General features: G+C 37.9%; 2 protein-coding genes across 5 annotated transcripts in view; both read left to right on the top strand.

Moving 5' to 3' along the window:
• Positions 1 to 10,215, top strand: part of rdh13.L (retinol dehydrogenase 13 (all-trans/9-cis) L homeolog) — a 10,266-nt gene extending 51 nt beyond the window's left edge. The window contains exons 1-8 of one of the 2 annotated variants that reach the window (XM_041562186.1): positions 1 to 181; positions 1,721 to 1,839; positions 2,557 to 2,712; positions 2,988 to 3,092; positions 5,736 to 5,948; positions 6,598 to 6,699; positions 8,219 to 8,298; positions 9,904 to 10,040. The exon at positions 1 to 181 is cut by the window's left edge and continues 51 nt beyond it. In XM_041562186.1, coding sequence (XP_041418120.1) covers positions 117 to 181; positions 1,721 to 1,839; positions 2,557 to 2,712; positions 2,988 to 3,092; positions 5,736 to 5,948; positions 6,598 to 6,699; positions 8,219 to 8,256 — 798 coding nt within the window. In that variant the 5' untranslated portion in view covers positions 1 to 116 and the 3' untranslated portion in view covers positions 8,257 to 8,298; positions 9,904 to 10,040. 2 annotated transcript variants of the gene reach the window in all.
• Positions 10,216 to 34,430: 24,215 nt separating this feature from the next.
• slc30a6.L (solute carrier family 30 (zinc transporter), member 6 L homeolog) lies at positions 34,431 to 50,868 on the top strand. Of its 3 annotated transcripts, none has more exon segments than NM_001093362.1 (14): positions 34,431 to 34,445; positions 37,491 to 37,577; positions 38,895 to 38,979; positions 39,994 to 40,036; positions 41,277 to 41,342; positions 42,000 to 42,080; positions 43,114 to 43,149; positions 44,430 to 44,524; positions 44,957 to 45,005; positions 45,702 to 45,821; positions 47,431 to 47,533; positions 47,958 to 48,005; positions 49,322 to 49,390; positions 50,324 to 50,868. In NM_001093362.1, coding segments are annotated over 14 exon segments (1,395 nt in total). In that variant the 5' UTR covers positions 34,431 to 34,442; the 3' UTR covers positions 50,834 to 50,868.
• Positions 50,869 to 59,846: the final 8,978 nt, after the last annotated feature.

Genomic DNA, 59,846 nt, shown 5'->3' with positions numbered 1-59,846 from the left:
CTGCTTCCTAATTATGTTCTTCCTGGCGACTTCAGAGTGACCTCGAACTGGGGGAAAAACAACGTGCGGCTGTCACTTGTGTGTGCGCGCGACATTCTTTACATCAGTATCCAGCAATGAATAAATACATAGTGCGCGCTTCCATGGTGGGAACGTGTGTCGGGGGTGCGATTCTTCTCAAGTAAGTGTCTCTGGGTGTCATTAACTGCGCTTGAAGCATATGCTGCAGGGTTTCAGAGAAATAAGTGTGTCTGTGTATTTTTATCTAAAAGTCATTTTTATAGTTAAAGGGATACTGTACTGGGAAAACATGTTTTTTTTTTCAAAACTTTTATAAACGACATTAATAAAAACATAATTCCTGCATAGTTAAATTGTTAAAGGGATCCTGTCATGGGAAAACATGTTTTCTTCCAAAACACATCAGTTAATAGTGCTACTCCAGCAGACTTCTGCACTGAAATCCATTTTTCAAAAGAGCAAACAGATTATTTTATATTCAATTTTGAAATCTGGGGGCTAGACATATTGTCAGTTTCCCAGCTGCCCCCATTCCTCTGAGATAGCTTTTTGTAGCCTTCCCCAAAACCATGATACTGAACAATCTTTGTTTTCAGATTTTTTGAGAGTTGCTTTGAGGGTCCCATGCTGTCACTCTTCAGATGAGAGTCAAACGGAAGCACAACTTGCAATTGGCCACCTTAAATACCTTTTCTCATGATTGGACACACCTGCCTATGAAGTTTAAGGCTTAATGAGCTTATCCAACCAATTTTGTGCTGCCAGTAATCAGTATAGAGCAGTTACATGCATTCAATTAGCAAAATTACAAGGGTACCCACATTTTTGCACAGCCAATTTTTCACATTTGAATTATTTTCCTACAACTGAATACTGATTCACTAAAAATCTTTGTTCAGAAAACATCCCAGTACTCAGATGTTCCTGGGAAATGAAAGGCATACCATTGTTATCTTTTTTGTTGAAAGTGGAGTAGATTATTATGCAGGCTGAGAGGGGTTCCCAAACTTTTTCATATGACTGTATACTGCAGGACTTTACATATGTGTGCCTGCTTTTTAAGTGTCAGACTTGGCTGGTGGGTTAGCAACTACAACGGTGTAGGTAGGGTGGGAGCCAAGTAACCTTCCTGTATGTACCAAGAATTATTTGCACATTGTTCAAGAGTGGTTCTGTAAATGGGGGAGGGGGGCTTTATAACTGGGGAACCCAATCTTTAGACTCTAAAATGTAGCTAGCTAAATCCAGAAACCATTTTGGATGGCTTAGTCACGTGTGTCTCTAGCCTAGAGCCTGGGCCCATCTAAAAAATTTTTGATAGGGGAGGTCTGGTAAATTAATCCAGTACATGACTAATGTTTGATACTAATGGGGTTGTTCACCTTTAAATTAACTTTTAGTATGATGTAGAGTGATATTCTGAGACAATTTGCAATTGGTTTTTTTTTTTTTTTATTTGTGGTTTTTGAGTTATTTAGCTTTTTATTCGGCAGCTCTCCAGTTTGCAATTTAAGCAATCTGGTTGCTAGGGTCTAAATTACTCTAGCGACCATGCACTGATTTGAATAAGAGACTGGAATATGAATAGGAGAGGAGAAAGATGAGTAATAAAAGTAGCATTAACCATGCATTTGTTGCCTTACAAAGCTAGGAGAAGCTCTGAAGGAATAATTTATTGCTTTGTGCTTAATTTTTGCAGGGATTACACAGGTGGGGGAAGCTGCCAGAGTAAAGCATCTATAACTGGGCAGACAGTCATTGTAACTGGAGCAAACACAGGGATTGGAAAGGAAACTGCACTGGAGCTTGCAAAAAGAGGTGACGTTTTACATACAGACTTAATTAGAAACGGCTATTGGTGAAATATGTAGTATATGTATGGGATGTAGGGTTTTCAATATAATGGATCTTTCTGGAATTTGGATCTCCATACTTTGTCTACTTAAAAATCATTTAAAAACATGAATTAAACCCAAAATGACTGTTTTGCCCTCAGTAAGGATTAATTATATCTTCGTTGCAATCAAGTACAAGGTACTTTTTATTACTCCTATATAGAGGAAAAGGGAAAAAGTAGACCCATAAAGCTGCACCTACCCATCTATTAATTCCAATAATTCATATATAAAATAAAACGTAACCTTTGATATATAGCTAAATAACTTTTAATGTATATTAAAAGTTATGTTTTATTTTATACATGAATTATCTGGGTAGGTGCAGCTTTATGGGTCTACTTTTTCCCTCTATATATGACTAATACTTTGGACCCTGCAACGCAGTCTCTTGTTTCTCAATCTGATAGATGGTGCTTCCTTATCTATTTTCTTACTGTTTTCTTACTACAGTGAAAATGGAAATGTGTTTCAAAATTTTTAATTATTTGATTAAAATACAGTCTATGGGAGATGACGTAATTATGAGCTTCTTGGATAACTGGTTTCTGGATAACTGATCCCATACTTGTACTCTGGTTTTGATATAAATTTAATCCCCGTTGTAACTGGTAAATTTTTTCATGGCCCTAAATCGCAGGAGGCAGGATAATTATGGCATGTCGTGACATGGGAAAGTGTGAAAATGCTGCAAGAGAGATTCGGGGTAAAACACTAAATCATAATGTGTTTGCCAAGCAACTTGACCTAGCATCTTCTAAATCCATTAAAGAATTTGCAAAAACTATGATAAACGGTAAGTTGTTAACGTCTTTTTATCACACTCTTAATATATATATAATACGACTGAACATTCTAAAATGATTTTATTTTACATGATGAAATAGTTTGAGGACTTCTCTTATTTTATTCTGAGAACACCTGTGTATGCCATACTGCTTGTGTTCTTACATACATCTCTATGTTATTGGGTGTCCCTGACATTCACAGTTTTTGTAGATTTGATATAAAAAAAAAAAGCATTTTTTTTCCAATTAAAATATTTTAAGTCTTGGTCCTTGACTTTTGTAGAGGAAGAGCGTGTAGACATATTGATTAATAACGCAGCAGTGATGAGGTGTCCTTACTGGAAGACAGAAGATAACTTTGAGATGCAGTTCGGAGTTAATCACTTAGGTAAGTCAATATTCTCATGTAGAAAGAACAATAAAATCTAGATTATAATACAAAATTTGTTCAGTTTGATCTTTGACAAAAAAAATAATAATAATAATAAATAACTTGATAATGTTAGCAGCAAAAAACACATTTGCACACCCTCCAGAAAAGGTTTATTGTGCTCTTACCTCTTGTATTTAATATAGTGACTTATCTACAGCACACAAGCCTGTGTGATTCCTTCAGGTTCCTACTCAGTGTTTAAACTGGATATACATGTGAGCTAGGCCTCTGCAATCCCAAAGCCCAGTTTCTCTCTTCTTGATGCATTCTGTTGTGGATAAGGTATTCCAATTCACAGTTACAAGACAGGATCCGAGAGAATAGTCAAAGCACAGGCAAGGGTCAGGACAGGCAGCAAACTAGACTTGGTCAGATTGATCCCCAAACAGTAGCTCGTGAACAACATGTTGCTCTCCAACCCCTTGGATGTTGCTCTCAGGGCCCTCAAAGCAGGTGCTTATTTTTGAATTCCAAGCTCGAAAGCAAGTTTTAATTGGATAAAAACTAAGTATAGTGCCAAGTAGAGCCTCCTGTAGGCTGCCAGCCCGCATAGGGGCTAACAAATAGCCGATCACAGCCCTTATTTGGCATCCCCAGGAACTTTTTCATGTTTCTATTGCTCCCCAACCCTTTTTATATTTGAATGTGGCTCACAGGTAAAAAAGTTTGGGGACCCCTGGAATAGACCTACATTGGGTAACAAGTATATGAATATGAGCCCTTTAAATATTTGAATTTCACGCCCGTGCGCAATGATGTCACGTGCAGCGGCATGCCAAAATCCGGAAGCGGTGCGCTCGCCATTACAGAGCAGGCACGCACACAGAAGAGGATTGCATCGGGCGTCCCCGTTGCTTCTTTACAATGTCAAGTTACACCTTGGTGACATTTGTATAATAATTAGGACCCCCGGGGGATTTTATCTGATTTACAGAATAGCTGTTTCAGGCTTTCATCTTGTGTTGCAAGGCTGTGTAATCCCTTCAGCAGTGAGCTGGCCCAGGAAAGATAAATAATTATGTGCCTTTCTTGCCTTATGATCAGGTGTGCATAAATCGATAGGACTGTGCTCTTCTGCAAATTTAGCATGCAGTCCTTCCAGTAGTGGGGAATAATGCCAAGTGTACACTGCCATTCGGGCACTTACTCAGCCATTGAACTGGATATAAATCTGATCTATGTCTTGTCCTTCCCTAATAATTGGGGCTCCAGGGGAGGGCCCTTATAACTTAATGTGGCCACTTGATTACTAATGGCGGCTGTGATACTGCATACCCTTTAGGTGTATCCCCCCAAGTGACTTATTTAAAGACATTGAGACGTGAAACATATTCACAGATCACGAAACTTGTGAAACTCCAAACCTGCCCAATGTGTACCGTATATACTCGAGTATAAGCCGACCCGAGTATAAGCCGAGGTACCTAATTTTACCTACGAAAACTGGGAAAATTTATTGACTCTAGTATAAGCCTAGGGTGAAAAATGACAGATCAACCTGTTCCATTGCATACCTATACTATACAGTATGAAGATCCAATATATAAATACCCCCAGAAGGCATAGCAGGATGGCACAGAAATTATTTCATATATAAATACCCAAAGAAGGCATAGCAGGATGGCACAGAGATTACTTCATGTTTAAATACCCCCAGAACTTAAGGTAGCTGGTTGTGACAATGGGCCAGGCCAGAGGGACCACAGGGTAGCAAACCAAAAAAACATTTTTTTAACTGACAGTGGGTCCCAAAATGAGTGGGCACTGTAAGTGCCAGTCAGCTTTAGAAATCAGCATTTTTTACAGGGGGCCTTGCCTTCATACTAAGGCAGAGAGAGAGAGAAAGATGATAGATAGACCAGGAGGAGGAGGTTAGAGAAAGTGTGCTTGAGGGTGCCTGGTTCACCTGGCTGGGGCCTGGGGTGAAAGTGTGAGGAAGTGGAACAGCTGCAGAAGCCGGTCACTCACTGTGTGCGACAGACTCAGTGCGGTCGGGTAGCACTGCAAATCCGGATGTCTCTTGGGAGGTATTTGCAGGAACAAGCGAGCACGGTGCGTGGTCTGATATGCAAACGTTCCGCGATGCGTCGGCTCCCTCTCTGCAGACTGCGAGTGGCACCCACTGATAATCCAGGAATATACGGTAATCTCCCATTGCTCCCATGGAGTCAGGACCAGCGCGTGCTGTGATGACGTCAATCAACGCGATACTTGGCTCCTTCTGAGGCGGCGCTTCCTCTATCCGCCTATTTGTACTGCTGGCCAGTTCCACTTTACCGGGTGGAGGGGGGGGTGCGAGCTGATCGAGAGAGGGAGCCCAGACATAAAGCAGGTACAAGCAGACACAAGCAGGGCCCCTTTTGCCCGCTTATTAAAGCGGCCCTGGGACGGGGCAGCTAGGGGAAGATCAGGCCGGGAAAGGGGGAAGCGGCGGCACTGCCCTGACTCGAGTATAAGCCAAGGTAGACTTTTTCAGCAGATTTTGGGTGCTGAAAAACTCGGCTTATACTCGAGTATATACGGTAATTTAAAACAAATATTATGTGAAGCTATTCTCTTAATTTGTCTTAATGCTTTTCATTGACTTCATTTGTTTAGGTCACTTTCTCCTTACAAATTTGCTGCTTAAAAAGATGAAGGAGTCCGGGAATTCCAGGATCATTAATGTGTCATCCTTGGCACACATAGCGGGAGATATTGACTTTGATGACTTAAACTGGGAAAAAAAGAAGTTCAACACTAAAGCAGCATATTGCCAGAGCAAGCTTGCGAATGTCATTTTTACAAATGAATTGGCCAAGAGGCTGCAAGGTGAATACAGTCATTTGAAGTAAAGTGACATTGAACTGTGACATTTGAGGTGTCAGGCATTGCTTCAGCCATATAGAATAATCCGGCTAACACTTTACAGAAGGCCAGATTTACAAAAATTGAAAAACACTAAATTTTTTGCACTTGTCATTGAGAGAATTTGAGTACCATTACTCAAGTTTTGAGGCTGGGAAATTTGTTCACAACTTGAGCAAGTTTCCCACAGGCATGCATTGTAAGCCAAAAGAGGGGCAATGCACCTTTGTATTCTTTTGTTCATTTACACCACCTAACCTAAAAAATAGTAACAGAAATCTTTTTTTTTTATTGCCAATTAATGGAAATGAATTGTCAAAACCATTCATTTTCAATTCACCAGGACTATTTATCTAAATTACCCCCTGATTTACTATACATCTCCAGATGATTGGGCATTAAGGGCAATTTTTATCATGATGGTCCACTTTCATTCAATCATCTTACAGTCTAAGGCTATTACATTGCAAAATGTGTCACCAAATACTAACACATAGGGCTACTCATGGAGCTGCCAGATGACATCATTGGGAAATGAACTACAATATTTGCAGATATAACATCTCCATTTATTTATACTTTCCCTATTTTTTTTTTCTTTTTATGCACAAAGGTACAAAAGTGACTGCCAACTCACTCCACCCAGGAGTTGCAGAAACAGAACTTGGAAGGCATACAGGAATGCACCAATCTGCATTTTCCAGCACAATTCTGGGTAAGCAAAAGTCTGAAGGCTCCTGGAAAAAAACAGGCAGATATGGAATCAATAAGCTCATGCTTAAGTGCAGCCAAACTTGCATCTAGACATGAATCAAATGCACATAAAATGTCGTGTGTAAAAGCCCTAAGTGGATAGAGGTGATATAAAAACACCGTGGGGCTCTTTTATAAACACCTGGCAAATTTGCTCATGGGCAGTAACCCATGACAACCAATCAGATTATTGTTTGTGTTCAACATGCAGCTGACTGAAAAGTGCTAATCACTGATTGGTTGCTATGGGTTACTGCCCAGGTGCAAATTTGCCCAGTGTTTATAAGGGCTCTTACAGACGAGCGTTTTTACCTGCACTCCCCTGCGTTCCGTTTTTCTGCGTTCAGCCGCAGGGGAGCGCAGGAATAGACACATTACATTTTTTCCAATGGGGCTGTACTCACACAGGCGCGTGCAGGCGCCGAACGCAGGAAAAATGCAGCATGTTGCGTCTCAACCTGCGTTCGGCGCCTACACGCGCCTGTGTGAGTACAGCCCCATTGGAAAAAATGTAATGTGTCTATTCCTGCCCTCCCCTGCGGCTGAACGCAGAAAAACGGAATGCAGGGGAGCGCAGGTAAAAACGCTCGTCTGTAAGAGCCCTAAATGAGCTCCAGTGAATCTTAAATTAAGGTCATATCATAAACACCTGTTGATGACCTTCTTTTGAATGTATATATAGTGAATAAAGTACCCCCTCTTGTAAAATATAAGGATATTATAAGTTACCGAGGAGTTTCATGACCATATAAAAACACGAGGCCGAAGGCCGAGTGTTTTTATAAAGGTCATGGAACTCCGAGGTAACTTCTAATATCCTCATATTTTGCAACTGGGGGTACTTTATTTATTATAATACACACGTTTCAGTGAGTCATGTGACAGAAATGACATCAGAGCTCACCGTTTATAACTGATGACATCAGAACTCACCGTTTATAAGAATATAATTTACAAGATATTCATGGCTTTTGTGTATTATATACAATTAAACAGTGCCTTTCAAAAGAATCCATACGTTTGGTCAACTCTCATTTCACGGAATAAAAAAAAAAGTCTTATGCTGACAGAGACATTAACCCTGAATGCTCCGCTCACATGAGAATTGTTAGGAAAATGTGAAAAACTGGGGGGTGGGGTTTAAATTGTGTCGACCATTTGTGCTGACATTCTTTTCTACAATATTCTTTTTTTTTTTTAGTACAGTGAAGATCAGATTTTGTTTAGCATTGACATTGTTTTATATTGAAGGACAAGGAAAGTGATTTGCTTTTTACAGGGATCCCTTGCACCTGCAGTATATAGGGTTGCCACCCGGCCGCTATTTTACCGGCCTAGCCAGTAAAATACCTGCCAAGGCCGTGGCTGGTATTACTAATTTACCGGCAATGTAGCTGCCGGTAAATTTGTAATACGATTAAAAGGAGCCCTCGGCCTGCCCCCAATCCCCTGCAACTTACCTTTTCTTTTGCCTCTTCTAGCATCCGCGGTGTCCGTGGTGTGGCCCCGCCCCTCTTGATGTCACGGCCCGCCCCTTTGTGTCACCACCCCCCAGCAGCCGGTAAATTTTTTTTAAAAAGGTGGCATCCCTGGCAGTATAGTATAGTTAGAAGGTAACAGTGAATATACTTATATTCATCAGTTAAAAGTGCTGCTCCAGCAGAATTCTGCACTGAAATCCATTTCTCAAAAGAGCAAATTGATTTTTTTATATTCAATTTTGAAATCTGACATGGGGCTAGACATATTGTCAATTTCCCAGCTTCCCCAAGTCAAGTTTTACCTATAGCTCCCAGAATTCATATTTATATGGTAGATACTGACCACTTGGTGGCAGCATTGACCAGTCTAGTGACTCCTCAGAAAGCTTTTCCACTGTCCCAGTGCAAATATACATATTGGTCTTGGACTATGGAAACCTATGTTAAAGGACAAGGAAACCCTAATTCACTGGGAGTGCTAATATATGTGAATTAAATTGCTATGAGTTTTTTCTCCTGGCCAGGACTTCTTTTCAGAAAAACTCTGGGAAGAACAGGAACAATGGTGATGCATCTACAGACTGTTCACTGGGCCAATGCATTTTTTCCAAAAAGGAGCACCAACCTAGGGGAAAAAGTAATTTAATTCTCTTGCAGGGGCCTAAAATATCACCCACTGCATTAGGGTTTTTTTGTCATTTAAAGGAACAGTAACATCAAAAAATGAATGTTTTAAAGTAATAAAAATATGATACAGTGTTGCCCTGTACTTGTAAAATTGGTGTGTTTGCTCCAAAAACACTATTGTTTATATAAATAAGCTGCTGTGTAGCAATGGGGGCAGCCATTCAAAGGAGAAAAGGCTCAGGTTACACAGCAGATAGTAGATAAGCTTAATGGTGTTATCTGTTATCCACTATTTAACCTGTGCCATATAGCCTTTTTTTCAGGTCCACCATTGCTACACAGCAGCTTGTATATATTAACTATAGTTTCTTAAGCAAACAGATCAGTTTTACCAGTGCAGAGCAACAGTACATGATATTCATTACTTTCTCTCATCTTTCATTTTTTGGTGTTACTGTTCCTTTAAGCTCCCAAGGGAAAATTTGCTTCTAGAAAGAGTTAGGAACTCTGCAGTAAGCATTTAAATTGCGCATGTGATTTTTACGTCTGCATTTGGTAAACCTGTTTTAGTGTGTCAGCTTCATGTTGCACTTTAAAGGGGTTGTTCACCTTTAAATTAACTTTATAACATTTTCTATTATTTGTGGTTTTTGAGTTATTTTAGATTTTTATTCAGCTCTCCAGTTTGTAATTTCAGCCATCTGGTTGCTAGGGTCCAAATTAGTTTTTCTATATGGGGTCTGTGACCCACATTTGAAAGCTAGGAACAGTCAGAAGAAAAACACAAATAATTCAAAAACTATAAAAAAATGAAATAATTAAGGCCAATTGAAAAGTTAGTCGTTATATAACCTGTTAAAAGTTAATGTAAAAGTGAACCACCCCTTTAATACATTTTTAATATCCCTGCACCTCAAGCAAGGACTGATTAATTTTGTCTGAAGTTATCAGAACAGACATAAATAACAAAATGCTGTAAGAATCTCCAAATTCTGTCTTATAACCATTAAACTTCTTGCTGTTATACAACATTAAGAAATGTAAATTTCTTGTTTCAGCACCATTGTTTTGGTTTGTGGTCAAATCCCCCAAGCAAGCAGCACAACCAAGTGTCTACCTGGCTGTTGCAGAGGAACTCCAAGGGGTATCCGGGAAATATTTTAATGGTCTAAAAGAAAAAAAGCCTGCTCCTCAAGCCTTAGATGAGGAAACTGCAAGGAAACTCTGGGAGGAAAGTGCCAGACTTGTGCACCTTGATGAAGCATTAAGTGAATGTAAAGCTCTGTAGGATTCATATTTGAATCAAAGAAAATTCCTTCAGTGAAGGTTAATTTGAAAGATTATTTTCTAACATTTGTTTTTATTTTATTTAAAAAAATAAATGAACTAAAATAACATATTAACCTGTTTGTTTTACTACTAAATGAATAAACCAGCCTTTGTTACCAAAGTGGTATAGCTAGTACGGGTATGGGAAACGTTATCCGGAAATGGGTTATCCAGAATGCTCCGAATTACAGGAAGGTTGTCTCCCATACACTACATATTATCCAAATAATCCAGATCTTTCAACAAATACAACTAGAGGGATAACTTCACTATAACAAGGAATGGGTAATTCATTCTGTCTAAATCTTTCCAAGATTTATTAAACCATAAAAATGGAACTGGCTACATTTCACAGCTTCTCTTTATTAAAGTCCTTAATTTGGAAAATTGCCTATAATTTTATATATTATAAATGTACCTTTATCCTGGCATAATATTCTTCACATTTCATGTCTGTCTACACAGATTAATCTACATGTATAGGATCTGTTTCCCGGAAACCCGTTATCCAGAAAAGCTCTAAATAACAGGAAGTCCATCTCCAATAAACTCTATTTCATACAAATCAAATTTTACAAAATAATTGTAAAATTATTTGCCTCCATTTATATCTTATTTGGGATCAGGTGCAAGGTCATGTTTTAATAATAAAACATGACCTTGCACCTGATCCCAAATAAGATATAAATGGAGGCAAAACAATCTTATTGGGTTTCTTTAATGTTTAAAAAATTTTTTAGTAGAGTTAAGTATGGTGATCCAAATTACGGAAAAATTCCTTATCCTGAAAACCCCAGGACTGAGCATTCTGGATAAGCGGTCCCATATCTGTATACAATTAGCGGGTTATTTATCAAAGGTCGAATTTTTGAGCTATGTAAGCTTCTTACACCTCGAATGAACTCACAACTCGAATAGTTTCTTATTTAAGAAAAAAACTTGAATGGAAAAACTCAAATCCGTGAGTTCGGGGTAAACAATCCACAAATTTGAATTGATCGAATTTTCAGGGAAAAAAACTTGAATTGCTTGACTTGATCGAGTTTTCAAGCGATACCCACTGAAAATAACTCGAACATCATAAAGGCTATTAACACCTCCAAATGGTTCAAGGGACCTTTACCATTGACTTCTACATGACCTTGACAGGTTTTAGATGCTGTATTTTCAAATTCGAGCTATTTCCAGGGTCTGGATATAATAAATTAAAAAAATTTAATTTGGCTCAAAAATACCCTTGAAAACTAATTTTTCTAGGAAAAAAAACAACTCGACCCTTAATAAATATGCCCCTTCATAAAAAACAATTAAAAATGTTAAAAACAGGCAAATTAAATGATTGCCTAATGAGGACAATATATAGGAAAGTCAATCATATACTTCAGTGCTGACTGTTCCATAAGGACACTGGGTAATATCAATCTGGCTTTATTGTATCACACAGCGTGAAAACATAGTGGATGCGCAGTTAAAAAAACCTACGCGTTTTGTGTCTGTATAGTCGGCACTTTACATTCTCCTGAACCACCATAATTATTATTTTCAAAAATGTTACCATTGCCAATCAAAAATATGTTTCGGGTCATAAACCTTTTTTACCTATTGGCCACATTCAAATGAGTCAAGGAGCAAAACAAGCATGAAAGAGGTCCCTTTGTCTTTATAGCCTATGTGGACTGGCAGCCTACGGGAGGCTCGGTTTGGCAAAACATCTTGTTTTTATGCTAAAAGTTGCCTCCAAGCCAGGAAGTCAAAAAGAAGCACCTGCTTTGAGGCCACTGGGAGCAACATCCCAAGGGATTGGTGAGCAACGTGTTGCTCCTGAGCCACTGGTTGGGGATCACTGATGTAGATAATGAGATGCTTTATTGTCTACTGTATGTTTATAATTGTAGTTTGCCAGCCTAGACCTGGCAAAATTATTTTTCATGAAAAAACGCAATGGCTTTCTTGTATTTGCACAGTTTCACAGTGACATTCCAATCCATTCTGCAGGTGTTCATTTGGGTTAAAGTCAAGGTTTGTGTAGTCCAGTCACATTTATTCAGTCCCATTTCAGCAATCTCATTCTATACTTATCTTGCTTTGTTAATAGGGGAGTAATTGTGTTTACATAGTAAATAATCTTCTCCAAACTGCTGCTAAAATAGAGGAAGCACAGAATTTTCCAAGAATGTCTTTGTACTCGGTCGTAAAGGTTTGCTTTCAGCGGAAAACAGTCCAAGTGGATTATCCCTCTTCCTCGAAATGTTCCAATCACCATTGCTTATTTAACATCGAAAGTGTCTCCAAAAGTATGCCAAATTCACATTTATGCCACTCTTACTGACTCTGGGCATTATGTAAGATATTAGTCTTGCGTGTGGCAGATCCCAGAAAACAACCCATGGTGCCTGATGAATAGTTTTTGTTATTACATTGCTTGTACCGGCAGTTTGAAAGTTGGCAGTGAGTGTTCCAGCTGAGGGCATATGATTTCAAAATACAAGCCAGATGGCAACTCTAAATATTTCCTCCTCCGTTAACAACATTGCAACCAAGCACCATTTTTACCGACTAGACTGGTAAAATACCAACCAGGTATATATAGAGACCAGCATCTAAGATAAATCCCTCATCCTCGGTACAGGGCTGGGGTGTCCAGGGCCCACCACATCTGCCGCCTGGGAACCCCTCGCTGCATAGGATTGCCAATGTAGTTGGTGGTGGTTGGTCCTCTGCGTGAAACTTACCTTTTCTGTTTTCTGGCCATAGCACGATGTGTCTCCGCCCCTTTATGTCACCACCCGGCCCTTTTGTTCCCTCCCCCACCACTGGCTGGTAAAAATTTGCTGAAATGGTGGCAACCCTAGCTGCGCTACATTTATTTACTTACTGCTTACTTAAAGGAAAACTATACCACCAAAATGAATACTTGAGCAACAGTAAAATCAATTGATTATAAGAAAATAGAAAAAGAAACCCCACCAATAGTTGTTCTATAATTAACGAAAAATTCTGATAGGTGTTACAACATACTTATATAAAGAATTAATTAATTAAATAATGTACTAAAAATTTAATTAAAGTGCTAGTGCAGTTATAATGACATTAAATTATCCTAAACAGTTTCAAGTGAAAAAAAATGTTAAGAATGGCCAATTCAATTCATCTATGAATTGATAATACTTCCTAAATTCATCCACAGATGGACAAACAATTCATTATCTAATTAAAGTGCGGTGCAATAAGTTAAAGTGTTCAAAGTAGAAAATAAGTTAGCTAATTAAAAAGTAGTATAAAAATGACCAAACTTGATAGTGGGTTAAAAAAATCTGTAGTCACAATCCATAAAATAGTTAATAGAAATGGGAAAAAATAGATGGTGGAGTTGTCCCGTAAACTAGCTGCCTGATTTTTTTCTAGAGCCTGGGACACCACAAAAGTAAGGCAGGACAGGGTAACTGGGGCTGTGGCCTTGGTATTTAACTTGCCCTAGATGTTTAGAGAGGCTAAGTAACCCTAAAAAGCCACAAACCGTCGGCCCCTTAGAATGGAAAGAAGATTGGAGAGGTTGTATAGAAAAGGTAAGGATTTGACCCAATGAACTTAAGAGAAAAAAATCAGGCAGCTAGTGGATTGTGACTACAGATTTTTTTAAACTTGAAACTGTTTAGGATAATTTAATGTCATTATAACTGCACTAGCACTTTAATTAAATTTTTAGTACATTATTTAATTAATTAATTCTTTATATAAGTACAGTGTAACACCTATCAGAATTTTTCGTTAATTATAGAACAACAACTATTGGTGGGGTTTCTTTTTCTATTTTCTTATAATATTAAAGAATCTTGTCATACCAATATATATATTTAAGTAAATATTATCCATTTTGTGATGGTCTGTGTGCTGCCTTAGAGATCACCTGACCAGAAATACTACAACATCTTCTTCCACGCGATCTTCTTCCTGCTTTGAACGGCGCATGCGCAGTAGGATCATTTCGCCGGTATGATCTACTGAGCATGCGCGTGACTTTTGGCGCATGCGCAGTAGATCCGTACCGGCGAAATGATCCTACTGCGCATGTGCCAAGACGTCTTTCACAGCAGGAAGAAGATCGCCTGGACTGGACCTGCGCAGAAGGGTAAGTAACAAGTTAGGGGCATTTGCCCAGCGGGACGGGTAGGCCAGGGGGGAGGAAGGAGGGTGGGCAACAAACGGGAGGGGGGGTGGGGGGTTTGCGCCGACTAGATTTCCTTCCCCTTTAAGATCCATTTTACATATGAGCTGTTTTATACAATATCTTTTCAAAGAGACCTACATTGTTCGGGGGTATAGGGGGTATAGGAAAACTATACCCCCAAACAATGTAGGTTTCGATAAAAAGATATTGTATAAAACAGCTCATATGTAAAACCCTGCTTCATGTAAATAAACCATTTTCATTATAATATACTTTTCTAGTAGTATGTGCCATTGGGTAATCATAAATAGAAAAGTGCCATTTTAAAAAACAAGGGCCGCCCCCTGGGATCGTACGATTCACTATGCACACAAACAAATCATACATATAAGGTCATTTGAGCCAATTAACAAACAGAGTTGTGTCTTTTGCTTCCACACTTCTTCCTGTTACAGTTAGAGTTGTAGTGTTTCTGGTCAGGTAAAAGGGCAATATTTACTTAAATATATATACCAGTTTGGTAAGATTCTTTAATATGCCACTTAATATGATGTAATATGATGTAAACTATCTGTTGCTTAAATATTTATTTTGGGGGTATAGTTTTCCTTTAACTCCTTGTAGATGTGATCACTGGGTGGGGAGCACCGAGATCGGAACCTGAACTTCCTGAAGGAAACTGGGGTCGGTGGGTAAGCTCAGGGCCCACTGTTTTTTTCTCAGTGTCCCGCTGGCCCCATATAAAAGTTTTTTTAAAAAAAAAAAAAAGCCTAAAATATTTGCCGCGTAAGTGGTCCAGGCTTGTTAGTAAATAACCATTTTAATGCCATGATGGTCTCCTCACCCAATGACACGGGTGTAACTACAGAGGAAGCAGACCCTGCGGCTGCAGGGGGCCCAGGAGGTACAGGGGACCCCATGAGGCCCTAATTAATGAGCAATTTCAACATATATTGGTAATAAAAGGACAACCTCTGGGCTCCACAGCAAAATTAATTTGCTGTGGGCCCAGAATTATCTAGTTACACCACTACCCAATGAGATTGTCCAAATTTGCTGGGCGACTAATCTCCCCAAGTAGCAGTGTGTGCCACCACCCTGAAGCTGCTGAGGTTGGTCAACTGGTATTTTCTTATTGTTATTTCTTTCTGTTCTTCCTTTTCCAACCTAAAAAAACCTAGCCGGTAAAACACCTGCCAAGGCCGGTATTACAAATTTGTAATACCGGTAATTTGTAATACACTCAAAAAAAGCCCTTGACCCGCCCCCAATTTGCTCAGAACTTACCTTTTTTTCAGGCTTCTGGCAATCTCGTATGTTGCTCGCCCATGTTGCCACTATGCGTGGCTCGGCCCCCTTTTGCATCATGGACCGCCCCCTTTTGTTCCCGTCCCCCCACTGGCCGGTAACATTTTTTAGAAAAAGTGGTAACCCTATGTGCCACCACCCTTAACCCGGCAAGCGTGCAGCTCAGCCCACCCCAGACCATCCCAGATGTGTCTTGAGGCCTGGATTAGTGACATACACCAGCCTATACATGTTCTGAGAGGGGCTCCATTTTCAAATGGATGTGCTGTTCAGTAACAAAGCAGAATGCCTATGACTGGTTAGTCAACACCCAACATCCCCTTGCATTTTGACAGGGATGAGATTGTACAGTTGTGGGTGTCTGTTTATTCAACTTATTTTTTTGTGTCTATTTAAACTTCAGTTCCTGTTCTGCTAAAATGTCTCGCTGCAGGTTTAAAGGGACAATATACACCACTGTTCATAATGAGCCTTAATAGATTGGGTGTATATTAAAAAATAACATTGTTTGAATTAAAACTAATCTTTTATTTGTTGAATTGATAGACACAGAACAGTGACATTGAACATTCTTACATTTTACCATTTCATCTGATTCCCAAAGTCACAGATAACAACCAGCTCACTCAAAGCTGCTAAAAATTGTTCTGTGGATTCATTACGCTGTCCACGTTGGCGGAATTTATATCTTTCACCAACCACATTTACTCTTGGCATGAAAAAGTTCTTTATAGCAGTAAGAGCAGTTTCATAAGTCTCATCAGGTAATGGTAATGTATAGAATATACGCTGTTCCTCTGCTCCCAGGCAGTGAATAAGTAAACATATACAAAAAACCAAAGTTTCACGGGAAGCATAAATCTTAATGTATCATTAGGATAAGCTTACCGCTTTCCCAGTTGGGTCCAGGTGCACATGCCCCAGACCTTCAGCATAGGGGAGTACTTCACAACAAACCACATTAGGTAGGCACTAGGGATGGGCGAATTTGACCTGTTTTGTTTCTACAAGAATTTGCCGCCGACAAAATAACGCCCATTAAAGTCTATGGGCATCAAAAATATTTTGTTGCGCGACGAATTTTTTTTGACGCGCGGCGAATTTTTTTTGACGCACGACTCCATACAAGTCTATGGGCGTCATTTCTGCGGCGAAACAAGGAGAAAAAAATCGCCCATCCCTAGCAGGCACCAATCCGGAACATCCAACGAAAATAGATTCCAAGAGCCAAAAATTGTATATTAAAAATATGATACTTAATTTTACATCACATCTAAAAAATAACGCCTGGCGCGTTTCGTGTCACACAGGGACACTTAATCAGCCTATGGTTAAGTGTCCCTGTGTGACACAAAACGCGTCAGGCGTTATTTTTTAGATGTGATGTAAAATAAAGTATCATATTTTTAATATACAATTTTTGGCTCTTGGAATCTATTTTCGTTGGATGTTCCGGATTGGTGCCTGCCTAATGTGGTTTGTAGTGAATAAGTAAAGCACGCTTTCTAGCAGCACAAATCCCCTTGGTCAGCAGCAATAGTGTTATTTTCAAACATACAGATCCAAGCAGTAAAAGGTATGGTAGGCTCACCAGGGTTTGGAAGAAAAGGTGCAGGCTGCTTGAGAGGTAGAAGAGCCATCATGTCGTCAGTTTGTTATGTTTTGGGCAGGTCCGGACTGAGAATTAAAATAGGCCCTGACATTTCAAGTACACAGAGGCCCAATCAGCCCTCATAGAGGCCGAAATACCCCCCACTAAATACTGACTTTCTATGGAACCTTATAGCAGCCCCTCTGGCATTTGCCAGAACCCACAGATTGCCAGTCCGGGCCTGGCTTTGGGTAGCCGAAGATGAGTAGAGTATAACAGTGCTTTATTAGCAGACTCATGCAGCCATTACACAACAGTAACATCCAACTCTTTCACTCTTAAGCAGTATTGATAGTACTATGTATACACAGTATAACTCATGTGCACAGTGACACCTGCAGGCCATTTGTATAAACAACACAAGTTCATCCCCTCCTTCTTTATTCTTAGTACTAGTGATGGGCGAATTTATTCGCCAGGCGCGAATTCGCGGCGAATTTGCGCGATTCGCCGCCAGCGAATAAATTCGCAAAACGCCCGCGAAAATTCGCGGAAAAAATTCGCCTGTGTCAAAAATTTTTTTCCGTAAAAACGGACGCCGGCGTGAAAAACGGGTGCCGGTGTCAAAAACGAGACGCCGGCGCCGTTTCGAGAATTTTTCGCCATTTCGCGAATTTCACAAATTTTTCGGCGAAGCGTAACAGCGCAAATTCGCCATCACTATTTGGTACAATTGTAGGAGGAGCAGAAGGTAGTTAAATTACCCTTCCCATTTACACAGCATATAATGAACTCCTCTTTATCTGTAAATCTGAGACACAGATAGCAATTAGAGGAAATGAAATGCAATGTGTTTATAGGGTTCTTCACTTCACATAAGTGGAGGGGAGGATTTAGAGCCAGAAAAATTAACATGTCAGGTTTCAATTATAAAATTATATTTCTAAATTTCATGAGTAGGCAGAACACATTTTTTAATACAAGTCTATTTGGCTCAGGCTGAGAAATGGTGTATATATAACATTTAAAATGCTCAGTAAGGTAATAGCCTTATTATCTTAACAGGGTTTGACACAAAACACATTTGCTAATGATTGCTCTGGCATACAGTTAGCGTGTTTGTTAAGTGTGTTTGTTAATATTTAAAGTACTTGGGTGAAAAGCACTCCAACTAGTGGCAACTCTTATGTAGCATTCAGAGTGATTTATGCAGGCATTGGAAAAAGCAGAGCAGGTATTTTAACTCTGCTTAGAAGACATTGAAATACATTAAAGGAGAATTCAGGGGGTGAGAATTCACCCCCTGACACTGGCACACTTGAAAGCCTTATGGCTGTAGGGATTGGGACAAAAGGAGCCCTTAAAGGAAAACTATACCCCCAAAATGAATACTTAAGCAACAGATAGTTTATATCAAATTGAATGACATATTTAGGAATCTTACCAAACTGGAATATATATTTACATAAATATTGCCCTTTTACATCTCTTGCCTTGAACCACCATTTCGTGACTCTATCTGTGCTGCCTCAGAGATCACCTGACCAGAAATACTACAACTCTAACTGAAACAGGAAGAAGTGAGGAAGCAAAAGGCAGAACTCTGTCTGTTAATTGGCTCATGTGACCTTACATGTGGTTTGTATGTGTGCACAGTGAATCTTACGATCTCAGGGGGTGGCCCTTATTTTTTAAAATGGCAATTTTCTATTTATGATTACCCAATGGCACATACTACTAAAAAAGTATATTATTATGATAATGGTTCATTTACATGAAGCAGGGTTTTACACGAGCTGTTTTATTCAGTATCTTTTAATAGAGACCTACATTGTTTGGGGGGTATAATTTTCCTTTAAGAGTGTTGTGAATGGGGTCTGAAACCAAAGGCATGGCCAGGCATTACTCTAAAAGGATAAATAAAATACAGTATGCTACATCTCTTACCTTGCTTAATTATATTCTTGCCCATTCCCACACCTTGTGTCTCAACCCCTTCTTCTGCTAGATTGTAAGCTCTTTTGGGCAAGGACCTCCACCTTCAAGTAACTTAAGGTATTTCTGGAAGAAGACATTGACATCGTTTTAAACAGTCTTCTAAAAACTGACTTATGGAAGTAGGGATGCACCGAACCCAGCATCCAATTTAGAATTCAACCCTATCTTGCAAGATTTGGCTAACATTTGTACTAGTATGCTTTTCATACAGAGGAGTATATTTAAGTGCAGTTTGAGGACTCTTCTTTTTAACTATGAGGCAGATAATTTATTAGAAGACTAAGCCTTTCTCCTCTTCTCCTTGACAGATCAGGCCCCAGCATTAAGATCTTGGGGGTCTCTGATGGACCTTCGGTATGGAGAGGAGGTAGAAGATTTTGAGGAGGAAAAGGATAAAAAATCAGGTATTATTAGATCTATATTTATATATAAGTATGGAAACTCTTATCCAGGATAACTGGGACCTAGAATATTCTGGATAAAGTTTTTTCCCCCATTATTTAGATCAACATACTTTCACTCAACTAAAAATCTTTTATTCCAATTTTCCTTGACAGATAAAGCCCCAGTGATAAAATCTTGGGGATCTTTGATGGACCTTCGAGATGCAGAGGAGGTAGAAGGCAAAACATCAGGTAGAAATCATAATATAACTGGCTGAAAAGTGCTTTATATAGAAATATGTGGCTGATATTGTGTTAGACCTAAGGAGAGCTAACCATTCCATCTCTTTTTTTTATCAGTAAATGACTGGAGACCAGAAATTGATCTACCAGATTCAGAGGAGGAGAAGGATAAACAACCAGGTGTAATTAGATCTATATCTATATATAAGTATGGGATCTCTTATCCTGATTCTGGAGTGGAAGAGGGAGAGAAAGAAGATAAATCAGGTATAATTATATCTATATTTATAAATATATACAAGTATGGAATATCTTATTCAGAATGCTTGGGACCTTGAATATTATAGATAAAAAGGTTTTTCCATAATTTAGATCAACCTACTTTCATTCAACTAAAACTCATTTAAACATGAAGTAGAAATATTTTGCCGCCAATATGGTTTTGTGCAGTTTAGTTCATCAAGTGCATTGTACTGTTTAAGTATTACCGATAAAAGAGAAGATATTAGATTTATCTGATTAGAATTGGCTCTTTGGGAGTTGCCTTTCCCATGGAGCTTTTTAGATAACTTATTTGATAACTAAAATAATGGTTCATACAAAGCTATATCTTTTAGACATAAAGAGAACTTACCCTTTCTTTTACTTTTCTTTTTTAGGCCCAGCCTCAGTTACATGCTCCGGGTCTAACACAGATCTGCTATTAGAAAAAGAGGATGTAGTAAAGGCAGATAAAAAAAAGACAGACATAATTTTAGTGAATTGTGCTTTGCTTATTTAATCCTTCAGCATATGATCCAGTTAGTGCAGGAAAACGTTTCTGTGGGTTCATTTGAAGTTTTGCACTATTCAAATGCAGTAGTTACAAGTACAAGTAGTCTAAGTTTTGCACCTCCCTATCCATAGTATAGGATAGGGTCTATATATTTCACCCTTGCCCATGGCTGGCACCCCTTTAATTGAAAAAGCTCATCAGCCTGAGATACTATTTACTGGGTGCGGTGCCATTGTGCCTAGTGTATCTATGGTTGGGAAATTAGGTGGAGAAGGATCAGAAAGAAGTTTCCTCTTAAGCCATTGTTCTTATTCTTGCATAAACATATCTATATTTCCCCCATATGTAATAAAAGGCAGAGTTTGCACAGGTACAGTAACCCGCATCAAGCAAGGAGATGTTTGTTTTTAAACACGAGTAAATACTACATGTTTATTGGTTGCTATAGGTGATTTAAAGTATAGTAACACTTGCACCTTATATCTCCCTTGTATTTTATGTGCTGAGCTTATATTTGTTTTAAAAAAAACTCTGTACATTTTCCCTTTCTAGATACCACCAAATCAATAAGATGTGCTTGATAAAAATGTATGGTTAATTGTTTTAATGCTAAGTGCTTTTGTACTTTTTAGCTTCATATTTCCTTTTCCCTTATATGTGTAAATATATTTCCATTTATATCATCATCCTGTGATTTTCGTAGAAAATATTTTTTTTCAGTCAGTCAAAACATCACGCCAAAGTGGAAAGAAGGCGAGTTACAGCGCCCACCTGCTGGTAAGATTTTTTTTGTTTATCCTTTTTTGGGACAGCTGAAAATGTGGAAACCCATACAATGCTCAGGAAGCTGTTAGACTACTATCCCTTAGCACAATGCAAGTTGCCAAATAGAAGCACAATGCCGCATACTACCTATTTCAGCACTGGCCCCACTCCATTCACTGCCTAGAGGGAGGATGCCTTACTCACATAGAAAAAATCAAAAATTGCCCATGCATCTCTAGCTATACCATGATTATACCCTAAAATATACATTATTTTATTTGTATTTTATGCCACATGTGCTGAGCTTATAACATTAATTATATCTATATTTTCTTACTAGATCCCACCAAAGCAGACTCTGGGCCTGTCAGCAAAAAAAGAAGTTTGGGTAAGCTTTAGTTAGTCTATAGATTTTTAATTGTTTACTTTTTTTGTGTTATTCCTTACTTTAAGGTCAGGGCCTCCTCTTGCCATGTTACAAAGTTGGGGGATGAAACATTTATACAAATATCATTATACAAGTATATCTATTCCTGCAAATAAGTGTTCCCCAAGATTTACCAGAGGCCTGCTGACATTCTGTTAAAGAGGTTGTTCACCTTTGATTAAAGTTTTTGTATGATGTAGAGAGTGATATTCTGCTTCAATTTGCAATTGATTTTCATTTTTTATTATTTGTGGTTTTTGAGTTATTTAGCTTTTTATTCAGCAGCTCTCCAGTTTCCAATGTCAGCAATCTGGTTGCTAGGGTCCAAATTACCTTAGCAACCATGCATTGATTTGAATGAGAATAAGAAACATTAATAGGGGAGGTCGGAATAGAAAGATGAGTAATAAAAAGTAGCAATAACAATACATTTGTAGCTTTACAGAACATTTGGTTTTAGATTTGAAAGCTGGAAAGAGTCAGGAGAAAAAGGCAAATAATTAATAAACTATAAAAAAAATAAAATAATGAAGAACAATTGAAAAGTTACTTAGAATTAGCCATTCTATAACATATTAAAAATGAACCTGAAGGTGAACCACCCCTCTAAGGCAGAAGACAGTGTGCAATGTGCAAAAAAAAAAGTAGCCGATTGTGTCCTTTTTTTTTGCACTTTGCACCTTCTGCACAATAAATTAACTTTAGTATAGTATATTATACTATACTAATTACTATATATAGTAATTAGTATAGTAGTGAAATACATCATAGTATAAATGATGGTTTGTTAACACTGACTACTATATAGCACCACATGAATTGCTATATATATATATATATATATATATATATATATATATATATATATATATATATATATATATATCTCTATCTTTTAGGCACCATCAGTATAGATGAAAAGGACTGCTTGCCTAAAAGGAGAAAGATAGGTAAGCTGTTGACTGTTAATAATTGACACTTCACCTTCTATAGAGAATCTAAAAACATTTATAAGCTTGATATTTTAATATTATAGTCGTTAATGCTCTTTGATCCCCCCCCCCTATACACATAACTATTGTAACTGGTGGCATTGGGATTGGAATTGCCAACTTTCAGCACTATAATTCTTGCTTGCTTCCAACTACTGACTTAACTACTGATGCCTACTATTTGTACAGGGATTACATGGAGGATGTTTCATATATATTTATTTCTTTACCCATTCTAAATAGGACCACCAGCCCCCCCCCCCCCCCCCCAATTCCCTCTCATAACACAAGCCATGCATGGGGCATGAGGTGGGAAATTGAGTGTCAAAAGCAAAATACACTTATAAAACAGGTATGGGACCCTTTACTAAGAACCTGCTATCCAACCCCCCCAATTCCTTCTCATAACACAAGCCATGCACAGGGCATGAGCTGGGAAATTGACTGTCAAAATCAAAATCCTCTTATAAAGTATGGGACTTGTAAACTGAAAACACGCTATCCAGAAGCTCAATGTCATTATCACGCGTGCCCTGACCTGGTACTGTTGCCACATTACAGTGGAATTGTTATCTGCTGGTACCCACTGGTTGCCTGCAACCTGCAGATATAGATATGGGTGCCGGTTGGTGTGTCTGTGGGTCTCAGGGTGTGTTTTGAGGGTCTCAATATCAGCAGGTTTACTCCTTTAAATTATTTTTTCCCTTGTTTTTTTTCATCCCTGCCCATTTCAGATTACATCATTTCTGGTTTGCAATGGCAACACTTCTTGTTTAATTGTGGTTAGTGGATAATGGGTTCATCTGTGCAAAAATTTAGGTTTTGGGTCATGAGTCAGGTCCAGGTTTAAAAAACTGGACTCTACTTTGCAGGTCCCAACCAGGGCTGGAACTAAGGGTACGCAGAAGAGGCACCTGCCTAGGGCACAAAGCTTGGAGGAGCCAGGCACATACCTCATTGGAACTCTACCCCTAGTCCGGCAAGTGTTTCCCCATGCGCCCTTTGTAGCGCACAGTAGTACACGTCCACGCTGAGTGCTACCTCTGTTGGGCACAGCCGCAGCTGGGGGCTAAGTGGCCAGCTGGGTTGCCTGGGGCACCCAGCCACCTGGCCCGGCACTGATCCCGAACACAATATTAACAAAAATATCCCCCCCCAAAAAACATTTTCCAAAAAATATATGCCTCTGTATTTGAAAAGAAATCTCACTATAGAGTCATTCATTCTTCCACTGTATAAAGCACCTGTAAGGCTCCATCTAGGATATGCCGTTCAGTTTTGGTCTCCATCACTCAAACAGGACATTATTGTATTAGAGAGGGTACAGAGAAGGGCAACTAAGCTGGTAAAAGGTATGGAAAATCTTAGCTATGAGGAAAGACTGGCCAAATTGGGTATGTATTTAACTATGTATAAATAAATAAGGGGATCATCTAATAATCTCTCTAATGCTTTATTTACCAGTAGGTCTTTCCAGCTGACACGAGGTCACCCATTCTGTTTGGAAGAGGAAGAGGTTCCACCTAAATATTCAAAAGGGTTTTTTTTTTACAGTGAAAGCTGTGAAGATGTGGAATTCTCTCCCTGAATCAGTTGTACAGGCTGATACATTAGATAACTTCAAGAAGGGGTTGGATGGCTTTTTAGCAAGTGAGGGAATACAGGGTTATGGGAGATAGCTCATGGGTTGATCCAGGGACTAGTCCATTTTGGAGTCAGGAAGGAATTTTTTCCCCCTCTGAGGCAAATTGGAGAGTCTTCAGATGGGGTTTTTTTTTGCCTTCCTCTGGATCAACTGGCAGTTAGGCAGATTTAAAAAAAATAAAATAAAAAAAATAAAAGGTTGAACTTGATGGACGTGTGTCTTTTTTCAACCTTACTTACTATGTATGTTACTATGTATGTATGAGTCTGAACAAACAATTAAAAATAAGTGAAGCCTGTACTGCTTCAGTGTTTTCCCAATGATAATGTAATAAAAGTACTCCTAAATGAAAGGGAACAACTTGATATAATCATTCCTATAGATATGTTCAATAACATACTATATAAAGTATGTTCATGGGTAACTGATGGAATTATTCTATGGTTGTCAGAGAGGCATATTCATAAAGCAGAGTATAATGTTTTACAATAATACAATATTGTGAACCACAATTGTACACCTCTGATCATTGTTTGAAAATAAGTATATATATATATATATATATATATATATATATATATATATATATATATATATATATATATATATATATATATATAGTCCCATAGCAGAAAGCAAAAGTGTATTCCTCCATATTCACATCAACGTGTTTCAATCCATAGGGGGATTGTTCTTCCCTGTGGATCGAAACACATTGATGTGAATATGGAGAAATACATTTTTGGCACGTTGTTGTAATAATCTACTTGCCTTGAATGCTGTCTGCTGTGCCTTGACTGTAATGAGAGACTGGAATAGGAATAGAAAAGTGTCTGAATAGAAATATGCGGATTAAAAATTAGCAATAGCAATAAATGTGTAGCTTTACAGAGAATTTAGTTTTTAGGTGGGGTCAGTGACCCTCAATTGAGATCTGGGAAAAATCTAAATAAGAAGGCAAATAATTCAAAAATTATAAAAATGAAAAAATAAAGGCCAATTCAAAGGTGGTTAGAATTGGCCATTCTATGACATACTTAAAGTTAACTTAAATGTTAACCACCCCTTTAAACCCCACCAGTGTTTACTGTCAGTTTCTTGATGTCCCAACCCTGCTGGTCACTGTGGTTTGGTAGGTACTGTTGTTCTCTGGACTTTGTGTACAGTAAGGGGCAGATTTATTAAGGGTCGAATTGAAAACTCGAATTTTCGAGTTTTTATGGGCAAATCTGTCAAATTCGACTAGGAAATTGTTCAAATTCAATTTGAGTTTTTTTAAGAATCAATTTTTGAGATTTATCATACGCTGGCCCTTTAAGATCTCAAATGCGACTTTCAATGGGAGACGTCCTGGGATCAATTTTGAGTTGTTTGCAGCCTTCCTGGCATTCAAGTTTTTTTTGGAGAAAAAACTCAAATCGAGTTTTTAAAACTCAATTTGAATTTGATTAGCGTTTTCAGGTCGATCCTATTCCCCCGAGTTAAGAAAATTACATTTTTTAAAAAAATTTCAATTGGTTGAATTTTGAGTCACATGAATTTGAAATTCGACCTTTGATAAATGTGCCTCTAAGCCTTGCAGTGCAGCTTTTAGTTTTATTGCTTTGTTCCTGTCTTGATGTATTAGTGTCTGCCTTCAGTTAACCATTCCTGTGCCTGTTCCTGCATTTTGTGGAATAAAAGCTACTCTCTTTGTTAAAAGGGTTGTTCACCTTTGCTTTAACTTTTAATATGTTGTAGCGAGTGATATTCTGAGACAATCTGTAATTGGTTTTCCTTTTTTAATTATTTTTCTTTTTGTTCAGCATCTGTCTAGTTTGCAATGTCACAAATCTGGTTGCTAGGGTCCAAGTTACCTGTGCAGTGATTTGAATAAGAGACTGGACTATGAATAGGAGAGGCCTGAATAGAAAGAGGAATAATAAAAAGTGGCAATAACAATACATTTGTAGCCTTTCGGATCATCTGTTATTAGATGGGTTTGGAAGCTGGAAAGAGTCAGAAGTAAAAGGCAAATAACTAAAAAAAACTAAAAAAATATATATAATGAAGACCAATTGAGAAGTTGCTTAGAATTAGCCACTCTATCACATACTGAAAGTTAACTTAAAGTTGAACCACCCCTTTAACTCTTTCCTGCATGATTCCCAACCAGCCTCCCCCTTGGTCCCTACACCAATATAGCAAGACTAGCAGCTCCTGAGACTCCATCGTTGCCCCTCGGTGGCCATTTATAGTACATTTAAGCCCTTGTTCCTTTACAACTTAAAGAAACCAGCAAATACATCATCCCCTTATGGCAGGTAAGAGCAAAAGCCACTTTAACCATCTGACTGAAGGGTGCTGTAAATACAGTTCGATTTCCTAACCCAGCTTCTATATTGCACCAGCGCAGTTACCCGTAGCACCAATAGAGTTGGCAGGAACAGGTAAAACACCCAAGAAGAAGCAGCTTTTTTCCAAATGGCTTCTTCTTAATACACTCTCATTTAAAATCATATTTTTTTTGTATATCTCATCACCTCCCCGTTCATGATATATTGTCCCATTATCCTGCATATATCCATTAAACAGTTAACAGGTTACCCTACAGCTGGAAAGTACTTTGAATGCACAGGCACAGTTATAAATCAGCGTGGATGGCTTTGAGTTTTAGAGACTCATGAGGGGTTAATTAAGTATTTTTATGGAGTTCAGAAAAAGATAAACTCACCATGAGTATTAGAACTTTTTGCTGCCCTTTCTGATTGATACCAACATCTTTTGGCCTGACTAGAAGCTAGACCAACATATCATAACTAATATCTGGCTCAATATCCCCTGTAAGGCTTCATGACGGGAGAAGCTTCCCGGTAATAACAGAGTGGGCTTCTGTTCTGTACGGGAGGTGATGTGTAAAAGAAACGGATCCGCACACACACCGATTAGTGCAGTCGGGGATTATCCCCTTATATTCAGCCACCAAACATCAACGTTTCGGGGGGGAACACCCACCCTTCATCAGGATACAATTATTTGTGCAGTCACCCATTTAAACCCAACTTCCCACGCCTTCTTTTCCCATCATGCAGTTTGCCATAAAAATTAACCCTTATGTGGGATACAGGAAATTCGACCTATATTTAACATACAATAAAGCAATCAATTTGGTACGACAGTCAACAAAATGATCTTTTTCTTTCTTAAAGTGCCCATGTGCAATAATTATTATAAAATATGGTATCAAAACATTATTTTAAACAACTTTTTTTTTAAAAAACCACATACATTAAACACCATATTGCAAAAATCCATGTGTTGTATTATAATACCTTACTGCCCTTGGGATTTTCTAATAACCCTTAATATTATATGTGATCATTCAGCAGTTCTTATCTGTAAGAAATGAATAAAAACATGCAAGAAGGTTAAAAACTGTTTTTCTCTCATAAGAAACACGTATAACTAAAATTCTCGTTTAGGCCCTTTGGTGTGAGTGTTTTTAGCTGCCAAATCCAAAAGGGCTCCCGTCTCAACAATGACCTCTTATCTATTTCACCTTTCTGCCTGTGTATAACCTCTAATATTTGCCATCTGAGTTGAGAAATGTTATGTTTTGCTTCGAAAAAATGTTTCGCCAGGAGGGTTTCCTTTTTAAATTTCTCTTTCTCTTTTTTTTGGCCTATAGTAGCCCCTTCTCCCTTCTCTTCAGGTTTATAATTCCTTATTCTACTCTTATGTTCATTCATCCGGGTTTTAAACGCTCTGGAAGTCTGTCCCACATAACATAGGCCGCACGGGCACTTTAACAGATAAATCACCCCTTCGGTGTCACACGTTGCGTATTGTTTTAATTTAATATCGTGACCCATAGTGGGGTGTTGGCAAATTTCCCCTTTAATGACCCCATTACCATGCCCGCACTGAAAGCATGGATGAGTGCCTTTCCTGTTAGATATTGGTTTCTTTATAATTTTTCTAAAATCAGTTGTAGTGAGTCCATTAGCTATACTCTTTCCTTTTTTATAGCTAAAAAGGGGTTTATCATCAAAGAGTTTATCACAGGTTTTATCCCTCTGTAAGATCGGCCAATGCTGTAATATAGTTTTTCTAATAAATGCAGAGTGTGGGCCAAAAGTAGTTACACAAACCGTATTTTGTTTTTTGTTATTCCTCTCTTTTTTCTTAGTTTCCAAAAGTTCTTTCCTGTCAATGCCCATGACTTCATCCCTTATAGCCTGCAGGTCCTTTCCTCCGTAACCCCTCTCTTGGAATTGGTTGCTAAGAGACCCGGCCGGGTCAACGGAAGGAACGCACCACCAGCTTGCAGGATTGGTGAACTACAGGTGTGCGGTAGGAGAATTACACTGTACGGGAGCTGAGCATGTATTCCTTAAAAGATATGTCACAATGTGACTTATTAGCACTTGAAAACTCACCTCTCATCACCTTGTGCTTTACATTAACCTGGCTGGACAAACCAAAATGCTATAATATCTTTAAAGGGGGGCACTAATAAAGCCATTTCCCAGGAATTCTATAATTAACCACAGTGAGTGTTGTACACTCTCACATCAATTGGAACTATTAGCATAAAGTTTGTTTCAAAAGAAAACAACACGAAAAAGGAAAAAATTGTTCTGTGTTGGTTTTATAAGACAAGTTATACATATACATGGGTAGATAGATTAGGCAAGCAAGCAAGCAGAGAGGTGAAAAGATATAGACGGTATAGATGATAGATGGTGGATACATGAATTTATAGATAGACTGATAAATAGATAGATGATAGCTACATACAGTAGATTGATTGATAGGTGATAGAAAGATAGATAATAGCTAGCTATATACATAGATACATCAATTATAGATATATACATAGATGACAGATGATAGATAGATAGACAAAGAAATATGATAGATATAAATCAATAGATAGATTGATATATAGATGATCTGATAGATTATCAGATCTAATAAATATATACAAAATAAACAATATATCTTCTCTCAGTTCTTCAAGATAAATACAAATGCATAACTCTTTGTAATGTAAGGGACGAATTTAAGTTTCTCCAGTGGTGTGGAGAGAGACTGGGTGCATAGTTCATAATGCAGCACTAACATTCTGTACATATACTGGGCATATTCATTTGGTTTAAAGGGTATATTAACCCTCTATCCTAGCTCACCCCTAGGTGCTGAGACATAGGATTTTGATTGACTTGTGAATTGGGTAGGCCTATTTTTCTTTTTTTTTAATGGGAATCCAGTACCTGAAGAAGACGTTCCTTCATTTTGGTAAAGTATCGTGGTCCAGTAGCCCTAATTATGACATGCTCTGTAGAAACCTTCAGCTGTAGCTGCATTTTCCTGCTTATCTGTTATAAACATCTATTCTTTTATGTGACCTGTAACTTTAAGTTCTACATTAACTGTTCTTGCCTATCATAGAACTTTGTTCTCTGTTCTCCCAGCCAACTGTGACATGCCCATAGGGGGATATAGACCCTTGTAACTTGACGCTTGGTTCCCTCTGAAGGAGATGTATTAAACAAAGTGCCCGAGAAAATGGAGAACCAGGGGGACTGTGGGTCAGTGACGGGGTCAGGGAAAAAACATATACCAAATGTATTATTAATAACAGATAACATTATAATTCTTAGAGGCAACTGGTTATAAAGGACTGGCAGATTGAGAGCCCAATAAAGTGGCACAATGAAAATGGAAGCTAAAGAAAGATATAGCAATAAATTAACTACACAACATCCAACTACATACACCTAGAGCTATAAATAGATATTCAGGCATATAGTGCTCCCCATAATGTGTGTAATATTATTATACATAGGACATTATTTGGAAAATTCATGGAGCAGCAACAGAAACCACGCTATTATTGTTTTACTATAGTAATAGTACAATTTTACTTTATCCTGTGACTATTTTTCACCTGTTTGAGTCAATTTTACTTTGTTACAGGACATTGGGTAAATAGTTGCAGATTTTGGAAAGCATTCCCCAGTACTAAGGGTGAAGACACACAGAGCTACTAGTAGCAGCTACAAAATAGACAACAGTGATACTTGGATTTGCTAAGACACTAAACCCCATATGCAATACAGGGCACTAAGTTTGCCCAGGAGCAGTTATCCATGGCAACCAATAAGATGCTTGCATTTAAATAGGTGATTAGTAAATTCAACCTGCTGATTGGTTGCTTTTGGTTATTGCCCCTGGGCAAACTCAGTGCTTTTTATTACATAACCCCAGGGCCGCCATCAGGGGGCACAGGGGTTACTGTTGTACCGGGCCCAGGTCAAAATAGCCGGGCCCCCCTTGATAGTGCCAAAGTCTTGCTGCACCGCTGAAGTCCTGAAGAGCCGTAGCCACGAAAAGACCCGAGGTAGAAGTCCTGAAGCCACAAAAAAACAGAACCTGCGAAAGGAGCCAAAGCTGAAGTCCTGAAGCTGCGAAAAGACCCTAAGTCACGAAAGGAGCCGACGTTGAAGTCCTGAAACCGAAAAAGACCCAAAGTCACAAAAGGAGCTGAAATGCTTTTTTTTTTAAAAAAAAGTATTCTCTGGGGCCCCAATTTTTCTTTTTAAATTGTAAGGTGGGCCATGGCCACCAATGTTTTTTTTAAATCCTTTTATGGGGGCCCTGGCACCAATGTTTTTTTAACTTATAGGGCGGCCCTGACCACCAATGACTTTTTAGAAAACTTTCATGGATGGCCCTGGCGCCAATGTTTTTTTTTAACTTACAAGGGTGCCCTGACCATGAATGTTTTTTTTATAACTTGTGTGTGTTGGGTTTTGCCATTTTTAGTGCTGATGTTTGTGTGGCCATTTTACCATGGTGTGGGGAGGGGTGGGGCCCAGAAAATGTACGGGGGCCCATGATTTCTAATGGCTTCCCTGAATAACTCCATAAGTGTGTTTTAGCAGAGACAGTTCTCAGTATTGTCTATGGCAGGGTATATTTTGGTATCTTTTTTGTAGCCTAGCTGCTACTAGTAGCTCTGTGTGTCTTCATCCTATGGCATTGCCCAGTACTAAGACATTTCTTGTCTACTGGGGCATGTTGACTAACTGGTATCATTTACACAAATGTCTATAGAAAACTCAGCCTCTGGACTGCTGGTTAAATGGTTTCATTGTGGGTAAAAAATGACAATTTGCATTCATCAGATATGAGTGCAATTTTTGGGCAGGTATGAATTCAACATGAAATTCTGCATATTCAGCAAATAATTTTGCAAAAAATTTTCTCAGGGAAAAAAACACCCATAGACCCCAATGTATTTTAAAATAAAAAAATTGCTATAAAAAAGCCCATATACTCCAATATATTTTGCAAAGAAAAAAGTTACTGCAAAAAAACAGGTGATCTGTGAGGGAGCACAGAGAATATCATAAAATAGCGGCTCAATGGAAAAGATGTAAAAGGACAATGTTTACTGATATATATTTCAGTTTGGTAAGATATTTTAATATGCAACTTCATATAATATAAACTCTGTATAATCTGTTGCTTAAGTATTCATTCTGGGGTTATAGTTTTCCTTTAAGGAACACTGACAAAGCATGTTGTTTTAGTCTTCCCCATTGGCCACTGATTGGCTTCCCAACTACGTCCCTTGTTCCTGCTTACAAAAAAAACAAGGGCAAGTGACCAGTGGGTCAAACAGTAAATTCCCTGGGGGTTATGGGTGGGCAACAATGGAGTCCTTTAGCAATAGCTAAAGCAAGAAAATAAACTGTAGTCTTCTCGAAGGGGCACATTTACTAAGGGTCGAATTTGATACTTCGATCAAAATCGTTCGATCAAACGATTAAATCGTTCAAATCAAATGATTCGAACGATTTTACAAAAAAATACTTTGACTACTCAAAACTTAGCCAAATACTCTAGAAAGGTTATATGAGATCCCCCGTAGGCTAAACAGCAATTCGGCAGGTTTAAGGTGGTGAAGTGTCGAAGTCAAAGTTTTTTTAAAGAGACTGTACTTCGAATTTCGAAGTCAAAGTTTTTACAATTAAAATCGAATTTTGGCCTATTCGATGGTCGAAGTACCCAAAAATTTGTTTAAAATTCGAAGTTTTTGAATTTGAAAATTCACTTCGACCCTTAGTAAATGGGCCCCATAGTATGTACAGACAGATAAAATAATACCACTTATGCAGTCCCATGTCCTATATGCAATGCAGCTAATGTTTATGGTAGAATGGCCCTTTAAAATGAAAAAGGTTTTTTTCAACACCTTCCATAATTCAATGAATTTTAACGTCACATTTTATTTCCGTATGGCCTCGGAGTTGGTTGATATTATAAAAATATGTATGTATTCTCCCCGCCTGAGACTGTTAGAGTTTAATGAAATAAGCACATTAAATCATTATCAGGGACACTAAGCATGCATGGTGTGCTTTGAGTCGCTCTGAATTTACGGCTTGTGGGCCTTCAGGGGTTTCAGACTGGTAGACGTTCAGAATTGAAGTTAAAGGACCAGTAACATCAAAAAATTTAATTGTTTTAAAGTAATAAAAATATAATGCAGTGTTGCCCTGCACTAGTAAAACTGCTGTGTTTGCTTCAGAAACACTACTATTGTTTATATAAATAAGCTGCTGCGTAGCCATGGGGGCAGCCATTCAAAGGAGAAAAGGCTCAAGTTACACAGCAGATAGCAGATAAGCTCTGTAGACAGTGTCGGACTGGCCCGGCGGGATACCGGGAAAATGCCCGGTGGGCCCCGACCCTAGTGGGCCCCGCCGGGCCAGTCCCCCTCTCCCAAACAGTTTTTAAAAAAATAATAAAAAAAAATTTGGAGCATAGCAGCGCCGTTTCCGTTTGCGCATGCGCGCCGTTTGCGCATGCGCGATGCGCCGCCTGGGCGCCGAGGAAGGATTCGCCTAACAAGTAGGTAGCGGGGGCCAGAGGGGGGCCCTGGACACCAGTCCCGGTGGGCCCCGGCCCCCCAGTCCGACCCTGTCTGTAGAACATAGTTATCTGTTATCCACTATTTATCCTGTGCCATATAGCATTCCTCCCAACTGTCCCTTTTTAGGAGGGACAGTCCATCTTTTGACAGCTCAACCCGCAGTCCCTCGTTTGTACTGGAAAGTCCCTCTTTTCTCTGCACTGAACAGCCAGAAAAAGAAACAAAGTTTCTCACTTAATTGGCTTTTAGCAGAGAGCCCAGAATAGCTAACAGGTGCAAATAAGATACTTTGTAACAATTTTGAGACACAAAAACACAGTTTAGATAAGGAGAAATATTTTCAAACTTTCATAACCTGCCAAATTTTGTAAAACAAACATGGTAATTAGGGGGTGTGGCCACAGAAAGGGGTGTGGTCAAAAATTGCTGCGCTACATGCGGAAAAAAAATTTTTGTCCCTCTTTTTACTTCCAAAATGTTGGGAGGTATGATTTATAGTTAGTCTTTTTTCAATTTCCGCCATTGCTACTCAGCAGCTTGTTTATATGAACTATAGCAGTGTTTCTGAACACACCAGTTTTACCAGTGCAGGGCAACACTACATGGTATTTTCATTAGTTTCAAACACTTTCAGTTTTTGGTGTTACTGTTCCTTTAAAAGCAAACATACGTGGCCCTTACTTATGACGTTGAACGCTGCCAGCAGCCATATTGGGTTAAGGCATTGCTGTTCAACAACACGGATATTTAGTCTGTGCTTTCTCTCTTAGGTTGTAATAATGTAACTGTTGCGGTTTGCCTAATTCAGTTATTTGGAAACAAAGCACCTATCTATACGTTTTATTTAAATTACTCGGCAATGTTTTCAATGTAGACGCGCCCGAAACAAACATGGTTTCCCGCCACGTCTTCTCCCAACGTCATGCCATTTAACCTTTAGCGCAGACACTCACGTGTTGCTAATTAACCAATCAACGAAAAGACGGTCGTCATGTCAACGTGTCCCGCCCCTGTCCAGCTGCTTATTCCGGCCCTGGGTTCCCAAACATGGTGAGTTTGTGTTTGCCTGGGCTATAGTGTGGATGACATGACAGTATAGATAAATGGCGTGATTAAAATGTATGTGGTTAGTGAAGAGAGGAACTGGCTGTATGAAATTCTAGCGCGTTTATTTACAGGCGAATGAATGACATCCAGAGTCAAGTGCAGCATCTTCTTCTTGCTGTGGTTCCAAACATCTGTTCTAGAACTACAATTCTCTGCTGTCATTGGGCCGTCTAATGAGTTGTAGCCTTAATCTAATTCTTTCAATATTTCAGTACACACGTCCTTCATCTGCTGATTAGATGTGGGCTTGTAAAAACTATCTCTCAACACTTGAATGGAAATCCTTTACCTTTCAAGGAAACAGTTGTTGCAACACAAAATCATCTACATTAGTTCACACTTTTTTTTTTTTAGATATTTAAAGGGGAACTGTCAGTATTGTAAAAATTCCCCGAACTGGATATTTAAAGGAGAAGGAAAGGCTTCGTACACTTGGGGGTGCCAAATGTTTAGGGTTGCCACCTGGCCGGTAAAAATTATCGTTATTGATAGGGAAAACTGATAAATATATAAGAAGGCCGGTATTTTTTTTCAGAAAAGGTGGCGACCCTATACATTCTAGGCACCCCAAGTGATTGTATTGACTTACCTGAAACCCCAGGCCAGTGCTACTATCTGCTGAAAACTGCACCGGCCCGGAGTTAAACCAGTGAGCACCATGGATTGATCCTCTTCCAGCTTACTCTTGCTGCGCATGCGCACTAGAACTAAAAGCTGAACTTTAACGAAAAAGTCGAATATTTCATTCAACTGCGCTTTTTCCCCCGGGAAATTTGAAGAAAGAAGTCGCAGGAAGAAGATTGCTCCGTGGTGCTCACTGGTATAACCCCGGGCCGGTGCAGTTTTCCGCTGATAGGAGCACCGGCCTGGGGTTTCCGGTAAGTAAATACATTCACTCGGGGGTGCCTAACATTTGGCACCCCCATGTGTACAAAGCCTTTCCTTCTCCTTTAAAAAAGCCATTTCACAGATAGCATTTATTATTTTTTATCACCGAGTTGATTAACCACGTTTTTCAGGCTGCAACCAACACACTCATGCTGTGGGTCAAAGACAAATTTCACCTGATGTGAGAGTACTAATTCCTGCTGTAATTAGGGATTGGAAATGGCAAACTCTCAGAAAGCGATGTTGAGGAAAGTAATAAAAACAAAACCTATTTGTGTGAAAGTAGTTGTTTCTCTACTGATACAGTATTTATACATAGGCATCTGTGATTTATGTCTGCATTAAAGGGGACCCATCATCCAAAAAAAATATTCAAAATCCTATTTTATCACATCAGTCAAACAAAATGAACTTTGGTTTCACAATATAAATTATTTGAATCTTATTTCCTTTAGTCTGGGAATTCATAATTATAACAAGCAGGCAGGAGCCATTTTGTGGACACTGTTATTAAGGCAAGTCTTACATCAACTCAGAATCCTATTTGTGCACCAGAATGAGGGACCTGATGTCCATCCCCATTCCCTGGTTACACAATTAAACGGTGAAGAGAACTGGGGAAATGTGTGGGGAGCAGTGACATCTAGGAAGAGCTGAATGGAAAGTGAAAGTAATTGTCTGTCCCACCTCTATGCCTAAGGCAGACAATATTTGATTGACAGCTGAGATTTTTAAATGCGCTTACAACAGCTTTGAATGCTTTAATAAAAAATAAAATTGGATTTAATGTTTAAGTTGAAAAGGACTTTTATTATACAGATTTTAGTGTCTGGGTGACAGATCCACTTTAAGGGGTCTTTTGCATTTAAATTAACATTTGGTATGATGTAAAGAGTGCTGTTTTGAGACCATTTGTAATTTTTTTTTAATTTTATTTATTTGTAGTGTTTTTAATTATTTCATTTTTATTCAGCAGCTCACCGGTTTGGAATTTTAGCAGCTATCTTGTTATTATGGCTCCAGATTATTCTAGAAATCATGCAGTGGTTTGAATGAGAGACTGTAATATGAATAGGAGAGGGCATACCATTTAAGACAAGTAATAAAAAGTATAATTGTATCTTCACTGAGCAATAGCCTTTTGGCTGCTGAGGTCAGTGATTCCCATTTGAAAGCTGGAAAGATGGCAGACGAAGAAGGCAGATAATCCAAAAAATGTTTTTTTAAAAAGAGCAATTGAAAATTTGCTAAGAATTGACCATTTTATAACTATTTATAACATATAAAAAGTTAACATTTACTGTTAAAGCACCCCTTTCTTCTACCTTTTTCAATTTGTTCTTCTTTATAAATGCTGCAAAACAGGGGTGTAACTACAGATGAAGCAGACCCTGCGGCTGCAGGGGTGCCCAGGAGGTATAGGGCATGTGTCCCCAACCTTTTTTTCTCGTGAGCCACATTCAAGTGTAAAATAATGTTGGAGAGCAACATAAGCATGCAAAATGTTCCTTTTGCTTTTAAATAAGGGTTGTGCTTGGGTATTTGTAGCTCCTATGTGGACTTAAAGCCAACAAGAGGGTCTGTTTGGCAGTACATCTGTTTTTTATGCAATTAAAGCTTGCATTTAAGCCAGAAATTCAAAAAGAAGAACCTGCTTGGAGGCCACTGGTAGCAACATCCAAGGGGTTCGCGAGCAACATGTTGCTCATGAGTCACAGGTTGGGGATCACTGGTATAGGGACACCATAAGACCCTAATTAATATACAATTTCATTAAATATTGCAACCTCTAGACATTTTGGGACCTGAAAAATAATTTGCGGTGTGGCCCAACAACATCTAGTTATGCCACTGATGCAAAAGACACTATTTAGTCTATTTAGTGTCTTCATTTATGCAAACTGGTGTAGCTCACCAAAGTGAACCTTTATTATTGATCCTCTACAAATACAAAAGGTTACAAAATGTTTTTGAGATTGGGCATTTGCCTGGACTCAGAATTGGCTTTGAGGTATTATTAGTAATGTATTTTATAAACACATTTTTAGAAAGCATTTTATAAATACTTTACATATATCTTATGTATTTCTTATGCTTCAGGGGACAATCTATCTTTTCCGGAAGACACAACGATCTCTGTTAGGCAAGTTAGCACAGGAATTTCGCCTTGTAACAGCAGACCGAAGAGTAAGTAACCAATCAAAAACACATACTTCCAACTTTTCTGAACTTATTTTCCGTAAAATCATCCTGACTTTCATGAATTCCTTGGAAACTGCTGACAACTTTATATTTACAATACTCTCTACACTATTCACGATGTAAAGGTACTGAAATTCAGTCTGCAGCTGTTAAGTTGCTGTTAATTAAGAAGTCCTAGTACATTCATTGTACTCGCTTAGGAAAGCGTTTAGGGTAGTGCCTACCTGATACATTTGTTTCCATATCTGCTTAAATAAATGGGATGACTACACCCCCTTAAATTCTATGTGAGTTGATTGGTGTTTTGCTTTCTTGTACAGTATGTGTTACTAGTGATGTGCTATTTAGGGTTTGGAAGAAGAACTGCTGCTAAAGCTGTAGTAGGGATAGAGTCAGAATTGCAGGTCAGTTGCTGCCAGTATGAAACCAGTGAGGCTGGAAAGGAGGAGCGGGGTGCGTTATCTTCTGTTTCAGGGTCCAGACACAGTGCACAGGTGGCCATATATGGGCAAATAAGATACACTTTCTGTCCAGTTGATTTGTGATATAATCCAGCAGATAGCATACAACAATCCATGCATGGTATGGCCACCCTTCTATTGCTTTGTTTGGGCTGTCTGTGTTTTTCATCTTTAACTACTGGTGCGCCATATACTAACAGACATAGTGCATCGGCAGATAAGAATTTCAAACAAACATGTGCTTACTGATATCCATAGTACATGGGATAGGGGCTCTGCTTTCCATTTATCTTACTGCTACATTCATGCTCCATAGCACCTGATAGGTAAGATTTCCTACCTTCTCAGTTTCTTAGGCTAGGGCCAGACAAAGACTACGGTTTTGGATTTTCCATAGGCAGATCAGCTACCCTTCTGCTCCCCTTCTTTTCTTCAGGCATGGAGGATTTCGGCGTAAAATCACGTTTTTCTGCATCTAAATCCACAGTGTCTGCCTGGACCCAAGTGGAGACACTGCTACTGGGTGTAGACAGAGCAGGAGCGGTGGAGCAGATTCTCAGCCTGCATTTCTCTGCAGACTGAGATCTCCGATCGCCTGGCCCTAACCTTTCCACAAGCCTGATATTATTTCATCTGTGGGATAAAGCATGAAACTCAACCCACCCAGTTCTAGGCCTTTTTATAGTCGCTAAGAGAAAAAAGCAGGGAACATTTGTGCTTCCCAGAGCTCAAATACATATAAAGGCAAAAAGATCTGTATGAAGAACAAGACATGTTTTCAGTCAATTTCATTAGGCTGTTTCTCACTAATCAAATTCCTCTATATTTTCTTGTTTTGCAGTCCTGGAAGATCTTGCTGTTTGGTGCAATAAATGTGGTATGCACTGCTTTCCTGCTCACATGGTGCAGCTCTACAAACAGTATGGGTAAGCACTCCTATGTATAGCTGATACTTTAGCAAGCATAAATAGTACATTATTTTGCACTCACCGATATAGTTGGAGTATAACCTAATTTTAGTTATTGTCACAGCGCATTTGTGTTTTGAGCTGTTGAAAAATCCCTTTTATCCTAAACACAGTTGTACTTCATTAAAACTTTTGAGGGTGTCTCCATTATTCCTAAAATGAAGCTCTCTGTTGGGCAACTTAACCTGCATGAAATAAGGTTGTCTAAATGAGGAAGCTTTTGCTAAACTGTGTAACTGGTACACCTGCTCTATACAAACAAAACCCTGCTAATGGCTTCTCTCAGTAAGTGCTACAGTTAGCACGTGGTGATCATTTGCACTGATAGGACTGAGGGGCAATTCTGAGTATTGTCAGTGTGCTGTGCTGCAAATTGATTGGGCTCTCTGTTTATGCCATTGCCTTTAGTCAGAGCTTTGGTATCAGCTGACTTTAGAACTTCTCAGGTACCTCCAGATGTCACGGAGGTGCCTGTATGTAATAACATCCATAAGGGAAAAATAGACAGATGCTAAAGGGAGTCATTGGCATGCTGGGACCATGAGCTTATGAACTGCTTAAAAATGCAGTGAACAAACCAGCCCTATGTTCTGTTGTCCTGAAGATGGCTTTGGTCATTTTTTTTTGTTATGGTAGTTCATGTTCTTTTGTATTTTAATTTGTACATGCTAGCAAATATTAGGAGAAGGCTGATATACTTCATTGTTTACTCTTTAGTAACCATGTTTTTTCTCAGCAATCTGCAGTCTGAATTATAGTGCAGCTGTCAGGTTTCATTTTCAAATGACATTATGCTTATATCTAGTTAAAAAAAACAACCACTTTTTTATACTGCATTTATATATATATATATATATATATATATATATATATATATATATATATATATATATAATCCAGCTTTAACAGCCTATAGCTACCTGTCTATATTTGATCTTACATTATTTAATATAATATATATATTTCTTCCAGCTTTAACAGCCTATACCTACCTGACTATATTTGATCTTTTCAGGTAAGACAGCAAATATAAATGAAAAGCTTATCCTGTACTTATATTTAAACACAATTTTGTGCTAGGTTAAGGGGGTAAAGGGATGCACCAAATACTCTGTTTTGGGATTCAGCTGAAACTTCATCCTTTTAGGGTACGGGAGGGTTAAAAGGAACTGCAAGTTCAGTGCATGGAAAACATTTTGTGATTTACTTGTGTCCAAAAGCCATGTGATTTTCTTTTAAAATCACCTGGATTTTGGGGCATCTTTTATATTGACAGCATGATTTTCTAAAAATGATTTTGGGTGTCTTATCACTACATCCCTGCAAGCTGCTTTTTTACTGCTGTGGGAAGAAAGCCTACAGCCATATGACTTCTATAATACAGTTGTTTAACATAATAAAGACATTAGGGGAACCAGTGCAAAATTCACTTGATGCCACAGTGTTCAATACATCTGATAACACGCTATAGAAAGGAATATTGACTATTTAGACTATACTACATCTGTAATCTCAGAATGTATTGCAAAGATATATACATATGGAGACAAATTGTCTGTTTCTTACACCACCTGCTTTCTGTGCAAGGCTTAGAGCTGAGACACAGGAGAGTGGAGTGTAAGAAAGTGGCAGATTGAATAAAATTGCATAAATAAGAACAAATATTGACTTTTTTCAGTGTATTAGTCTTCATCAGACACATTTGAATTACCTGTAGTTCATTTGTAAGACTATATTGAAGGTGGCATATTCAAGTTGCTAAACACTTTTGGAAATCACAAAACTTACATTAAATTCACACATAAAAATGTTTGCCAAAGGAAAGGTTCTTTCTAACAACTTTTATTACACTTCCCACAAGTCTCTGACTATAGTTGAGCTATACCCAAAGGCTCCATGCATATAAGGGTCTTTAACTTCTATCATGCTCCCAACCCATGCTGATTTATTGAGTGTGTTATGTATGGCTAAGGATGTATAGGATGGCTTCGCGAGAGTTAATGGAGAAAATAGTAGTCAGGCTGAAGAATAACTATGGAGAGAAAGGTCAACAGAAAAAAAAATCACTTTTCATCTCTTTATATTTAAGCTTTTATGTGTAAACTGTGATTAGTTGAATAAAGCTTGTTCTAGAGTTTATCATGCATATTTACGTTTTGGACACTATTTCCATCTCAAATTTCACAAATCAGATTTTGCTAAATTTTGCAGTGTTGTAAAATAAATGTACTAAACCTGAATGCATTTTCTTGTAGTTTAATCACATCTTTGATAAGTTATTGGGTGACGATGAAGAAACCAAGCCCAACATATTCGTTTGGGTATGTATTTATATCTTTGTCTGTGCAAAAAAATATAAATTACGGCAACGTTCCATGATTTCTCACTGATGTTTGTCTGAAACTTTGCGAGGGTATTCAGTAATGCCTAAATGTTACACCTTAAAGGAGAAGGAAAGGTTAAAACTAAGTAAGCCTTATCAGAAAGGTCCATCTAAATATACCAGTAAACCCCCAAAGTAATGTTGCTCTGAGTCCCCTGTCAAAAGAAACACTGCATTTCTTTCCTTCTATTGTGTACACATGGGCTTCTGTATTAGACTTCCTGCCTTCATCTTAAACCTCATTGCCCTGGGCAAGAGCATGCTCAGTTTGCTCCTCTTTCCCACCCCCTCCCTTCTCTACTGTAATCTGAGCCAAGAGCAGGGAGAGACTCAGGCAGGAAGTGATGTCACCCCACATTAATACTGCAGCTCCTATTCTAAACAAACAGAGAGCTTCTAGAGCTTTTCACTCAGGTATGGTAAAACATTCTACAGAATAAATATAGCATTCTGGCTTGCACTATTGCAGCTAATCTATTGGCAATAAAATGCCTCCATAGCTTTCCTTCTCCTTTAATAGATGTTTTGCCTGCTTGGTTATTTAGTCATTTTTTGTCATTTTTTTTAGAATGTTTGTTTTATCTCTTCTTTACAGGTTTGAAAGGTTTGAAGTATTGGCTGTCTTTGCATCTACAGTGCTGGCTCAACTTGGGGCTCTCTTTATTCTCAAAGAAAGGTAAATACTCACAGTGCATCCTGTTCTCTGCCAAATATTTGTGGCAGATAATACAAGAAAGTTGCCCATTTTACTCCTTCAAATGTTTTTTTACAATAAAGGGCAAAAATCATGATCCAAATCATGACTGCGGTTAATAGAAAATCAATTTTCCCATGTTCATGATTTTTTTCTCCATAAACCTTTGAGCATATTTATTGAAATTCTTAAATGGATGAATCACAATCCTGTTAAGTCTCGCCAGCAAATCCTGTAAAAAGCCAGCAATCACATTTTTCTAATAATTTTCAAGCAAGTGCCAAAGAATCATGTAAAAATATCAACTTGGAAAAATATCAACTTGCTTTAATGGTAAAGATACACTTCTCATTAAGTTCTGTGGCATCTTGACTTTTTTATAGTTACATTTTTTTAAAAATCCTGATTGCGGTAAGAACAGCAATTGCTTGCTGTGGTTAATGGTAAAGCTCATTTTAAGGGCAAATTTCTAAAAATGTGAGTAGCATTTACCGCAGAAAAACCCACCCACTTTGTATCATTCCTATGGGATTTTTAGAAGTGTATTTATTAATTGGTAAAAGGGTTCATACTTTGGTAAATACAGTTATGGGTAGTGTATTATAAGTTGCAGGATTTGTCCCATTCTAGTCACCCATAGCAGTTGATAAGTGTTGCATTTACAGGCTCCTTTTTTTTAAAATATCTGGCTGCTGTGGGTGACTAGATCTGGTGCAGGCATCCATTACATAAGCCTCTTATTTTTAATGTTCGTGAAGTTCATGAGTATTTTTACACAGTCGCTTACAATAGGACACAAACTCACACCTGACCTATGAATTTTTCACCTACCAAACGCAAAGATCTACACTTTCTAACAGCTTTACCTAATTTGGCCAACAAGTATTGGCTGAAATTTTCATATTTGAGGAATTGTCATAAATGATAAAATGTTGCATAGTTTTTACTTTTCTTAACATGCCATCTTTTTTTCTCTCTCTCTCTCTCCATTTTTTTTTTTTTTAAATTTAAATAGTGCAGAGCGGTTTATCGAACAGCCAGAGATCCACACGTAAGGAGTTTTTTATGTATATATTCTATTCTATTTAGTTTTATTTTAGAACTTCTATACAAACTAAATACAAAAGAAAGTATTCTAACATGAGTCATTCCTATTACACTGTTATTATGCCTTATAGCTGATTTCTGTAGTTGCCATTAAAGCTTAGCTGTCATGAACACTCCTAGCAAGATGGTGAGCTCCTTTGACAACTTCGAAGGCCAGGATCATTACTCTTAAGGTGGCCATGGATGTAGAGATCGCCAAACAAGCATATCTCTCCCCGATATTCCCACATTGAAGTGAGCGATATAGGGCTGATCCGATCGTGGGCCCTAGGGCCCAATGAGCGGATCATAATGGATCCAATATGGGCGGTCGGATCGTGCGACCGCATACACGCATAGATACCGCCACGATCGATCGGGATTTTTTTAACCTGCCCGATAGAGATCTGGCAGACTTTCGGGGAAGCCCGTCGGATGGCCCCACACACGGGCCAATAAGCTGCCGACTCGGTCTGTCTACAGCTTTTATCGGCCTGTGTATGGGGGCCTTTATAGAGATGCAGTAATTTTAGTGTATAAAATATGGCATTTCTATCGTTTTTTTTAGGGTTTAGTTCGCTTATGAAAAAAAATGGTGTAAAATGCCAGATTTTAACAGGAATTTGTCACTGACTTTAAAAGGCATTTTGCACACATTTCAAATACAGAACACAAGCCTTTCCTTGCTCCTACTACTGAGCTGTGCTGGCTAAATATCCAAATAGTTTGGACAAATGTAAACAGTACCCCAGCCTATTGGGATTTTGATCCACCCAACAAGCTGATCTCAGTCTCGAGAAGTAACTAACACAGTAACAGAGGCTATGAAGAAGTGTTTCAAGGCATAGTTACACTTCATGTTAAAATCTGAAATGTATTCTTATGACCAAGAATTGGTTGGGTGAAAAATACATACATTGTCTATGTGAGTTTATTGTCTTTTATACAGACATTGCATTGGTAGTACAATAACAACATTCTGCAACCTTCAGAATAAAAAAGAAGTTATTCAATAGTGTTGGGATAAAAAAGTTAATTTCTGTTACAATCTAGGACTGTTTACAACTACAAAACAAATAGTAATAACTGTTTTTCTGCTTAAAACATTGCTTGCTTTTAATTGTATTATTTGTCACAAGTGCTATTTTAGTAGAAGCCTCCTGTAACCTTCTTATTGTTACACCTAGACCCCTCGTTGCTTGCCTGGCGCTCTTAATAATGAGAGTAAAACTATTTTTCTTTCAGAGGTCGGCTACTTGTGGGAACATTTGTTGCTCTTTTTTTCAACTTGTTTACCATGCTGTCTATTAGAAATAAACCGTTTGCCTATGTTTCAGATGGTAAGTCTTGTTCTTTATTAACAGGAAGTTCAGACATTAATTATTATTGACGTGTTGTAGGTCAGAAGGAATAATATAGGCTATTTTGCAAGTGGTAATTTTTTTTTTTTTTCCATTTATTCGCTCCTTTTTTTTTTTTACTTTAAGTAAAAACTGGAATGTTATAGGGTCTTATTTACAGAGACCCCAACAATCCGTAATCAGACTGATAATGAGGCAACATTTTTATTCTGTATTGCTACTTTCCATTCAGCTACATCTGATTCATCCCTCATCTTGACCTTAAACCCAATTTACCTGCTGCTAGGGGTAGTAACCTTTGCTACCAAATAGTTAAAATTTTAATTTAAAGATTGAAACTCTAAAGTGCAACAGAAAAAAATCTGAATCCGCTCTGTAAATCTGTACTGACTGTTCATATCTTTCATTCAGCTGCCAGCACTAGTTGGCTCCAGGAACATGTTGCAGATTTAAGCCGAAGGTAAGTTACAAAGGGCTAAGATATGTAAAACCAGTTTGCAGGAAACACTGCATCTGACATTCATACTGATTTGTTGGCATACTTTCTGCACAATGTATCTACCAAACAGGTCATACTGCCTAAAGTTTGCTAATACTAGGTATGAAAAAATTTAGATTTGTCTTTCATCTCTTATCCATAAAGCTCTGAATTACGGGAAGGCCCATTGAGTCAATTTTAAACAGATAGAATTTTAATGTTTGGTTTTTTTTTTAATTGTTTGCTTTTTCTCTATAATAATACAATATGCAACATAATAGACTGAGAGGCAGGTTTTAGTTTGATAAATCTTGAAAATCAAGTTTGAATTTTTAAAAAAATTCTAATCCGGTTTGGATAATTCACTAGTTGAATTTGACAGTTTAGACTATAAAAAAAAATTTTCAATTTGACCCTTAACAAATCTGCCCCGAAGGTTCAGTGAGCCAAATTATGTATTATGTATGTATGTATGTATGTATGTATGTATGTAAAAACATTTTATCCCAAAATCCCCAGGAACCAAACATTCCGAATAATGGATCCTATAACTGTACAGTGAATATCACCTGGAAGCATGCGTTTACCAGGCAATACTAGATCTCCAATTCTGCACCATTAATAACACTTTCAAACATTTCATTAACAAATATGGTTTTCATGTTATTTTTCTTTTAGCTTATGTGGAATCATCCCTGGTCTCAGCAGTATCTTCCTCCCTCGGATGAATCCATTTGTGTTGATTGACATTGCTGGTGCTCTAGCTCTCTGCATTACATATATGCTAATTGAAATAAAGTAAGTAACAGTTGTTGCGTGCGAATGGCTAAACTCACAAACATGAGTGTTTTCACGTGGCCCTGAAAATCTTGTATTTCTCTGAAAATGTCAGTCTAGTTCTCCTTTTGTCGGTTTAGAAAATTATATTTGTTTGTTTTTTACTGAATGAATGTTAAAATTCTAAAATAGAATAAGGCTAGAAATGCTGTATTTTGTATACTAAATATAAACATGAACTTACTGCCCCACAAGCCTAATCAAACAAATGATTTATGCTTTCAAAGTTGGCCACAGGGGGTCACCATCTTGTAACTTTGTTAAACATCTTTGCAAGACTAAGACTGTGTGTTGTATTGTTTTATACAAACTTTCTTCAACTCTGCAAGACCAGTGGCTGCAGCAAAATAATCCTCCGAATAGAATCCCAGTTTATCTGTTTAAATCTGGCTCCATGATCTTTGTCCCTGCAGCTGGAGTTGGAAACAGTAAGGGTAAGGGCACGCCTGGAGATTCTGGGAGATTTAGTCGCCCCGGCCACTAATCGCCTCTTCTTTGGGGCGACTAATCTCCCCGAACGGCTTCCCCCTGTTTTCCGCCTGGTAGTATGCGAAATCGCCTGCGGCATGGCACTCGCAGTGCTTCGTTTTCCCGAAGTTTCCTCACGAGGAAACTTCAGGTGACTTCGGAAATCAAAGCACTGCGAGTGCAATGGCACAGGCGATTTTTCATTTTAGCAGGCAGAAGGCAGGGAGTAGGCAGTTTGGGGAGTCGCCAGGCTCCCCCTGCTGTTCATAAGTATGATTGTTTCACTGCAGGGCAGTTAGGGACCGTCTGACAATTCCTATCCACAACAATAAATCAAGGGAGAATTTCACTGCATACAGTCAGGTTTCTATAAAAACGGTACACATTTTGTGATTAAAGTATATTGGGGAGAGGTTTCTTTTTCATTAAAGAAAGTGAAAATCTGCCTTTACATGCTGAGAGATACTGACACAGAAATTAAACCTTTTTTTACATCTACCATACATTAGACTTTGCCTGCTACTTATAGTATTTCCCAAAGCTTTTTTATTACCTTTCTGACTCCTTGTGTTCATCTATGAGGGGGCTGCCATATTTGTGCAGCATGAGTCCATTAGCATTAGAAACTTTAACTGACAGGCTGAGATTGGGCAATCAGGTTGGCAAAACAATCAGGTTTAGGAACTTTAACAATTACTTACAAAAACAAACCTCTCCGCAAAAAACAATCAGCATGACCTATAGGTAACTTTTAATGTACATTCATATTTTAAAAAGTATTTTTTTTTGTGTTAGTATCACTTTAACTTTACTTCATTTTCTACCAATAGCTTGCAGGATCCTACAGTACTTTTTCCTTCATTACATGCTACCTAGTTCAATGTTCTTTGCTTAAGGGACCATAAATTCAGTTAAAGGTGAACTTACTCTTTCGTTGATCACGGTCAGTCCTTCACTTTATATCATGTGTTGTAAACACCAAGCAAAATACTATTCTTTTCTAAGGGAGAATGAAAAAAACATTGGCAACATTAGAAAAATCATTGATATTTAAAAAAAATAAATAAATCCCTCACTTAATACACACTTGTGTTTATTACAGTAACTATTTTGCTGTGGACACTGCTTCTGCTGTTGCTATAGCTGTGATGACATTCGGGACCATGTATCCAATGAGTGTATATAGTGGTAAAGTTCTTCTTCAGGTAAGAATGTCAAGCTTGTGATAATAGTCCTGATGCTGAACGCCAGTGTTACATGTTTCTGTTATCCAAGGAATTTCTGTATCAGGATTACATATCTGTAAAATGCAAAATATATTTCTTGTAGCCTGTAAAATATTTTACGGAGCTTGGCTTAACCAATTTTAGAGGTGGTTCACTGACTGCATTAGAGCAGAGTAGAGTAGGGGTGAGTGAAGAAAAGAGCAGGTAAGGGATATGGTGAATTACCTTCCCATGGTACCACCTAGTATCTCGTGACTGAAACAAATGAGGGTAAAAGGGAGATTTGTTGAATAAATGTGGTGGAAAAATGTTCCTTGTATTAAAATGAGATCCGCCGAGGCTTCATCTCATGAGAAAAGGAAACAAAAATACATAAACTTTGCTTTTTTTTCCCCCCTCCTAGACAACACCACCTCATGTGATTGGGCAACTCGATAAACTTCTTCGAGAGGTAAGATTGAAGAAGTTAACTCAGGGATGATACACTTTGATTGGCTTTTCACAGCCTGCATGCAAAAGGCTGATAGAGAAAAGCAGATACCCATATGCCATTATCTTTATATACAGGTGCTAATCTTTTCTGAAAATCACTCCCTCATTGTTTCTGCTTGCCCCAGCATATTATGTTTATTTCCTTTTAACCTGATATACTTATTTGGCAGAAAAGGGCCAATAGTCCTGAATGGTAATTCTCTAAGTATTCTGGTTGAATAATGTGTTTATTCACTGAATATTGTTGTTACGTATTGAGATTATTGACTTAAGGGTTGTACTGTAGTTAGTATAGTCATCTTGCAAGTGTCACTTGATGCCCCTATTAATTGTGTCTTGATGTTCCCTTACATCAGAGAAAAAGTTAGTTTTATTGTTGTATCCAAAGAGAAGACTCTTGATCACTGGGTACATACAATAAGCATATAATTAAATTGAGCGGTCAGACATAATAGAGAAAATCTTATCTGTTGATGCACCATATCTGCTGCGGTATTGAGAATTGGCAGATAAGGAAGTCAAGAACAGTTACAATTACTCTGCTGTTCCTCTTGTTCCGACCACAGTGCTATCTGGCCAGACTATAGGAACAATTAAAAGGGGACCTTGCAGTGTACTTTAATGGTATCCGTCTGTCTAGCACACAGTGATTGGTTTGGTACCTATGACGATTTGCTTACTTGAACCATTGTGACACATAGTCTGGGCCTATTTATTATGCTGTGTAAAACATTGAAGGCAAACATCACCGTGATGTTGTCCATATCAACTAATCAGATCTTTGCTTCAAATTGAATTTCTGATTGGTTGCTATGGGAAATATCACCAGTAAAGTTAATTTTCAATGTTTTACACATCATGATAAATAGGGTCTCTGTGTAGGGCTTTCTGCAATGAAAATACTATTCCGTTATTTGCCATATTTACTAAATATTTTAAAATGTGTTGTGGGTTTAACAGATGCAAAAGGTATTGATGTAGAGAATACAGTGCACCACAAAAAAAACCTCTTAATACAGTCCAATCATTCAGATTTTCTAGATTGCATTTTTGGCCTGACCCTTTTAATTTTACCTAGTTGGCTTCGATCTGGATGCCGATTTTACAGTTCTAAGATGTTTATTAATTTCATTTTTATGCACCTTCAGAAAGTGCCGGCATCTTCCTTCTTTGACCATATAGATTTTTCATAAAACTGCCATGGGGCCATTTTCTTTTGCACTTGCCCAACTTTCTGATTATTTCTCATATGCTAATTTTTATTCTAAACTCTAGGTTTCCACTCTGGATGGTGTTTTAGAAGTTCGTAATGAGCATTTTTGGACACTGGGATTTGGGACTATGGTTTGTATGATGTTTTTTTTTCCATAATGTGTTTAATAGGAATGCACCGAATCCACTATTTTGGATTTGGCTGAACCCTCGAATCCTTTGCGAAAGATTAGGCCGAATACCAATCGAAATCCTAATTTACATATGCAAATTAGGGTGTGGGAAACATTTTTTACTTCCTTGTTTTGTGACAAAAAGTCATGCGATTTCCCTCCCTGCCTCTTATTTGCAAATGCAAATTAGGATTCGGTTCGGCTGGGCAGAAGAATTCGGTGCATCCCTAGTGTTTAATCAAAACCATGTTTCATAATTGAGTTAAGGAACTTGAGCTTCATAAGTGACTGGAGGCTTAATTAAATTTTGAAGTATGATGGGGTTTTTAGAACATTGGGGGGCGTAAATCTAAAACCCTGTAAACAAGAGTCCATGAGCTTTGTTGTGAATGCACCCTACAGTGACATCTGAGTATTTTGGCCTCAAAGGCAGTGCTCTCTGTTGTGGGTTCAGTGCTTGGTATATTGTAAATATGTATAAACACACACCAATGCACCGAGAGGGACAATATTCTTTCTTCCCCTTCAGTGAAACTTTACATTGACCCTATATTTTTAAATAGTTCCCTTGATAATTTGGCTTGGAAGGCTCTTACACAGAAATTTATTAAAATCTACTTGGGAGTAAAATCACTATTCTGTGTTGTGTGTGGGTGCGTGCACATACAGTATATATAGATCGAGAGTATATATTCTGTTATATTATAAAATATTATAGGTCTAACTTGCACTTGACATCCAGTCAGTCTTAGTAGCCAAGCCACTCTGTTTAATTCATTGGAGGTGTAAGCAGTACTTTTAAAGTTTAATATTAATATTTTCATTGTTACTCAGATTTTGAGCTTGTGATTATGCCACTATTACACTCATTTGTCCCTGTTGTTTTTTTTAGGCTGGGTCAGTGCACGTGCGAATTAGAAGAGATGCCAATGAACAAATGGTATTGGCACATGTAACAAATCGCCTTAGCACCTTGGTTTCAACACTAACTGTTCAAATTTTCAAGGATGATTGGGCAAGACCTGTGTTAGCCTCTGGTACTATGCCACCCAACATGTTGAACATCCCAGAACATCATGTCATTCAAATGCCGTCTTTGAAGTCCACAATCGATGAGTTAAATCCATTGACCTCCACACCATCCAAGCCTAGTAGCCCACCTCCAGAGTTTGCTTTTAATACACCTGGCAAAAATATGAACCCAGTTATACTTTCAAACAACCAGATGAGACCATTTGGTGTAGGATACAATTATGGGACCACACCATATACCACTACATTTAATCAAGGACTCGGGGTGCCAGGCGTTGGCAACACACAGGGTTTACGAACTGGCCTTACAAATGTGGCCAACAGATATGGAACATACACTCCAGGACAATTCACCCAGTTCAGACAATGACTGTATCTGCTTTTAATAAATGTATATTTTTGTCACTTTTGCTGTTACTCTAATTCTTTGTCCATCGGTTATATATCATATAATAGAGGAAGTCAAAGCGACTTTATGCAAAAAAAACGAATGAAGTCTACCAGGACCAAAGTATTGCAATGAAGAGAAGCAAACCATTTCTTAAATCGGAGCTTCTGAGTTGATGGATGCTCGGATTTCTTCTGAATATGCCATTCTAAGGCCGCAAGAAGGAATATTTTTTTAATAAATTAATGACTGACCTTTTTGTTCCTAAATCTTTAAAATGGGTATGACTTGGATATTAGAGGGAATATACAGTATGCACAGAAATATGCAAGCCACCTATCAGGCATTACACCTTTAAAACTGAGCTAGGCTTGTTTTGGAACTGAAGAATATCAAGGTATTTATGAGATGTATCATCTTACATTCTGAGAGTTACAGGTGATTGTATTACACTTATTCCTGTTATTTTGGGCTTATTCTTCAATGTAAGATTTTTTTTAAGCTTTTTGTTTTAATTATTTTAAAAACTTTGATTTGCCTTTTTCATTTAAGTGATTATTTAAAGGGAAAATATCACTGAGATTAAATTGAATTTACGATTAAAATGTTGCCTTATATGTCGTCATTCTTTTTAATAATGTTGCCTTTTCTTCATGCCGTTTGCACGTGCTGGTCTAATATAGGGAAGATGCATCTGCAGATTGGTGACTTTAGTAATGTACATTGAGCAGTTATTCTCAGGTATTTGTCAGGCCATAGTAGTGTTGGAAATGATAATGTTATATGTTGAGGTATGAATGTTTCCCAGGACAAGTAATGGTACGTTACATACTTAACATTTTTTTGGCATTTTTTTTCATTTGATAAATCTCAAATTCAAGAATGCAGGGGAAAAATGCAATCTGTAGTTTTTAAAAATCAGCCAGTTTATTATCATGATCTAGAGATGTTCCTGTTCACATTTTAGGTGAAGGAATTAATTGATATTAACACTTAGGGGGTTGTTTATGAAGGTTTGAGTTTGAGTGATTTCCATGAAAAAAGATTTACGTTTAAAAAAAGCAAACATTTTTAAAGTTTTCTTTTTAAAAAACTTGAATTCAAGATTTATTATACCGCAGCCCTGGAAATAGAAAATTTGAAAATACACCATCTAAAACTTGTCAAGGTCATGTAGGAGTCAATGGCAGAGGTCCCTTGTACCATTTCAAGATGTTAATAGCCTGGATCAAGCCTTTTTTTTGGAGGGTTTTGCCAGAAAACTTGATCAATTACAGCAATTCCAAGTGTTTTCCTGCCGAAAACTCTTATCAATTCGAGTTTTCGGGTTTCACAACTAGAACTTGCAGAATCAAGTTTTTTTCTAATCAAATTTTTTCTTAACTAATACCATTGCAGTTGTTAGTTCATTCGAGTTCATTCAAGGTATAAAAAAACGATAAAATTCGATAAATAACCCCCTAATTATCTTTATCATGTTCCAGCTATTCATATGGAAAATGTCTGTCTAATTGAAAACAACAATGAGCTTGAACCATATAAAGGTACGGGACCTGTTCTTCAGAATGCTCAGGACATGGGGTATAACAGATAACAGATCTTTTCGTAACTTGGATCTTCATACCTTAAGTCTACTAGAAAATCATGTAAACGTTAAATAAACCCAATAGGCTGGTTTTGTTTTCCAATAAGGATTAATTATATCTTAGTTTGAATCAAGTACAAGGTACTGTTTTATTATTACAGAGAAAAAAAAGGAATCATTTTTACACATTTGGATTATTTTGATTCTATGGGATACGACCTTTTCTTAATTCAAGGAGAAACTGTTCTGAAAGGTTTTTGTATATTTGAGAGAGAGTTGTTTTACATGAAGTCATGTAAGAACTGTTTGTATATTTCAGTGGTCCATAGACATTTGAGTTTTCCCCGGGTCTTGAAAGTCTTGAAAGCTGTACTGAATGCAAAGCTCTTCCTTAAACATAGATATACACAGACACAGGTGTGTGAAATATATGCAGTAAAAAGGGCATATTTATGGCTATGTTGCAAATTCATAACATGCAGTGAGATCACAGAAATAATCCATTACAAAGCAGTGACTCTATACAGGGGTGACCAATCGAAATTTATAGAACAAACTACATGTACATGTCTTTTACTGAACTATTTCTTACTAAGTTTTAACCCATAATCTGTGATTTGCAAGGAACCAAAACTAGCACATTTCCTATTTTTAGATAAACATCTACAAACCTATACTGTAAATATGACATCATGAAAAGACTATAATGTAAAATATGACATCATAAAAAGCTAATAACTACTTTGCAAAGACTCAATACTTCTTATCCAATGTTACACATTCTTAATCCATGTGTTAATAGCAGTTATAAAAGGTTACAATTGAACACTTTGTATGTTGCATGTAAAAGTGGAATTGTTGATTTAAAGGCAGTCTGCCTCCTAAAAAAATGCATCTTGAATGATATTGTCTTGACACCTTTACTGAGAGCGTAATGATCTTGTTTTTCTGGTTTGGACAATATCGGTCAGCAGATCCTCCAGTGGAACACCACTGAATTCCACATAAGGTTATTCAGTTTGGTTTTGTTAAACATTCTTTTTATTTCACATTTTCTTAATTTGGGGAGTGGCAAAAGCCTGTAATGTGTTTTATTGGGGGTTGTAATATGTTTAAATTCAACAGCATTAATGAAAATTGTTTAGTGTCTCTCAAAAACACTAAAAGCAATGTGTGGGGAAACCTGCTTCTTTCTCTTGTATTTAATTGGTATGTGTTCTAGATCATTTTTGTAAATATAGCTAAATATAGGATATACAATGAATGCTTGCCATACTTAGGCCAAAGGAACAGGGTTGTTCACCTCTGTTCACCTTCTAAGACAATTTGCAATTGGTTTTCATTTTTTATTATTTGTGTTTCTTGAGTTATTTAGCTTTTTATTCAGCAGCTATTCAATTTGCATCTTAACCAATCTGGTAACTAGGTTCCAAATTACCCTAGCAACCATGCACTGATTTGAATAAGAGACTGGAATATGAATAGGAGAGGCCTGAATAGAAGGATCAGTAATAAAAAGTAACAATAACAATACATTTGTAGCCTTACAGAGCATTTCTTTTTTAGAAGGGGTCAGCGACGCCCATTTGAAAGCTGGAAAGAGTCAGAAGAAAAAGGCAAATAACTATAAAACTATATAAAAATAAATAATGAAAACCAACTGAAAAGCTGCTTAGAATTGGCCTTTCTATAACATAATAAAAGTTACCTTAAAGGTGAACCACTTCCTTTAATTGTGCCTGTAATTGTTGGGCTGTCCCTGTTAAAGTGATACTGACGAAAAATCTGCTCTTCAAAATATCGATTTAAATAGAAAGTTTCACATTGGTCTTTTTTCACAGGTCTCTTTTTGTAAGTAATTGTTATTTACAGTTTTAAATTTTTTTGCCAATCTGACTGACCTGTTCACAAACTGTCAGAATTTCTAACACTAATGGACTTCTGCAATTCAAATATGGAGGCCACCTCATAGAAAAACGCTGGTGATAAGATAGGTAGTGTACAGGCATCAGACAGTACTTGTACAGCAAAATTATAAACCATATGCAAAGACGATGTTATGATAAAATGTTTAAAAAAAAAAGTTTAATTTCTGGTGTCATATCTCTATTATAGTGGTGAGCACAATTTTCCCTAGTTTGTTATAGTTTATACAGGAGCCCTGGCCAGCTCCATGTTGTAGCTCCCAACCTTCCCAGCTATAGTCAGGTGATCCCAGTGGTGGCCAATAAAAGGGCAGCCAAGTTTGGGAGTTTTAACCTTGAAAGCAGCTAGTAAGTTGCAGGTAAAGCTTAGTCACTTTGTAAAATGTATAATGAAGCAATTGAATTCATAATCAATCAGATGAAAATTGAGTGTAGGACTGGCCATACCAGGGATGACTGACGTAGTTGGCCACCTTAAATAAATTGCAATATATGGACAAACAATCCCAGTTTTGTTAAAGGGTAAAGCATTTTTAGTAGCTTAAGGCACAAAATGTCTCCATGTCTTAAAAATACTGTTAATGGGTTGAGTGCAGAGGACCTCTTTTATCTCTGTATGAATGTTGTTGTCACAGCCTCATTGTACCCCCACTTAATGGTTATAATTTAGTGGTGAGCACAATTTTCCCTTGTTTGTTATAGTCCATATCACTATAAGCCTGAGAATAATGAGCAATACTATCCCCTGTGCCCATTGGCTTGACTGTCTGTAAGCCAAATAGGAGCATGCTGACAATTTCTTTCTGCTGTAGAGGAATCTCTCAATATGATTTGCTAGGTAATGGTAAATGGTCAGAAGTAATTTGCAGTAACTTCTGTATGGAGAACTAGCAACCATTTGGGACTCCATAGGGTCCAGTTCCTTCAGATTTTAATAGCACAATTCTAGAAAAATGATGCTTTCAAGCAGGAATCATCTGACCTCAAGGCAATCAGCTGGTGTGGGTGTCCTTCCAGGTATAATATTCAAAGAAGCATATAGTTATAATCTTTTTTGCATTATAGAAGGTGTTAACTTTTCCTAATACAAGTTCTCCCAAACAGCCAACCAATACAGATTGGAATCACCATGTCATCTTCCTGATCTCATCAGGAGTGAAAATATCTCTGTTCTAGAAGATCTGTTCTAGTAAGTATGTTTTTCATGTCTCTGGTGGTAATCAAATTAACAAAACAGGGAGGCAGTTATATGCTTAACAGGCAAAATTCTCAGGATTCTTTTGCATCCACTGGTCCCCTGTGACATTATTAGAATGTATTTCTTTAAGAATCCATCTCTGTTATTGGACTGCATCTTCCAGCATTCCTAAAACCTTATTATGTTGGAGCATGGAAGGTTTGTGTTCCCTGTAAGATTGCACTGAGAATTATATGGGATTTGTTTTCTGGAAAGCTCCGAAATGCAGGAATTTAATTTTAATCAAATAATTAAAATTTTTAAAAATGATTTGCTTTTTCTCTGGTTATAATAAAACCATATCTTGTATTTGATCCCAACTAAGATATAATTAATCATTATTGGAGGCAAAGCAATCCTATTGAATTTAATTAATGTTGAAATACTTTTTAAGTAGACCTAAGGTATAAAGATCTAAATTACCGATGCCTTATCCAGAAAATCTCAGGTCCTGAGCATTCCTTGCTGCTCCTTTTGCAGGTTGCAGGCGGGTTTGGGTTGAGCTATTCTGCCTGTTCTCCCTGCCTGCGACCTTACATTGTCAGCTTCCTGTTTTATAGGCTCGCACTTTCCCCTTTTGTGATGTCATCGACAGGGAAGGTGAGCGCGGGTCTATAAATGGAGGAAGCTGGGCAGATCTAAGACAGCACTCAATAGTAATATCCAGGTGCCACTGCGACAAATTCAGTTACATTGATTAGGAGAAACAAGAGCCTGCCAGAAAGCAGTTCCATTCTAAAGTACCAGCTCTTTCTGAAAGCACATGACCAGGCAAAATGACCTGAGATGTCGCCTACACACCAATATTACAACTAAAAAAATTACACTTGCTGGTTCAGGAATGAAATTTCAAATTGTAGAGTGAAGTATTTGCGGTGTAAATTAGAAATTAAAACTATACCATAAAAATCATGACAGAATCCCTTTAAAGTAATGTCTTGCATAAAAAGGGAATTCATTCAAACATTAGTTTGCCCTTTTATAGATACCTGATAAGGCATGTAAAGGCAAAAAAATTAAATCTGAAACCTATCTCCAATATACTTTAATTAAAAAATGTGTACCATTTTTAGAAGAAACCTGACTATGCAGTGAAATTCTCCTTTTGTTTACTGCTGTGGATAGGAATTGTCAGACGGTCCCTAACTGCTCTGCAGGGAAACAATCATACTTATGAACAGCAGGGGGAGCCCCCGCCTTACTTCCCAGCAATGCAGAACTCAAGCAGCTTTGTTTATGACGATCCCTAAGCAGCCCAGACCACACTGAGCATGTGCACAGTCTTAGTCTTGCAAAGATGTTTAATAAAGTTACGAGATGGTGACCCCCTGTAGCCAACTTTGAAAGCATAAATTATTTGTTTGATTAGGCTTGTGGTGCAGTGAGTTCATGTTTATATTTAGTGTACAAAGTATACAATATAGCCTTATTCTATTTTAGACTTTACATGCCCTTTTAATAGCCTCCAAATTTGAGTATAGCCCCAAATTGTTGGTGTGCCACTGCACTGCTTTTGCATTTATCCCAAGGCCAGCCAGCCCTGATCATAGAAAATAATAATGTTGACTGCTGTTGGCAGAAACAATGGTTTCAGTAATACATTAAATATGCATTTTATGTAAGTGAATCATCACTATATTAAACCCAATTTACACATGCACACCTAGCTGAATGCCTCATTTATAGCAACAGAACAATACCTTAATATTTCTGGTGACTTCCTGTTGTCAAATAACACCCATGGGTGTAAAGGAACACTTGGCTGGAGATTTATGAATTGCTTATTCATAGTCTACCTAAGCTCCAAAGTAAAACTGTTAAGATGGATAAAACTTTAAAGAAGGGTTTCCCAATCCATGGATATTGCTGGCTGAGCAAGGAGGCTGTGGTTGCATTTCAGGTAACACTGGAGGTTCCCATTTTAGACTGTGCCAGTGTTGCTGGTCTATCGCTGCTAGAGAGTGGTGGCTTCGTCTCCCCCCCCCCCACACACACACACACACACACACACGCACTGGTAACATCTCTGGGGATATGAGTCCTGCAGCATTCGCCAGTGAATATCTTAGTGGGTCTCTAATAATATTGCAAAGTTTTGTTGCGGCATTATTATATACTATGAAGAATTGTCCCATTTGGACCTAGTCCTAGGTTCAAGCTTCCATTTTTTAATCCAAAATATTTTGGGGAAAAAAATCTTACAAATAAATCAGCTCAGAAGATAGATAATGAATAATACCATTAATAATTAAGTGCTATTAGAGGTAAAAGGAAACCAGTAAATAAGATGCAAGATGATTAACATTATCATAATGATCCCACTTGCCAACCTTTAGAGACCGACATTGGGGGTATATTTATCAAAGAGTGAGTTAGAGATTGCCAGAGTCTGCCAGCGTGAAATACCGCCTCTCTCCATTAATTTCTATGGGATTTTTAAAGGCGTATTTATCAATCATTTTTAAAAATCCCATAGAAATGAATGGAGAGAGGTGGTATTTTTACTCTAGTGGACTATGGTGATCTCTAACTTCACTCTTTGATAAATATAAGTATCAGGGCTCTGTCAAGTAAAAACGATTGCCACAGGCTGATCTAATACACAGCAAAGCTGTGGAAAGCCCTGGCAGATAATATTGTGATGACCGATTCTATTTATGCCTTAAAGAGGGGCTTGGATGATATATTGAACAAAGATAATATGCAGGACTATTGTGATCTTTCCCTTTCAGGCAGTAGTACCTTGGTAGACACTTGGGGTTATATTTATCAAAGACTGAAGTTAAAGATCGACCACAGTCCTCTAGAGTGAAATTCCGCCACTCTCCATTCATTTCTGTGGGATTTTTAAAAGAGTATTTATCAATGGGTGAAAGTGAAATTTCATCCTTTGATAAATACGCCTTTCAAAATCCCATAGAAATGAATGGAGAGTGGCGGAATTTCACTCCAGCAGACTGTGGCCGATCTCTAACTTCACTCTTTGATAAATATACCCCTTGATGTTTGTTGTCTGTTTCTAATTTAACCCCTTAGGCAGTCTTTGCTAAATGGGAAATATCTTCACACTTGTTGCATATGCTAAAACTGTAGCCGACACACCCAACAATATAAATAAGAAGATGAACAACTACACTATTGTATTTAGCTGGATATAGGTGTCCTGCTGGAGACACCCAAAGGGGACCAACCTATGTGTTGGTTATATATGGGTCTCCAGCAGGACACTCGTATCTGGCACAAGCCAATAGTGTGGCTGTTCATTGCCTGGTGCTGAGGCTGAGATCAATGTTTTGTAACCTTTTGTAGCCAATCTGTTTCCTTTTTTAACTTCCCTTCATATTTCAGCGATTGTATGGTGATTTCAACTTAATAGTGCTATTTTGCTCCTTATGATTGAATTATTAGTGTGTACTCTCACACTGCATGTAGGTATATTCAATTTTGACACTATAGTTTCTGTGAAACTAGTTAGCAACACCCACAGCAAGTGACAGTAATCTGGTTAGACGTGTGTGTATTAATAACTATGCACAGAACATTTCACCTCCTCTCCAGTAGGTATTCCTGCTACATTGCTGTTTTTAGGAATGTTAGTACTATTATTTCAGGGATCATGCAGGTTACTTAAAGGGGATATAAATCTTCCACAGCAGGGCTCTTCCAAAATATTGTTGTTCTGCCACTCCCAGAATTCTTCAGCATATTAGCAAAGGTTAAAGTATAGAATTTGTGCTAAAAATATAAATTTTTTAAATTTTAAAATTCCATATCAATAATGATAAATCACAGATGAACAATTGTTTTCTTTTTACACTTATTAGTTAGTTTAAGTAAAGATGATGTATAAGTAACCCCCTCCTCCTTAGTTGTGCAGATTCAAAGATGGCTGCCTACTCTTCCTCCTATAATAGCTCACAAGAACGAGGAAGCTGGAAAATGAAACCACTTTCAGTTTCCATGTTTGACCTGTTCAGCTCAAGAAAGCAAGAGAAAAACAGACTTAATTAAAAAAAAAATAGGAAAAAGTGGTGTTCATCTTATGCTGTTTCATTAATCTCATAAGAACAATAGGTTATACAGTCATACCACTGTGGCCACCTGTCCAATATTAAACCAGTTCTGGTTTGCCTGTCCAGGTTTCAATGATCTGAACTGACCTGACAAAAACCCACATCCAATGCCCACCCCTAAATATCAGATCACCTGAGGTTATCACCCTGCCCTGATACCATAGAACCACCATAT

Source organism: Xenopus laevis, chromosome 5L, assembly GCF_017654675.1.
Source record: "Xenopus laevis strain J_2021 chromosome 5L, Xenopus_laevis_v10.1, whole genome shotgun sequence".
Lineage (NCBI taxonomy): Eukaryota > Metazoa > Chordata > Amphibia > Anura > Pipidae > Xenopus > Xenopus laevis.
The sequence above is the reverse complement of the archived record's forward strand: the minus strand, read 5'-3'. Positions and strand labels throughout refer to the sequence as shown.

Excerpts from the sequence above, each read along its gene's own strand:
- slc30a6.L (XM_018261949.2), top strand. Across the intron at positions 41,343-41,999 it reads AGCCCAACATATTCGTTTGG|GTTTGAAAGGTTTGAAGTAT; the intron begins GTATGTATTTAT and ends TCTTCTTTACAG. Across the intron at positions 47,534-47,957 it reads GTGGTAAAGTTCTTCTTCAG|ACAACACCACCTCATGTGAT; the intron begins GTAAGAATGTCA and ends CCCCCCTCCTAG.